The following is a 72,089-nucleotide window of genomic DNA, read 5'->3' as shown; positions in this document are numbered from 1 at the left end:
AGATTTAAACAACACATTAGATCTCTTCTTAACCAACAGACCTGGATTAGTAGTTGATTATGATATTATCCCTGGTCTATCAGACCATGAGATAATAAAAATACACAGTCAGATAAAAGCAGTAGCCAATACAAAACCCAAAAGAAAAATCTTACTCTGGAATAAATGTAACCTAACACAACTACACCAAGCTGCATTAAACTTTCAACAAACATTCTTATTAGAAAAAGACATTAACCAACCAGTCGATGACCTCTGGAATTTCATTAAAAACCATCTTAAAAGCATTATAGAAAATCATATACCAACTAAATACACATCAAACAAAATAAATAAATGCTGGTTTAATAATAGACTAAAGAAGCTTTGTAAACAGAAGGAAAACCTATATAGAAAATTTAAAGAAACTAATGCAGAAAGAGTTTACAAAAAGTATATAAAAATTAAACACTTAACCCAAAAAGTAAGCAGACAGCTGCAGAGTGAATACATAAACAATGTAATATCTAAAGATAACAACAAAAACCTATGGTCATACATTAAGTCTAAGGAAATGGAAACAACAGGCGTAGAGCCATTAAAAGATGAACATAACATAATACATAATGATAAAGAAACTAAAGCAAACATTCTAAACAAATACTTTGCATCAGCATTCTCAGCCCCAGGAGACAAAGATATATTACTGAATTTGAACCAAGTAGCAACATAGAAGATATAGTAGTACAAGAAAATGGAATTCAAAAACTATTAGCCAACACCAAACCAAATAAAGCTTCTGGACCTGATGGTATTCTAGCTAGATTACTCAAAGAACTAAGTAATGAGCTAGCCCCAGTGTTCAAAATACTCTTTCAGGCTTCACTTAACCAGGGCAGAGTACCAAAGGACTGGAAAGAAGCTAATGTCACCCCCCTATTTAAAAAAGGAGAAAAATCTGACCCAGGAAACTACAGACCAGTATCACTTACCAGCATCACATGTAAAATCCTAGAACACATAATATGTAGCAACATCATAAACCACTTAGACAAACATAATGTCCTCACACCATACCAACATGGCTTTAGGAAATATAGATCATGTGAAACACAACTAATAAAACTAATTGATGTTTTTTCAAAAGGTTTAGATAATAGTGAACAAATAGATCCTATCTTACTAGATTTTAGTTAAAAAATTAAAATATTTCGGCATTAATGGTCCACTGCATCAGTGGATTAAAGACTTTCTGATAGGGAGAGAACAAACTGTAATAATAAATGGTTCTAAATCAACACCGATAACAGTAAACTCAGGTGTACCTCAAGGAACAGTCTTGGGTCCACTACTATTTTTAATTTACATAAATGATTTACCAAATTGCATTACTTCAGGAACAAAAGTCAGATTATTTGCAGACGATTGCATAATATATAGAACAATAAAAACAACACAAGACACAGATATTTTACAAAGAGAATTAGATGAATTACAGAAATGGGAATCAAATTGGAGCATGTCTTTCCACCCAGAAAAATGTCAGTTGTTAAGAGTAACAAAAAAACTAAAACAAATTAATTCCACTATCTTATTCATGGCAAACCAGTAACACAGACTAAAAACGCAAAATACCTAGGTGTTATAATAAATGAAAAACTGTCATGGAATCCACATATTGCTGAAACTACAAAAAAATCAAACAAAGCATTAGGATTTATCAAAAGAAATTTCTATAAATCAAATAAGAATATAAAAATAAAATGTTATTTAACCTTGGTTAGGCCAATAATAGAATATGCATCCACTGTTTGGGACCCCTCAACTCAAGAAAACATTAAGAAACTAGAACAGACACAAAATAGAGCAGTGCGATTCATAACAAACGAATATTCACATTTTACTAGAGTAACACCTTTAGTAAAATTACTAAATTTAGAAAGCCTTCAGGACAGAAGGCTCAAAAGTAAAGTAGCAATAATACATAAAACACTGAACCATAATCTTCAAATACAAAAACAAAATTTAATAAAATACTCTGAAAGACACAAAGATAAAGGCACATTCCTCGTCCCATATGCTAGGACAAATTTGTACAAATACTCCTTCTTCCCTAGTGCTATTAGAGCATGGAATGGGTTGCCTGAGCTAGCCAGGAAAACCAGTGACTTGGCAGAATTTAAGTCATTGGTTAATATGCATGACTAAATGCATGACGCGTAGGACGTAATCATCTTCTTTTTTGAAGTAACGTCTGTATTATATAAGATAAGATCATGATGTAGAATTAGGCTACATCTAGATCTAGATCTAGATTAGATCGTAAAGAGTGTAATGAAGATACCAATACATAATTTCATTTCTTAAGCAATGCCCGGTGGCCTAATTGTAGAATCGTTCGTTCAAGAAACTAGTGGTGTCCAAAATCAAGATGCACGGTATAATTTTTTTTTTCATAGTTTATTTTTTTGAAATATTAAAAAAAAATGTTTTTTTTTTAGTCTATCACCGTAGATTTAAAGTTGTATCCCTTTCCAAAGTAGCGCAAAGTTATTGTAACTATTTAGCTGGCAACGAGTGCACTTTTAATGTAACATTTTTTTGAAATATCAGCATTAGCATTAAACTCCAGGGCTTGAGAGGTTCAAATCTTTCAAAATCCATGGACAGAAACCCTGTTGTTTTAAAGTAAATAAAGTTCCCCTTTCACACCTTGCCATCTAGAGGGCAGATGATGTAAAGGTCATCTGTTTCTGTGCCATATGGCCAGCACAACGACCAACCGCCATTACTTTTCCCCAACTAATGCCAGTTATCCGTCATAACTTCCTGTTGTTTTGCAAGTTGCAAATGTCGGGACTTTCTATGATTGCGTTATACTCTATACCTACGCAATTAAAAAATAGTCCATTTAATTATATATATTAATAGTCTCTTAGTTGTCTAAATGTCTATTTTAATTAGGCTACTATTAAAAACACCTTTCAAATACCTTTTCTCTTTGTTCCGGGGTGAGTCCAATATCAAAGATAACAAAAGTCATATTTTTAACTTTAGGGTAGACAACTGCGTGTAAATTGTGAACTGAATATTGTGTCTCGTCATAGTGGTTATCGGACGTGGCAGTCACAAAGATCACGTCACTGACTGGTATGGTAGAGGAGAGCTCCACTATTTGTTGACGATTCTGTTCTGTTAATGTCAACTTTGGTGATAAGATGTCCCATATTCTTTCTTTAGGATTTTGGCTCAGTGGGCGGAAGCAGGTCTCGGGCCGACAAGCTAAACATTTTTTTAAAAAATTAGCTAACAATAAACATGCAACTTATCAGAAAGAATCAATGTACTAAAGTATGCATATTATCGATACTATAATACAATAATACATATTGTCACACATATAAATTGAAGCTAAACTTTGAATGTGTAAATGTCTCATACTGTAGTTATACAGTTCTATTAAGTGCATTTTTATTAATGCATCAGAAAATATGAAAGGACCTCCATTGAAATCCTTCCCAAAACCTTCCTTTTATTTAAATCCGGTCCTGATTTTCACTAAACAAAATAAATAGTACTAATTATAGAAAATTACATTTTTAGTATATATTTTGTTACTATATAAGTTATTTAATTCAAAGACACTTTTTTGAGTATATTTATTTAGAACGATCTAATTAAAAGGTTAAATTCGAAAACTATTATTCACCTTCTAAGAAGCGCATTTATTGTTTAAATAAACTTTATAAATATGTCCAACCCTCTCCAGCCACTAGATAGCAATAGATAGATACCGTCTACGCGCTGGACTGTCGTTCTGATTTATCGACGGTCGAGGGTTCAAACCCTGCCCGCTACCATTCCCCGTCGTCCTGCGGGAGGCTTGGGCTAGGAAGTAAACTATCTTCAACTCTGAAGGAACATCCGAAACATGTAGAACATTTTACATCATATCCGTACATAAATGTAGATGGAAGTCAAGAAATGCATACTACAGAGCCGAGATCGATAGTTATGTCATCACATGCTCTAGCAGGAGACCACCCGATTGTCAGGTGTTCAACAAAAGATAATTGTCATTCATCAAGGACACCTGATAATACTTAAGATGTTACTTATCGTTTTTTGAAACAGGAAGCTATCCGGATTCAATTAGAGGCTATGGACGAGATTCTAAAAAATGTGGGTTTCTAACTTGCAAAAAAAAACAAAAAACTATTAAATGCAAATCTTATATAGGGTAAAGAAGCACACAATTACTGCCATATCTAAATACTGCTAGATTTATCTCCATTGTTCAAAACAAAACTAATTAAGGCCACTAATTCATTAACCAATAGGTTAATAGTTATTGATTCTTGTGTTGTAATCGACAATGAGTAATTGTGCAAAGTTTATCTTATCTTATATGAAACAGACGTTACTTCAAAAAAGAAGATAATTACGTCCTACGCGTCATGCATTTAGTCATGCATATTAACCAATGACTTAAATTCTGCCAAGTCACTGGTTTTCCTGGCTAGCTCAGACAACCCATTCCATGCTCTAATAGCACTAGGGAAGAAGGAGAGTTTGTATAAAATTTGTCCTAGTATATGGAACGAGCTTCAACTTGATCCAAGAACAGGAAGTGAAAGTCGATATACACGATTTGTACCAGATGGATGACATCCACATATTCAGGTGCTTCTTTGCTAGAGAATTTCTTTTGTGCACCATAATAGTTTGTTAGTTTCTTGTTTAGTGGCGCAGGCTTGGGGCTCTGCTGGAGTCAAGCCTGATCTGTAGATGTGTGTAGTTGCCTGGACCCTACTTGGCTATTATCCATGGCATTGGGGATGTGGTCATCGCTAGCCCAGGGTGGACTGATTGCACTATGACTAAGGTGTGCTTGCCTGTTAACTAGATCCATGTTGCATAATTTAACCCAACTTGAGCGCTCTTATCTTGTACGTATTATCATGTCCCTAATCATCATTTATGTCATATTTTTATCATCGATTCATTGAAACCTTTGTTATTTTAACTCTCGTTTTTAACTAATATGTGTTAACGTATTGCCGTTACTTGTTATCTATCTATCTATCTATCTATCTATCTATCTATCTATCTATCTATCTATCTATCTATATATATATATATATATATATATATATCTATATCTAATTATCTATCAATATCTAATTATCTATCTATACCTATATCTAATTATCTATCTATATCTATATCTATATAGATATATAATGCTCTTCGTGGCCCAACCATGCGACACCACGAAAAAGTCATGGAAAGATAACTCTTTTATTTCTGCAAGTCGGAATAGAGTTACCCCACATAACTTTCGAGGCGACAGAGAGCGCGGCTTTAAAAAAAAGGCGGTGGGGGGGGGGGGAGGGGGGAGGAGGAGAGAACAAGTAATTTTTTTCTTTAGACATTCTATATTTGACTACATTTGATTTATGTGTGTATTGTTTTACGCGCGTCATTCAATATCTGGTGTCATTAGAATAGTTGCATGTTTATGCTGTAGCTTTGTTTTGATTTTTGCCCCTTCGTATTGCCCTTCGTGTTCTAGCCATGGCCACCGCGGGACGACTAGTAATTACTGAATATATTAACTGATAGACTGTCAGGGGTGCCCCGGAAAGACGAGCAACGGCCCAAAATGACTCCCCCGACAATGGACATTACAGAACGATTTGATATAAGTGTTGTATAAATGAGGTCCCATCTTAACACGAGAATGAGACCGATGACGAGCTGACCTTATTCTCGAACTGATAATTACACATTTTTAAAGGCTTCATTAAGGATTAGAAATAATAGAGTACTTGACGAAATTAAAATTAATAACAAGCAAATTATTTTTTTAAACAAAGCTTTTCTAAGGGAAAGAACCGAAAAAAAACACTGACATATATCTCAATACTGCAGGTATGATATCCCTTTTTCTATATAAGACAATATTGGTTACTTTGTAGTATCTTTAATTAGTAGTAAGTTGGAAATACGGCGTCCTTGACACTGTTTAGTTCGTTTTATTTGCTTTCTTTTCCTTTAGGTTTCATTACGTTGCCCTGACAATACTCCACATCGCTTTGAAAATTAAACCAAGTCTTTGTAATCGAAATGTCAATAGATTACTGTATTCAAAATGTGTAAGTGGAAATCCGGAAGAAATGTTAATTTAACGTGTTTCGTTTTCTTATTTCGTGACATTTCCGGTGAATGTTTTGACGAATTCTTACCGATCCATATGTTGTCACAGTTGGCAGTGACGTAGCTTGGTGACATGTCAGTTTTCTGTTTCAACATTTGAACCAGTGATTCTGTCAAAGTCTCAACCAGGTCTACATTTTTTGGAGGGCTTGGTGGAAGGCTTGGTGGAAGGCTTGGTGGAAGGCTTGGTAGATGTATTAAACTCTTGTCCACTTGAGCTTGTGGACAATTGCTTAGACATTTCTCTCCCTGCACTAAAAAAAAAAGTTTGTAACAGTTTGATACTTTTGTTAAACATTATTTATTTCTCATCTTATCTAATCTTATCTTATCTTATTAGTTTCATAAGTTTCTTCAAAAGAGAAGATAATTACGCCCTACACGATTCCATGTGTTAATCTAGTCCTGCATGTTAATTACAGACTTAAACTCTGCTTGGTTATTGCTGTTTTCATGGCTAATTCAGGCAACCCATCCATCTTTCTATGCTCTAAAGCAGGGGTTCTCAACCTGTGGGTCGCGACCCCTTTGGGGGTCGATTGACGATTTTGCCATCGAAAAAAATGGATTGTTTTTGTCCATTCTTCTATTGCTGTATGTGTGCGTGCGAGGGGGGGGGGGTCCGCGGCAGAGTGGGGGATTGTAAAAAGGGGTCGCCGAGCCTAGAAGGTTGAGAACCGCTGCTCTAAAGGCTTTGGGTACTAAGTAGCACATTAACGAATTATTCCTAACATTGAATAAGAATTTTGCCTGTTTGACTTTCTTGGTATTTTATTGGATTGTTGTTGTTTTTATTCATTCAGTAGTTTACTCTTTATTTGTAAGCTTCTATTTCATTATGTAGGAGGTAGACTAATAGTTTAACTAGCATCAAAGTATAGCAATATAAATCTGTAGAATTATAAATCATACCAAAGCATATTTGTAACATTTATTTGGATCTTCTTTTAAGAAAATGTGTAGGCCCTAAACGGATAAACATTTTCTTAAAACCTTTTTAGGATCATCAAATGGAAGGACAAGTGATTAATGTTATGATTTAAAATAGCCGCGGCAACGTGCATGCATTACTGCTTCCTTCACGGAAACTAAGCCCGAAACTAGATTGACACAGGGATACGCGTAGGACGTAATTATTTCCTCTTTTAAAGTTACGTCTGTAATTTATAAGATAAGATAGTTCCTCCTTCAGACCTCGAGGTCAATCTGGAAGATGATGTAAAGGTTGTCTGTTTCTGTGACCAACGGTCAACGAGAGTGTCATGTTGCCAGTACAACGACAACCCGCCTTTACTTTTCCCCAACTAATGTCAAGTACCCATTTGAGCTGGGTGGACTCTGCGCCAGAAAATTACGAAATTGAAAATCCCAATCTTCACAAGGATTTGAACCCCGGACCCCGGTTCGGAAGCCAAGCGCTTTGCCGCTCAGATAAAGCACTTTAGGAATATCAAATAGAAATAAATATTTTGCTGTAACTCTGTTCTGCGCCGGCGCTTATGGCGCACAAGCCAGCACACTAATCGACTTTGGACAAAAAATACGCTGCGGGTGAAGAGAAGGTGTCTGGAGTTGTGGATCTAGAAGGAGGAGACAACCTTCGTGCTGCCTGAGAACTGGATTGTGGACCTGGAGTGACACTGCGGAGCCTTGCGTTGGTCTGGATAAAGGTTTGTCCCAAAGGACTGCTGATGAGTACACTCCAAGATTGAAGGTTCTCGAAGTCACTTTCTATGCTTTTTGTTGTAACTAATTAAAATTCATGATTTTTTTACTGTTAAGCCTTGTTAAGTTGCCTCCCTTAAATTAGAAACATACTATAAAATTATAAGCTCAATTAAATCTACTTACATATTAGCTTATCGAGATTGATGTATATACAGAAGACTGTCAATCCAATTAAAACCAATGCCACCGACAGATAAATCTTCTTAGTGAATTGGATCCTTTAAAAATATACAAAAAAAAAATTCTTGGTTTTGTGTGTTTGAAAGCATGATCTTTTTTATATGTTCCTTCCATCCTAGCCCGAACATCACCCAAGACAGTGTGGGATGGCGGTGGGTTGGATTCGAACCCGACACCATCGAGTTTACAATCTAGAGAGCGAGCCACATAACCAGTTCGATTAAGAAAATATGTAAGAAAGATTTCAGTTTTTTTTAATCAAACTGTAATACATAATTTTTTAACCCTAATATAAACTAAAATTTACACTAAACATGAATTAAACTTTACCCTAACATAAACTAAACTCTAGCAATGACATGAATTAAACCCTAGCCATAACATGAAATAAACTTTAGTTCTAACATAAACCTTACTGTAAACATAATATTAACCAAACTTAACTCTAACCCTAATTGTGATCTCATTTCACTTCAGGGGCGGACTGGTTATATGGGCAAATACTGGGTGGGCCGGTACCTAAATTGTACTGTAGGTCCACCAAAAGGGCCGCATGGATGTCACTATGTATTTAATTTTAAAGGTTGTATAATATTATCTAATAAAAGCGTCATTCCGAGCATTGTGTTTAACAGAAATCACTCTACAATGTAATACTAATTTGATCTAACAAAATTCCGAAATAATGTAGGCCTAATAGCCTACATCAGTAGACAGTGCTACTAGTAGGCTTCATCCTTTTAGGGCCTACACACGTAGCCATTATGTTGTATTTATGTGTATTTTTCTGTTGTGTTGTTTTATATGAGAAAAGAGTCCTTGTAATCACAACAAATTTCCGTAAGGATCAATAAAGCAGTCTTAGTCTTAGTCTTAAAGCCTATATTTCTATTGAACATGTAGAGCTCACTGTATGCGTGTGTACGGCTATTGATACTCAAACTTAACATGATTTTGTGGACAGGTATGCCTATAGTTGGATGTCCATCATATGATATGCCATTTATGGGCCTGAGTGTATATAAATGCCCGAGCCAATTTTGACACCCACTTTGTTTCCGAGAGTGTTACAATTTATTGTAGTACACGAATATTTTAAAAGCACACAAATTCAAACTAAAATATTGGTTTATATTTAGATGAATATTAATTCATTGTTATGTATGTATAAAATAAAGTTAAAACCTATCTTTATCAATCACGACTTCCTGTCATGTTTCTGTACGGTAGGGTTAACATCTACTTGTACGGTTCCGTTTTCTATTCAAGTTTAATCTATTTTAAAAACACTAAGACAAAACCTACGCCACAATGACGGGGAAGTCCCTGGTAGATCCGAGGATGGGGTACGAGGGAGATAGTCTAAGCCAGTGCTTCCCAAACTGTGTTCCGCGGAACAATAGTGTTCCGCTAGGCCTGAATAGGTGTTCCGCGAACTACTGGAACTAGTAGGCCATCATATAAACAAAGTGTTCGGCTAAATCCTTAGAATGTGCGAGGTGTTCCGTTAAGACGGACAGACGATACCAGCGTTGATTCGACCAGAATGTGGTAAATAATTACGGAGAGAAAGAGTTAAACGATGAGAATGGATGTATAGAATGGGAATGTTATAGTAGAATAGTGAAAAGCATTCACTGAATACGAACAATTTATAAAATTTCAAATCTCAGTTTTAAAATGATAATAGTAATAAGGCTTGTCTTCGAGTCCGAAGATTTATGAGGAATGCAGTATTTCCCGTGGCTACGCAGCCCCAGTTGCATGTTTTGCCACATCCAGGGCAAGTTTAACCATTGTCCGCAGGTGGCCAATTAAGATTTTCTTTTCGCCGTCTGCGTCTGTCCTCGGCAGTGGCTTCTCTTTCGCCTCAGATATGTATCCTGCGGCCTTTGTAAGTGACCTCCAGCTGTCTCGTTCTGAAGCCGCATGCAACCAGGTGCTCTCTTCTATGCGCTATGTGTAGATAGATAGCGATAGCGATAGCTACACTAGATAGCATATGATAATGATAAAAACCGAGTTATTACATAAACAAGGCATCTTCATCCATTAACCTTGATTACATCCCTTATATATATATATATATATATATATATATATATATATATATATATATATATATATACTAGCCTGACATTACCCGCGGCCTGTGTTTACTAATCTAGTGGATTGGATTTAGATGTATGTTAAACTTAGCGAATGATCCTTTCAAGTTTTTTCTCTTTCGCTACGAAAATAAAAGTAGTTATGCGAAAATGGATTTACCCGAAACCGATACATTCATATCTTTTAAAAACGAAATGAATATATGAATAGGATATAAAGTAAAATTAAAACGGGTTTACCCGATTTGTAAAATGAAAGGGATTATAAAGTAAGTCAGGACATCTGAATTCGCAGATATATGGAAGGAATTTATGTAAAAATGCTTTTGAAACACAAAATTGAAGGTTAATTTTAGTACGTAATGAAATCAATACACTATATTTTGTATTTTCATGTGTCAAAGTAAATAACTACCTGCACTAAGTGTGGTTCTTAAAATTAGATCTAGATCTAAACCCTTTCGATCTTTTCTCATGTGAATATGGCCTAGATCGATGAAGTTATAATCGTTTCATGGAGATAGTGTACTATTTTTTTTGTTGAGGGTCTTAAGTTTGTTTTAGGGCTACAATACATACACTACGGTCTAAGTTAGCACCAAAGGAACATTTCTGCCAAGTTGTATCAAGATTGGTCAAACGGTTTTGATTTCTATTCTTAACATACATACATACGCCTTACTTTCTACTTTATAATATAGATATATATATGCAAATATTTTTACAACCATTAATCATTAATACTCTTTTTGTATTTGAAACTAGATTAAATCGTCTCCCTTTGGCCTGAAATAGAAGCAGCTCGAACGTCATAAGCAAAGCAGCGCCATTTTGAATTACAAACCTGTGCGATTAGAAATACTTTTATCTGTTGTTTTAGTTTAGGGCAATTACATGCTTTTAGCTTACTCAATACGCTATGATCCTATTAATTGTCTGGATCAGTTGGGATTTGGGGGGGGGGGGGAGGGGGTAGAGAAAAAGGGAGTATCTAAGTTAATGTTACCGTAATCGCTCTTTAAATGCGTTTATGAAAAAAAAAAAAGGTGAGAGACCCAAATTCGAACTCGAGGGCTCAAGCCTCCTCAAGCCTAAAACTTAAGTCAACGCACTAACCACTGTGCCAGTGAATCGCTTATGAAAATGTAAAAATGTCAGGTACAGTTGAGTCAGGTACAGTCTATAGTTCAGAAAAAGCGAAGAAGAGCTCCCTCTTACAGGCCTGAATGAACAGTATACATTTTACACTATTCTGTCGGGCGGGTGGTGGGGGGGGGGGTGGTTATCGAATCCATTGTTCACTTTAGACTTTAAGTGGCAGCCTACAAAGTATAAAGGAGTCTTATTCAACGTATACATAGTGGTGGGCAAAAGTTAACTAAAAAGTTAAAAACATCTAGTTTAACTAAAAGAAAATTAATAAAGGCCAAATTTTAATAAGAAATAAATTATTTTTTTTTTTTAGTTACAGACTAAAAATTTCATTGAAAATGTGTAAAACTTTAACATGTGGTAGAGGTTTAAACGCACATCAGTGTTTTTCGGATCATGTACATGATATCAACAGCTTTGATTATCAAAAACAAAATATGCAATTGCCAACTATTTAGTCACAGTGTGCATTTGAAGAGGGATTGGTCAAGTTAGAAGTGATGGCGCCAATAACTGTATCTAAACGTAACAGCATTATGAATCTTGTTAAACATTTTTTTAACAAATGCTTCTATACTCTATGGCTGCCTGGTCGTGCGGTTTGCGCGCTGGACTGTCGTTCGGATTTATCGACGGTCGAGGGTTCAAACCCTGCCCGCTCCCATCCCCCGTCGTCCAGCGGGGAGGTTTGGACTTGGAAGTAAATTATCTTCAACTCTGAAGGAACATCCGAAACATGTAAAACATTTTACAAACATTTTTTACAATATTAAGTTGTTGTTCAGAATTTTGTATGAGTCTCGCGGTGGTGTTACATTTCTGTTTGCTTGCATTGGGAATCTGATAAGCGTATTAGGTCAATATTTTGGGATTTTAATCAATTCATTTGCGGGAAACGATAATTTGTTAACTGCAGGATGTTGGACACATAGTTAGTATAGTTCCATGGTTTGTAGTATTAGTTATTTAGCGACGCACTATAAAAGACATATTGAACGGGACTAGTGACGCTTGGGATATTTTGGGTTAGAGACTGGAAAATCAGTTAGCGATAGAATTCTCAAGGGTAAAGACGTGTTTTTTTTTTGACAGAGACTCTTACTGTGGCCCTTTCTTGGAATAAATATCTTATCATCAGTGTTGACCACATCTCTTTACTCGTTAAATAGATTGTCTTGTTTATTCTGTATTGTTGATCAACTACTTTGAATACACCCGAACAATAAAAGTCAAACGCTTGCAGAGTAATTGATTGAAATTCAACAGTCATCTATAGTTGACCTCAAGACAGCCTGAACAAGGCCATCAAAAGGAACATTAAGTACTCCCTTTTTATAGCTTAAGCCTTAGATGAAGCCGAAGCGTATAAGAGATAAATGTCTTTATGATTGAGATCTAGGTCTAAAGTTATAGGCTTATGTAGATAAGCGCATTAGGATAACGAATTCTAAAGAAAAAAAAAGTTAATCCACACCCTCCCTGCCCAAAAAGTAAATAGACTGTGTGTCTGACTGATTTTAACAGCCTGGTCAGACATACACATGTAGGCCTAGTGTGCTGTAGTGTGTAGTCCATGATGACTAACACGGTTTTTGTCTTTGCGCGTTATGCAATAGTGTTTGTTGTATGTTAAATGGTCAAGAAAATAACACATTGGTTTAGATGGTCAAGAATGTTCGTAGATTTGTCTTTACACACCCTGCCTACCCAAAAAGTAAATAGACTGTGTTTCCGACTGATTTTAACAACCTGGTCAGATAGAAGTACACAATAAATACACTAGGTAGCAACAGATACACTAGACAGCAATAGATACACTAGACAGCAATAGATACACCAGATAGCAATAGATACACTAGGTAGCAATAGATACACTAGGTAGCAATAGATACACTAGATAGCAATAGATACACTAGACAGCAATAGATACACTAGATAGCAATAGATACACTAGATAGCAATAGATACACTAGATAGCAATAGATACACTAGATAGCAATAGATACACTAGATAGCAATAGATACACTAGATAGCAATAGATACACTAGATAGCAATAGATACACTAGATAGCAATAGATACACTAGATAGCAATTGATACACTAGATAGCAATAGATACACTAGATAGCAATAGATACACTAGATAGCAATAGATACACTAGATAGCAATAGATACACTAGGTAGCAATAGATACACTAGATAGCAATAGATACACTAGATAGCAATAGATACACTAGATAGCAATAGATACACTAGGTAGCAATAGATACACTAGATAGCAATAGATACACTAGATAGCAATTGATACACTAGATAGCAATAGATACACTAGATAGCAATAGATACACCAGATAGCAATAGATACACCAGATAGCAATAGATACACCAGATAGCAATAGATACACTAGATAGCAATAGATACACCAGATAGCAATAGATACACCAGATAGCAATAGATACACCAGATAGCAATAGATACACTAGATAGCAATAGATACACTAGATAGCAATAGATACACCAGATAGCAATAGATACACTAGATAGCAATAGATACACTAGATAGCAATAGATACACTAGATAGCAATAGATACACCAGATAGCAATAGATACACCAGATAGCAATAGATACACCAGATAGCAATAGATACACTAGATAGCAATAGATACACTAGATAGCAATAGATACACCAGATAGCAATAGATACACTAGATAGCAATAGATACACTAGATAGCAATAGATACACCAGATAGCAATAGATACACTAGATAGCAATAGATACACTAGATTGCAATAGATACACTAGATAGCAATAGATACACTAGACAGCAATAGATACACTAGATAGCAATTGATACACTAGATAGCAATAGATACACTAGACAGCAATAGATACACTAGATAGCTATAGATACACTAGATAGCAATAGATACACTAGATAGCAATAGATACACCAGATAGCAATAGATACACTAGATAGCAATAGATACACTAGATAGCAATAGATACACCAGATAGCAATAGATACACTAGATAGCAATAGATACACTAGATAGCAATAGATACACTAGATAGCAATAGATACACCAGATAGCAATAGATACACTAGATAGCAATAGATACACTAGATAGCAATAGATACACTAGACAGCAATAGATACACTAGATAGCAATTGATACATTAGATAGCAATAGATACACTAGACAGCAATAGATACACTAGATAGCTATAGATACACTAGATAGCAATAGATACACCAGATAGCAATAGATACACTAGATAGCAATAGATACACTAGATAGCAATAGATACACTAGATAGCAATAGATACACCAGATAGCAATAGATACACTAGATAGCAATAGATACACTAGATAGCAATAGATACACTAGATAGCAATAGATACACTAGATAGCAATAGATACACTAGATAGCAATAGATACACCAGATAGCAATAGATACACTAGATAGCAATAGATACACCAGATAGCAATAGATACACCAGATAGCAATACATACACCAGATAGCAATACATACACTAGATAGCAATACATACACCAGATAGCAATACATACACCAGATAGCAATACATACACCAGATAGCAATAGATACACCAGATAGCAATACATACACCAGATAGCAATACATACACCAGATAGCAATACATACACCAGATAGCAATACATACACCCGATAGCAATAGATACACACGTTTTTGACTAGTCTGAAAGTCAGAAAAACTCAGTTGTTGTGTAGTGTTGTGCTGCCCAATGAAAGAAATTTGATCTCAAGCGACAAACATTTGACAGGCCTCCACGCTATCGTTCACAAGTGTGTAACAGTTCTTACACATAAGTGTGTTGTTTGAAATGTAAATAGATTTAATTAGAAACATATAATGAAACATGGCTATGTAAATATGAAGCAACAGAAAGTCATTGTTCCTTTGAGATCAGACACGTAAGTATCGAGTCTCATAACACTGTTACTTACAAGAGGTTCAAACTGAACTGGGTGTTAAGAAAGTATTACTTTTACAATGTAGTTCTAACTTAGAAAAGCCTTTTTTCAAAAATTTAGGCTCTCTACTGATAATTAATGTAGGGGAAGAGGGCCCACCATCATTTTCTTGAACCCTGGCCCACGAGCACCTTGCTACGCCCCTGGATAGGATCATAGCGTATTTGGAAAGCTGAAAGCTTGAAATAGCGCTAAACAAAAACAAGATGAACAACGAAAAAAAGAAACTTATATTAAATGTAATTGCATCAATTAGTTTGAATCTGTCATGCAATTCTGTATACAATTGACCTGGACTTATAAATCTGTGAGATAGAATATTTTGCCAATTGTTTTTGTTTAGTTTTTAACCTTCTCAATCACTTGTCTGGACCAGTTGGGAAAGGGGGGAGGGAAGCAGGGGGTATCTTGGTGAATGTTTACACGATCGTTTTTTAAATGCATTTTTTAAAAAAAGTTCACTCAGGTCTCAAGATTCCTCAAGGGAACTAATTCAACTAATACCATCACATCTATCAAAATAATTCAGTACCAATTGCTAATTACTTTTTTGTTTAATGATTATTGATGTTTTCATGCTTTCCACGAAATCAAAGTTCTCCTAGCATAAAAGCTTTTTACCAGACAGAGTGAGTTGTAAAAATGGTTTAGTGCGCAAGAATATGTAAGAAAATTGTACGATGCATAAACATTTCATAATTCTTATCAGTAAATTGCTTGGATTTATTAGTCCACCTAAAACACACGACATTCTAAGTAATCATCGATCCTGGAAGCAAGAGTTTATATCACCTGCCTAAAGATTGCAAGGACAGAAATGGCGTACCTCCATCTTCCCGCCCCCGCCCCCTCTCAAAAAAAATGTCAACATATCAAGATCGACCCACTGATATCATTTATTGATTTGATCAAAGCGATATCACATAAAAGGTCGCCAGAGTTTGTCCCTTTTTAATGAAAAATCATCTGCTGATTAACTGAATGCCAATGAATCAAACATGTACATCGCTATGTAAACACACAAAAAAAATTGCTTTTACCACTGCTAAGCTTGGCATCTGTATGCCTAGGGAGATAGAGAGTTTGGTGTAGAACTTAATTTATGCCATAAGAGAAAATTTATAATAACTATTAAAAATCGAAAAAAAAATATAGCATAGAAGGGTTACCGTTATATCTAGTTATATAGTTCCATGGTTAGACCAGAGGTAGTCAAGTTATGATACAACATTATATGTAGCCTGTGAATGTTTACAGTCTGTTCTGAGTACAGATAAAACAGATAAACACAATGTTTGTTTTCTATTGTTTAAAAATGTTTTGGATGTTCATTCAGATTCTGTAGATAATTACATCCTAGCCCTAACCTTCCAGAAAGGATAACTACTATCGATTTGTGGGAGAGAAATAGACAAAAGTCCATAGCCCAAGACATCACAAAACGAAAATGGAGCTGGATAGGACACACCCTGCGAAAACCAGCTACCAATGTTGCAAGGCAGGCACTAGACTGGAACCCACAAGGAAAGAGGAAAGTGGGCAGACACAAGCAAACCTGGAAGAAGTCAGTCATCAGTGAAGCTGAGGGCACTGGAACGACATGGGAGCAGATGAAGAAAGCTGCCCAGAACCGAGTTCGGTAGAGAGGTGTGGTTGCGGCCCTATGTTCCCCTCGGAGTACACAGGGTTAAGTCAAGTAGGCCTAACCTCCCGCATGAGATAGCAGTGGTAGTGTTCGAACCCAAGACTTTTTAGCTAACCGAACGACAGTCCAGAGTGCTTACCACTAGACAAGGTAGCCTTCCTGAAGCGATATTAGACGTTAATTTCAATTGAAACAGGGAAAACGATTTATATCAAATTTTTGAAAAGTATATATCTTTGTCTATAATCTTCTTAATTGGACATTTTTTTTTTGTTTATATAATGTTTTTTTTTATTCATTAGAAGAGATTATATTGCTAACAACACATAAGACCAAAACATAGGTTGACGGTTTACACAACAATCAAGGTTGACATTGTTCAGAAACTGTCCAAACTTGACGATCACTGGGTCGTCCATTGTCATCTGTTGTAGAAGAACGAAGTCCTTGGTAATGGGATTCTTTCCTTGGTAATGGGATTCTTTCCTTGGTAATGGGATTCTTTCCTTGGTAATGGGATTCTTTCCTTGGTAATGGGATTCTTTCCTTGGTAATGGGATTCTTTGGATTCTTTCCTTGGTAATGGGATTCTTTCCTTGGTAATGGGATTCTTTCCTTGGTAATGGGATTCTTTCCTTGGTAATGGGATTCTTTCCTTGGTAATGGGATTCTTTCCTTGGTAATGGGATTCTTTCCTTGGTAATGGGATTCTTTCCTTGGTAGTGGGATTCTTTCCTTGGTAATGGGATTCTTTCGGAAGGATCTGTCTTTATTTCCTATAGAAGCCCAAAGGTTTAAATACATATAAATGTTGTTGTTGGTGCGTGCATCAGCCGACAAGCTTGAATTCCTATTGTAACTGTTCTTATGTACCACAAAGTGGGCTAATCAATGCACAAAATGTTCCTGTACATCACTCTGTCATTAAGTCCCATGCCATTGTATACAGGCTGAAAGGTCCAAATGAACTCTATTACTATGACGCTTTTCCCAAATCACTAGTAGAGAAACCTCCATAAGTTGACAGACCGGTACCGGTTTCCAGATGTTAACATTTCGTCAACTCAAGACTGAGGCCAAACAGTATCCAAACAGTATTGTAGTGAGCTCTAAAGGAATTTAGAGGACTAGATATATTCTAAGATTGATTTTTTTTTTCGAAAACACACATATGGTAGTTTGCTATTGGAAACCAAGTTTTTTTATAATTAGAAATTTGAAGTTCTTGAACTATTCATTAAATGGGTGCAAATGATCATGATTAAAAAAACAAGCCCTTTTAATTAACTTAAAGCTTAAAGTCGATTCGCTTCACTATCTGAGATAAAACGTTTTAAAGAAATAGCACAGGGCTTCTCAAACATTTTCCTCAACGGAACATTTCGTGGAACAACTATTCAGGCCTCGGTTAGGTTAGGGTTGTATGTAGCGTTGTATTTAATATTTATTGTATATTTAAAAAAAAAGGGATATTTAATATTAAATGCATCCAAGAGAAAAAGACATTTAAAAATTATAGTACCCAAGAAAGAAAATTTAAAAAATTCAATACTGATTGCATCCAAGAGAAAAAGACATTTAAAAATTATAGTATCCAAGAAAGAAAATTTAAAAAATTCAATACTGATTGCATCCAAGAGAAAAAGACATTTAAAAATTATAGTATCCAAGAAAGAAAATTTAAAAAATTCAATACTGATTGCATCCAAGAAAAACAACATTAAAAATTGATGGTATCTAGACAATCACCATAGAGAAAATCTCAATTGGTCCTTGATACACTGAATTCTTCTCTTAACTCTTTCTCTCCGTAATTATTTACCACATTCTGGTGGAATCAACGCTGGTATCGTCAGTTAGGAGAGTAAGAGTTAAAGGAAAAAAAAAATTCAAACAAATACACATCGAGTGCTCTACGTAAATTTTTAAAGCAACACCATTTTCAGAGTGTCTAGATGGTATATACTACGTCAGTCAGGACCCAATAAGGTCAGACTGAATGTCTAGAATGGGAAACTTAAAGCATGTGTTTCAATAGTTAGTAAATCAGAAAGAATTTCTTTTTCTACAGCTCCTTCTCTTGTTAAAAAGATTGATTAATATTCATGAGCAATATATGAACACACACACATGATGACAACAAAGAATGTCAGTGATATAAGATAATACATCTGGAATACAGTCAGTCTTGTAGACATCTCTACATATTTAGGTATATAAGATAAGACATCTGGAATACAGTCAGTCTTGTAGACATCTCTACATATTTAGGTATATAAGATAAGACATCTGGAATACAGTCAGTCTTGTAGATATCTCTACATGTTTGGTATATAAGATAATACATCTGGAATACAGTCAGTCTTGTAGATATCTCTACATATTTAGGTATATAAGATAAGACATCTGGAATACAGTCAGTCTTGTAGATATCTCTACATGTTTGGTATATAAGATAATACATCTGGAATACAGTCAGTCTTGTAGATATCTCTACATATTTAGGTATATAAGATTAGACATCTGGAATACAGTCAGTCTTGTAGATATCTCTACATATTTAGGTATATAAGATAAGACTTCTGGAATACAGTCAGTCTTGTAGATATCTCTACATGTTTGGTATATAAGATAAGACTTCTGGAATACAGTCAGTCTTGTAGATATCTCTACATGTTTGGTATATAAGATAATACATCTGGAATACAGTCAGTCTTGTAGATAAACAGATGATCTTAACTTCATCTGCCCTATAGATCTTAAGGTCTGAAAGGGGAACTAAACTAACCAAACTTTTTAACATGTATACAAACAATTTTGTTATAGGAAGAAAATTTTATAAATGAATAGATATATTGATTTATTGTTTTTTCTTTCTACTTCTGTGCAGTGGCGTAGCTTGGGTGGGGGGGGGGGGGGTCCAAATATGAAAATATTGAGCGGACTCACAAAGGAGTGTTCGAAATTTGTTTTTACATCAAATACTACGCAATTATTTCATGTCAAGATGTCGAATGTCAAAAATGCAGGGTCCCCTAAAAAGGTCAAGCACCCAGGGCCCTCAAACCCCTTGCTATACTACTGTTTCTGTGGTATAATAGCTACTAAATTGCTAACAGAAAACATTTTTAAAAAATAAAAAATTAGAATGCACATATAAAAATATCAAACACATTTTTTAAGAATCGTGTTTTTAAGCACTGCGGTGTTTGCATATGAATCTACCACTTTTGGTTTCGTTGTGGTCTTGTTGTCAAGTCCATCAATTTATAAAGATTTTATTATATTTTGTGTCTTGCCAAGTTATTTTTATCTCGCTCTTCTGAATTAGTTTGCACTTTATTCTTTTGTCAAAACGTCCAGAAATCTCATTATCGATAATAGGCTGTTTCGAATTCTTTATAAAAAAAAAAAGTAGCGTCTAAGATTTTTTAAAATCCCTTCCATGGTTTATACTACATTTAATTTTCTAGTCGAAATGTCCAGCTATCCCATTTTCGCTAATAGCTCGCTCAAGGTTGTTTAATTAAAAAAAAATCATGCCAAATGGTTGTTTGAAATCTTATATTACTGCTTACATTACTTTAAGTTTTCTTGCCCAAATGTTCTGATTTCCCATTTTGATCAATAGGTTCATATGTTCCTTTCAACGGGAAAAATCAAAGATTCGTTAGGGCCGCTTCTGAGTTTGTGTGACAACACAAACTCTCATTGCAATCTTTTTTTTTTTAAATAATATACACATGGTATATCTTTTCAGTTCGTTAAATCTTTTATAAACAATGAGTTTACTATCATAATCTCTAAATAGTTGAAAACAAACATGAAGTTTCTAAAACGCCATCTAACTTTTGTTCAGATATTAAAAGACTTCTTTATTTATATCTAGATCGTCCAGCGCAGTTCTGCACATAGGACGGCTAGCTCTCTCAACAGAGATCGGTCGTGGGCGACTTCTAGCGTCCCTTCCTAACTGGCGTCGCCTCAGCGTGGCCCTCCTGTGGAAACGTCCGCCAAGGGAAACGGATAGGCTAAGTACGGTAGCACACATAGCTCTCAGTGGGCTACCACAGACACGGTCGAGAGACTGTATATTGCACGTGGTAGGGATGTAACAAAGGCTCGCTAGTCAGTTCAACCCCCAGTTCAACCCCCCCCCCCCCACCGATTCGTTCCCTAACGGCAAAACGAAAATGGAGCTGGTTAGGACACACCCTGCGAAAACCAGCTACCAATGTTGCAAGGCAGACATCACAAAACGAAAATGGAGCTGGATAGGACACACCCTGCGAAAACCAGCTACCAAAGTTGCAAGGCAGACATCACAAAACGAAAATGGAGCTGGATAGGACACACCCTGCGAAAACCAGCTACCAAAGTTGCAAGGCAGGCACTTGACTGGAACCCACAAGGAAAGAGGAAAGTGGGCAGACCCAAGCAAACCTGGAAGAGGTCAGTCATCAGTGAAGCTGAGGGTACTGGAATGACATGGGAGCAGATGAAGAAAGCTGCTCAGAACCAAGTTTGGTGGAGAGGTGTGGTTGCGGCCCTATGCTCCCCTGGGAGTGCACAGGATTAAGTAAGTAAGTAAGTAAGTAAGTAAGTAAGTAAGTAAATAGAAAGAAACATTTGAGCTGAGTGTGGGAATTCTTTCCGAAAGCTTGTTCAAGATGTTTAAACTAAAAAGGCGTGATTTTAAGATGATTTTATTTTTTGAAATATTATAACTATCAAACCAGAGTTTTCATTCACTGAGTGGCCAATTAGGGAATCATTTTCGTCCCAAAGATATAGGCCTATATGAACTACACATTTCTAGGACAATTATTAGAGCCTATTTCTACATAACCGTCCAGTGCCCACCCATCGAATTAAACCCAAGAAGAACATACAAGCTGATAGGAGGAACCGTTGTTTAAGAGAATAAATTACCTTTAATTTATATTGCTTTTTATTATGTTATAGATATATCATTGAATAATTTATCACTTACGTGAAAATTAGGGTCTGGAATAAATAGCTCATTAACACTTTTGTAGACTAATATTTGTTATTAACATTAAAAAAAAAAGACTCTGAAATACAATAATCTCAATCGTAGTGAGTCCAGAAAAAAAATCTTTGTTAAGCTAGTCTTATTAAAATATTACATAAAATCATATTTAGAAAAACAAATTAACATTACCAACGCCGCACGCAGTTAACTTTTGGAAGTCTATTTTACCTTATCTCCCCTTGCAACAACACAGCAAACAATAAGAATTTAACTACATGTATATAAACAGAATTTTCCTATAACCGGCGGTACAGAAATTGTTGATTGATAAGTTAATCTAAGAGCCTTACATTTTGATGCGAGATCTCAAAATTAAAAATCCCAGTCTTCATCATGATTAGAACCCGGGACCTCCGGCTCAGAAGCAAATCGCTTTACCGCTCAGCGAGCGAGCTCCGACTGGCTGCGACTTATAGTCTCCTGACCGATCGGCAAACTGGCTTAGATTCGTGGCTGCTAGGCGATGTTGTAGATTTTAATAACAATTAGCTCACACAAAGAGAGAAGATCGATTTTATATTCCAATATTGCATTTGTTACATTTTAGATTTGTTTATATTCTGGTTTTGTTCCAATTATTTTTGTTACATCTCTATCATTTCTGGAAGTGCGGTGGCTGAGCGGTAAAGCGATTTGCTTCTGAGCCGGAGGTCCCGGGTTCTAATCATGATGAAGACTGGGGTTTTTAATTTTGGGATCTTTGGGCGCCTCTGAAACCACTCAGCTGTAATGGGTACCTGACATTAAATGGGGAAAAGTAAAGTAGGTACGTCGTTGTGCTGGCCACATGACACTCTGGTTCACCGTTAGCCACAGAATCAGATGGCCTTTACATCATCTGCCCTATAGACCGCAAGGCCTGAAAGGGGAACTACTACTATATCATTTCAAATCTTACCTTTGAATCTAGCATTCTACACTATTATTACTAGATGCCATGATATTAATTTGCTCTGGGCTGTTAGTCGATAGTCATAATGGTTCCGGGCTCAAACCCTATCCCCCGCATTGTCCTGACGTCCTGCGGAACATCTGAAACATGCAAATTAAACTAAATAAAAAACTCTGTTGGTTATGGAAAACTGTAGACATTTTTTAGTGTATTGTCACTTCTTTAAAAATACTTTAATAATAATAATAATAATAATAATCTTTATTTTCCATATGGACTGCAGACTGGACAGACGTAGAAGGTGAAAAGAAAATCTAAATCCACCTCCGTCGGACAATGGTTATGCCTGCGCTGGTTATGGCAAAATATGTAGGTCACAGCTGGGACTGCGTATCCACGGGAAAGATTGTATTCCTTATTGATATTCGGACTCGAAGGCAAGCCTTGTTATTCCTGTTTCACATTTCAGACTTGAGAGATCTCACGTTTACACAGACAAATAAACAATGTCATAAAGAATACATATAATGGACGACGTATATAGTTCGTCCATCGTGGTTCGATGATGACAACTTTGTCACCCAGGGGGCTGAGGGCTTTGCACTGGGGTTTTATGCCTCCTTATAAGGCTGGTGAGACCTATGTGAGCCTGGAATGTTCGACCGCACACTGGGCAGGTTATTCCAGCTGGAGCTAGTGTCCTTTGCCTTGCTTTTCTTCTCTGGCGTTTTTCTTCTGCCAGCGTTGTTCTTTTTTCCTCAGCAACCTGTGCGCCAGTTTTCATAGTGCGACGCCATGATGCTCTGCCATGTGCCTCTGTCTCCCAGGTGGATGTGTCTATGCTAAACGCCTTCAGAGAAGCTTTGAGGGTGTCCCTGAAGCGCTTTCTTTGACCACCTTGCGAGCGCTTTCCTTCCCTTTGTTGGCCATACAAGAGTCCATATAATGGACGACGTAGAAGCACTACGTACCACTCGCCAGCTCCGTTGGGTCGGACAGCTATTATGTTTGAGAGATGACCCCTTAAAGCTTAAAGGAGAACGGCGTAACAGAGGTCCCCCAAGGAAGATTAATTCAGGCGCCCTTATGTCCCCACTGGCATATAAGAAGGCACTTCTAAGAGAGACCTGCGGAGCTCTCACGACTAGCATTACAGACCCCAAGACAGGCCCTTGACTAAGACGCAAACAGTAGGATGAAAACTTCAATAAACCACAAAGACAACGGTTTTGTCTGCATCAGATGAGAAAAAATATTTTCTGGACGAAACTGGTTTTGCATGGTTACGGAAAATATTGCTCTCATCTTTAATGTTTGGAATAAAGACAATGTCTTATAATCAATACGCTCAAAAAACTTGGAAGTATAGAAGTTATGATCCTTTGGTTGGTCGTTATTTATTTATTGTGTATTTTTTGGTATTTCTTTATCGTTGAATATGCTATTTATTATAGTTATTATTTATTGGGTGTCTTATTTATTGAGTTCTGTACCTTATATATTGTGCTCCTTTTTTAGTGAGCTTCTTGTTTTGTTGTATTCCGTATGTATTTTGATATGTATATATATATATGTGTGTGCATGTATGTGTGAGTGTATGTGTGCGTGTGACAAGCCTAACTGCTCCAACTATCGAGGCATTTCACTTCTGTCAGTAGCAGGAAAGATCTTTGCTCGAGTGTTGCTCGACCGACTAACCCAGTCTTTAGAGGACGAGGTGTTATCAAATACCCAATGTGGCTTAAGAGCCGGTAGAGATACATCTGAAATGATATTTGTTCTGCGACAATTACAAGAAAAATACTAAGAGCAGAAACTAAACCTATACGCTGCCTTTGTGGACTTCACCAAGGTTTTCGACACGGTCACTCGCGATGGTTTGTGGAGGTTTTGGCCAGGCTAGGCTAACCCTACCTACGTTCCTATCCATTTTCAAGCAGTTTCACGTTGAACAAAAAGGCCAGATCAGACACAATGGTGACCTGTCTGATCACCTCCCAATAGAAAATGGCGTGAAGCAGGGCTGTGTACTTGCTCCTACTCTATTCGCTATCTTCTTTTGGCGTAATGCTGAGTCAAATGAGGCAGTGATTGCACGAAGGCATCTACGTCAGGTTTCGTTGTGATGGCAATGTGTTCAATCTTCGACGTCTACTATCCTATACAAAAACAAAGGAGATGGTCATAACGGAGCTTCTCTATGCCGATGATCGCGCCCAGCTAGCTCGCAATGAATATATCTCCAGAACGCGGTAAACGAATTTTCTTACGCTGCCGCCTCTTTCAATTTATCTATAAACGTCGGGAAAACAGAAGTCATGTTCCAGAAGTCACCCCATAAAACCTACTCAGATCACCGTAAACGGACAGTCCCTTAACGTGGTAGACCACTTCACATATCAGGGTAGTCAGGGTCGCCGCGAGGGTTGTGGCCGCCTGCGTGCGAAATTAAAAATGCCGCCCTTCCCCCTCCTTTTGTTTTCCTCTAGAAAAAAAAATTTCCATTAAGACTGAGCTGGACACTGTTCTAAAAGTGCCCTTTGATTTAAATCCATTTCTTTTTTTTTTTTTTTTTGTAGACCATTCCATTTTTTTCTTTCATGTTCGCACCGTTGTCTTATCCCTCAAGTACAACTATGAACTATGCACTAGGAACAATTTTGGATAATACATGCTTACAGAAATCTAATAACTTGGAACATTACAATACATACTAGAAACAGATCTCGTTCTGACTAATCGCTTAAGCTCCTGTATTTGCAACGATTATAATCGATGATCTGCGGCGGGTATATTACAATGAACAGCGGAAATTATCATGATCTATATAGAATATCTCGATATGTTATATGGCCTGGACGTGGAAATGTTAACTTGTTTGTTATTGTACGTTAAAGCACAATTCACACACACACAAATCTCGAAATACAAAAGCCGTTGTCAGTAGAACTTTTTCAACGTTCCGTAAACTTTCATAATAATTATCACGATTGTATTTTAGAGAGATGTGCATTGTATCCACAAGCATGTGACATACTCAGATTCAGAATTGCCTAAAAGTGTTTCCAACAAATGAAGCAACTCAGCGCTGAATATTTTTTCTTGAGTTTAAAACAAAAGTAAATAATACAAATTACAAGTCAACAATGACTTGAAATAAAACATACTGTTATAGGTTTACTTTAATCAGGAATTTGACGAGACTATAAATAGACTATTTTAGACGGAACTGAATAGGGAATGATGGGAAGTTAACGGTTACAGACAGAAGAACGACTCACTCCTCTTAATGGCGAGACATCACCTTTGGTAGAACTGTTGACATTTTGGACTGTGCCCCTTCGTTTTGGATTAAATATTGTTTGTCAAGTACCTAACTTTTTTATCAATTCATTTATACAAGTTACTAGATTTTGTTGGTTGAAAGCGAACTCCATGATTTATTAGAAGAATTCATTTAGACCTAGATCTACTGACTTTACATCTATTTATTAAAACAACCACAACAATAGTAAGGCAGTGTTTCTCACATTACCGTGTGGCGACTCCCTAGATAACATTTAAATTCGAGCACCCTTTAGAAGCTGGAGCCCAGAGGAGCAATGTAAGCTTACACAGTGAGGTTCGTGAATTTTTTTTTTTTTTTGTTTTTTTTTTTTAGAATGTAATAAAATAGAAAAGAAACTTAGTCACAATTTTTAGGTTTTATTTTTAGCCTGTATTAATTGAACACTGTGTATAGAATCCAGATTACCGTCATAAAAACTCACTATAATTCTTAAGCGTTGTAAAAAAAAAAGTTCTTCCTGGAGGTAGAGTTGAAGATAAGGCAGGTTTCCGCTCAAGTCCGCAAGGGGTCTGAACATTGTTTTCGCCACGCCCCCCCCCCCAAATGTTGTTAGTTGGTTGTTGGCTTGTAGCCCAAGACAGCTAGTACAACTGAACCGATGTAGGCGTTTTATATATTTTTAATAACTAAACTTTAAATAACTTGACCAAATGTTTTGTGAGCAAAAAATCAATACAATTGTTATTATTTACGATTTAACTTGAAATAAAATATAGATCTAATAGTAATGAAATAAACTGATATTTAGGCCTAAACAAAGTCTAGGTCACAGTAAAAATAAAGTCTTTACTCTTTGATAAGCACCTATCAATCGCTTAAACTCTTCTTACTAGGAAACACACACACTCCATAACACCCCATTAGTAAGGACGTTTTGCCCTCCCCCCCCCCCACCCCCCAAAAAGTGAATATATTTTTCAAATTGACTTTTTAATTACCAGTAATAGATCTACTTACAGTGCGGGCTATTCGATTTAAAACAAATATTACAAACAAACCACAAAAATTCAAGGCCAGAAATGAGTAGGCGCCTATGGCAAAAAAACCCGTGGGAATCCCTAGTACGCTGCTCTATTTTTTTGTTTCTAGTTTCCGAAATAATTTCTCATGAACGAATATCGATTATATTTTCAATGGTAATGGAATAATTAGAATTGATATAAAACATTTAAGTAATTCTTTTTTATTTCCCTAATTTTTTTTTTAAGTAACCTTGGAATAATGATTTGGCCGCCCCCTAAAGTCGGCCGCCTGCGTGCAATGCGCACATTGCACAATAGGTAGCGGCGGCCCTGAGGGTCGTATCAAATGACGCCTCACTTTCAATGAAAGCTGTAAACCTTCTGGTCAGGGTCAGTAGCGCTTTTGGACCTCTTTAGGCGAGAATTTGGCGGAATAAATCGCTCCGCCTTCCTACAAAAATCAATGTCTATCAGACGGTGGTTCTGAGACATGGGTACCGGTACTATACAGAAAACAACTAAGACTACTTGAGCGTTTTCACCAAAGATGCTTGCGCTCCATCATGGACATACGGTAGCAAGACCGCACTTCAAACAGCGATGTCCTTGCGAACTCCGGTATGGACAGTATAGAGGGACTTATTATGATCCGACAGTTACGCTAGGCAGGGGGCACGTATACCGTATGGGAGAAGAACGTCTTTTTTTTGGTAAGCTTAAAGGTGGTCGACGTAGCAGAGGCGCCCCAAGGAAACGCTTTAAAGACCAGCTTAGGCGCCATCTTGCCTTAGCTGACATAGAAGAGAGCACCTGGTTGCATGCGGCCTCAGAACGAGACAGCTGGAGGTCACTCACAAAGGCCGCAGAATACACATTTGAGACCCCAAAAAAATCCGCTGCCGAGGATAGACGCAGACGGCGAAAAGAAAATCTAAACCGACCACCTGCGGACACTGGTTATGCTTGCCCTGGATGTAGCAAAATACGGTGGTCACAGTTGAGGTATACAGCATTTCTCACTAATCTTTGAGTCAATGACAAGCCTTATATATATATATATATATATATATATATATATATATATATATATATATATATCATGGGCGTAGCCAGGGGGGGGGTTCTTGGGGTTCAAACCCCCCCCCGAAATGAAATCCCCCCCCCGCAGGAGGGGGGATCGGAATTTAGTGACTGATTTTTTAGCTTTGATTTTGTTTTTTTTTTAGGTGAGTTTTAATACTAAACCATCACTTGCCCCAGCACAACTATAAGGCCTACCAGGGGGTTTTGAGTTAAAAAACCCCTACTGGGGGGTTCGAGTTTAAAACCCCCTACCGGGGGGGGGTCGAGTTTAAAACCCCCCTACCAGGGGGTTTGAGTTTAAAACCCCCTACAAAGGGTTTTTTACAGTAAAATCCCCCTCTTCTATAAAACAAAACAAAAAAAAATGCAAACGACTATCCCCAAATTCCAAGAGCACAGTTAAGGAATATTTTGATTTTAAAACCCCTCCAAAATTTACGATAAACCCCTTCTTCAATATAAAAAAAAAATTACTCACTCAAAATTCTATGATCGTAGCCAAAGGGGTTTTGAGTTTACCCTCCCCACCTCCCTTCAGTAGGGTTTGAAGCTAAAAAATACCTCTTCAATATAAAAAAAAGCAAATTACGCACTCAAAATGTTATGAGCGTAGTCAAGGGGGTTTTAAGTTTAAACTCCCCTCCAGTGAAGATTGAAGCTAAAAAAAATACCTCTTCATTATATAAAAAAAGCAAATTACTCACTCTAAAATCTATGAGCGTAGCAAAAGGGGTTTTGAGTTTAATCTCCCGCCAGCGGGGTTTAAAGCTAAAAAATATATCTTCAGTGTAAGAAAAAAAGCAAATTACGCACTCAAAATGCGATGAGCGTTGCCAAAAGGGGTTTTGAGTTTAAACCCCCCTTCAGAGGGGTTTGATGCTAAAAAATACTTCAACATAAAAAAGTAAATTACATACTAAAATTATTTGAGCGTAGTCAATCCAATTGGGGGTTTTGAGTTTAAACCCCTCTCCTACAGATGGCTTTTTTTTTTTAAAGTTTAAAATCCCTCCAGATGGTTCTGAGTTTAAGATCCCCCTACAGAGCATTTTGAGGTGGAAAACCTCTATCTTCAATATTATTCTAAAGCAAACTACAGTTACTAAATTCTATTTTCGTAGCTAAATGGGGTTTTGAATTAAAAAAAAACAAAAACTCCAGATATTTTTTAGTTTAAAACCCCCAACAGATGATTTTGACGATAAAAGTTATCTTTTCGATATAAAATCTAAAGCAAACTACAGTCACTTAATTCCAAGAGCGTATTCAAGAGAGGTTACACATTTCTACCAGTGGCGGGGCTCCATTAATAAAGTGCAGTGAATAGTCATCTGCCGAAATTGAAAAACACTAAATGTGGCTCAACAAAGATTGCTAAGACAGATTTTAGGAGTCACTTTTAGAGATCCGGTCTCAATCAAGGAAATCCTTTGCCGAACTGGGAGTCGACCCCTTAGTAAGATTGTGAAAGAGCGTCGCATGAGGTTTGCGGGACATGTTCTCCGACAAAATGAATTAGGCATAAGAAGAGTTGCAATGATATCCTAGTACAACATGACGCCACACATTCATCGACGTCCTCATGGCAGGTAGAAAGAGGCTTCAGACATTACCAGTGACAGATTTTTATGGAAACAGCTTGACGGCAAATGCACCGAACGGCGCGGGAGGGTCAGTAAGAAAAGCACATTAGGTTTTTGAAATAAACTTTTTAATAGCAGGAAAATGCACTGCAGATACGTCAGAATAAGCATTTTGTTGGCTTTCAATACCAGAAATAGTGCTTGGCGGCGGGGCTTCGCCCCGCGCTGGGGGAGCTCCTGGCGCTCCCCCACACCCCCTTGCTAGTAATGGCGGGGAAACTACACTTTTACTACTTACTCCAGGAAAAACCTATTCTAGGGCACAATAAACGTGTTTCGAAAGAATGAAGGGTCAGAATGTAATAAAGATTATGTACACACACACATATAAATACATATAAAAAAAAATTTCGCGGGGGGGGGGGAGAAAAAAAGTCCCCCCCCCCAAACCCTCCCCGAAAAAAAATCCTGGCTACGCCCATGATATATATATATATATATATATATATATATATATATATATATATTGTTTTTTTTTTTTAAATAGTGTTCTTTATTCAATTTATGAAATGCGATCTTTTAAAATGTATACCGTTTTCACTAGAGGAACAAAAGAGAAATCGACTCGAAACCTTATGAAGAAAGCAGTCGAAAAGTTCGACAAATTTCTCGACTGTCTTACATCGCTATGTTGCCAACTTCAGAGTGAGAGGAAACAAGCAAAAAAAAAAAGCAAAACTTATCTGAAGTAAAGAACTCCGTAATAAACTATATCTACCAATAATGATGGGCAAAAGTTAACTAAAAAGTTGCTAACTTTTAGTTTAACTAAAAAAAATTAGTTAAGGCCAAAGTTTAATTTAAAAAAAAAAGTTTAGTTAAAATCCTAGTTTACTTATTTTTTTTTAGTTACAAACTAAAAAGTTTAATTACAAATTTTACAAACTTTTTAAACATACATACCAATAAATATTTAGACCTATGTAATTTGGGGAATATATATATAACGGGGTATAGAGAGGAGAATAAACTAGCTGCACAGGTCACTAGAAAGCCTTTTGACCTTTTCCCTAAAATGGTCGCTATTCCCGCCAATTCAAGGTATTTGAAAGGCGAGAAAAATAAACGTGTTCATTATATTTCTAGCAAGTTTCGCTGCTTGATAAATCCTGATTAATTCCTTGCATCTATAGATCTACATTTTGCTGCTTTTTTATAAAACACCAGTGTGTTCCTGTATAGCTGCATGCAAATAATTTTGCTTTACTATAGATGTGAGAGGAATGTCGACTCGTATTTTAAAACTTTTTACTAGATAGATCTAGATCTAGTAACCTAGTTACAGTCTAGTGACGTCTAGTCTATTACTACTATTAGATCTATAGTCATAAGTCTATATTTAATTATTTTAGTGTCTTAGTCTTAAGTAGAGTCTAACTCTTTGTAGTCTTAGATCTAGATGTAAATATCTATTAATTGAAATTTATATTACTTTACTTTATTAGACTAGATCTTTTAGTTTAGAGATTCTACTATTCTAGAATTAGAGTCTTGATTAGATCTAGATATATTTAGGTTACTTATTATACTAAGACCTAAGATGCATAGATGATAGATCTATAATGACTATAATACTAATAATAGTCGTCAACTAACTATTATACTAAGACCTAAGATGCATAGATGATAGATCTATAATGACTATAACTATAATACTAATAATAGTCGTCACTATACTAGGTCTAATACTAAATTAACTAAATCTAGACTAGATCTACATCAACTTCTATTATAATTATACTTATATCTATTATCTAGATCTAGTATTATCTACTAGAGTATATAGATCTAAATACCCATATCATCTAGTTATAATCATAATTATAATAATCTAAAATCTCTAGATCTAGAGTTACTAAGATATCTACTAGACCAGTGATTCCCAAAGTGGTCTATATAGACCCCCAGGTGTCTACGAAGACTTCCAAGGGGTCTACGAAAGTGAAAAAGTAAATTGGGGGTCTATGAGATGTCCATGGGGGTCTATGACCTTAATGTTCACACCCTATTAATGTAACTATTTCAAACATTTATACATTTATAAATGATTTGTACCTTAGTTATAAATATCTATTCCTATTCTCAAAAGTAAAATAGTTGTATTTAATTTCAATACTTATTTAAATAGTTAATTTTGTCTACATGTAAGTAATGTTTAACAAAAAGAAATCTTGATTTTAAAGCGTTGATTATTTATTTCCTTGTTAAATAAGAGATTGTCTACAATAAGAGCCTCTTTATGACCATAAGAAACCAATTATTATTTGATTATTTGAGACAATGCCACCCTGATAAAAAGAGAAAAGTGAGAAAAAAGTTCAGAATAGACTCACAAAATCTTTCTTCAACATCATATAGAAAAGATGGTGGTTTGTGAGCATTTTACAAGATCTCTTTACCTATAGCCAAATGCGGAAAACACTGAAGATAAAACATTGATTTTACCAGTGCTTGAAGTATTTTTAAAAACTGTTTTACACAAACCTTCATCTGATATTATGAAATGAATTTCTTTTAGTAACACTAAAGTTCAAGGGCACATCGGTGGGATGAGCATTAAAGCTGCAAACTGCCTAATGGTCTTCAGCTCCATATTTTTCCCAGGGCTGACCCACGAAACCTATCCCATGTTTGGGTGTATAGCTGCAGAGCAGCAGCGGTTTGAATTCTATTTTCCTTCGGCTAGGTAGACTGCAAGCCAAGGCTAATGAATCCCTCCTGCCCGAAGCTTACTGGTTTAGGCGCCAGTAACTCACCTTTGCCCTTTATCCTGTTAGTGAAAACAGCTCCGCAGGCTCAATATTTGAGCCAAACGTGAAAGATCCAGAAATACACGAGAAACTCTTTGTGAAAACCTTTACAATAATACATAAAGCAAATTAATAAATTAATATTTAATGTTTGAAGGACTACTTCATAGAACAACGAATTCCTATATGAAACAATATCCGTAGAAACGGATGATGAACATACAAAAAAAAATACAATGTGCATGGTGATTCCAGCAATACATATTAATTGTTATTTTAATATGAATTATATCTGTAAAAAAAAGATAGATCTCTCTAACTTATGATGTAGCTTTACGTTACTTCTCACTCTTTGACTCAATGCAGTTAGAAATTAGTTTAAAAAATTAGTTTGTGAATGTGCAAAAATGCAATATAAGTTAAGCAGGGGGTCTACCAAAAATCAGAAAACATGGCAAGGGGTCTACGAGACAAAAAAGTTTGGGAACCACTGTACTAGACTATCTAGATTTTAGATCTAGTAGTAGTAGTAGTAGTAGTAGTAGTAGTAGTAGTAGTAGTAGTAGTAGTAGTAGTAGTAGTAGTAGTAGTAGTAGTAGTAGTAACTAGTATTTCTTAGATTACTTTTAGATTAAAATATTAATTATTTGATCTAGGTCTAGTAGCTAGATGTAATTCTAGACCCAGATTATATTTCTGATCATTTCGTTTGTAGAAGATATTAGATCCAGAATATTCTAGAATCTAGAGTTAGTTAGAGAGTCAACATGCAGTTTTATCATTACTTCTAAAGGTAACTTATATTAGAACTTGGACAATTACTTCTAATTTCTTTCTATAATAGTATCACTATCATTCTAGTGATTCTATTAAGATCTACATCTATCCCACAAGGACATTTAAATCTTTTTTCATGTGCACAAAAAAATGTGTATTACATTTTGCTAAAGAGATTGGTTGTGCTTTATATTTATATTTTTCATGTTTGGCTGTTTCGTCCTTAAAAAAGGTCAAAATAGTTAGTAAAAGTTTAACTAAAGTTTCTTAGTTTAGTGTAACTAATTTTTTCAATTTGTGATTAACTAAAAGTTTAATTACTTTTTTTAAGTTCAAACTTAGTTTTAGTTTAACTAAAAAAATTTAGTTTAGTTCCCATCACTATCTACCAATAATGTACAGGTTTTTCCCCTTATTCGATATCAAACAAAATAATTAAATTACCAATAATTAATTGACTAATTGAGTATTTTTGTTTATTGATTCATGTTTTGTTAGGCGCAATAAATAATTGTTTAAAGTTTCAACTTCATCGGAGAATGCGTGGGGGGAGAAATAGCGTTAACAATTATTTAAGGGGACTAAACCCAACAACTTTAGCCATATCTGTGAATACTGAAGGATTTGTTTGCTTTGTTGCTGTTAAACAAAATTGTGAATCATCAATAATTAATTGTCTAATTGGTTACTTTTATTTATCGATATATGTCTTGTCTGTGTCCATGAATGATTGTGCGAAGTTTCAGCTTGATCCGAGAATAGGTGTGGGAGAAATGACGTGTACACACTTTTTACCAGACAGAGTTGATATAAGCTTTGTAAAAAACAAAACAAAAAATAAATAAGAATACTTAAAAAAAAAATGTATAATGTTTTTCTTGTTTTTACCCATTACGACATTTATGCCCTATTGTTCCTCATAGTTTCCGAAGTTCAATGCTCAATTTCAGTAAAATAAAGAGTTGTCAAAATCTAAATTCTCATGTCATCGCCTTTTGTTGTGCTCATGTTCCTAATTGATCATGTTCCTTACAGTACACTTTATTCATAGTGTTTTTTTACAAGCCTACAGGCGTTCGTCAGTCAACAAAACAATTAAACCTACATTTGTCTCTTTTGTCATATTGTGATATTGTTTTGTTTGGTGTAGTGCACAATTATTATATTTCCTTATCGATAATATCAGGGGCGTAGCTAGGAATTTGCCATCATTTGGGGAGCCCGGGGGACTTGACCTCTTTGGAGTCCCTTGCTTTTTGTGTAATATTAAATATTTAAAGTAAAAACACACATTTGGGGGCACTCCTCAAGTTGGGGCTCAGGGAGATTTTCAAATTCTCTCTCCCGTCACCCTTGCTACGCCACTGGATAATAAAGATTACTATTATTATTATTATGTTAGTAACAAAAGAGTATTCATTCTCTGGCGCTGCCAGGGTCGAGTTTCGCTAAAAAGAGAAACAAAATTCATTGTAGTTCCAATATCAGTTTCCACTGAGGAATTCTCTGGTGATGTGGCAGGTCTGCACCAGTACCGCCCTCTGACAGGCAACGAGAATGTTCCTAGTAATGTTAAGGGCCTTCAAGGTATTTGTGAGGTCAGTTGTTATTATCCCCTTGGTTTATATAACTTATTATTTTTATTACTATCATTACTTCATTGTTTAATGTTATGTTATATGGCTACACATTTGAGACCAAAAGAAAATCAGCTGCCGAGGACAAACGCAGACGGCGAAAAGAAAATCTAAATCGACCACCTGCGGACAATGGTTATGCTTGCCCTGGATGTGGCAAAATATGTAAGTCACAGCTGGGGCTGCGCAGCCAGGGGAAACACTGCACTCCTCACTAATCTTCGGACTCGAAGACAAGCCTTATTATTATTATTATTATTATTATGTTAGAAATGAACGAGTAGTCATTCTCTGGCGCTGCCAGGGTCGATTTTCGCTAAAGAGAAACAAAATTCATCGTAGTCCCTTTAACAGTTTCCACTGAGGAATTTTCTGGTGATGTGGCAGGTCTGCAGCAGTACCGCCCTCTGACAGGCAACGAAGATGTTCCTAGGAATGTTAAGGGCCTTGAAGGTGTCTGTGAGGTCAGTTGTTATTATCCCCTCGGTTGATATAACAATGGGGTATATTGTTATTTTGGACAATTTCCATAGACGCTTAATCTCCAAGCCTAGGTTCCCATATTTTCTTTGTTTTTCTATCTCAGTTGTTCGTAAATTATGAGACAGTGGTACGGCGATATCGATAATGGTAGCGGTTTTTTCTTTGTTATCGATGAACAGCAGATCCGGGCGATTGAAATCTACCGTTTTGTCGGTCAGAATAGGCCTATCCCAGTACAGCAGATGTTCAGTAGACTCGAGAACCTTATTATTATTATTATTATTATTATAGGGAAATTACTTCAAAGAGGAAGACTTCATTGATTATTTGTAGTTTATTTCTCTGTAGTCTGTAGTACCTATTTACCTTTACCGTTACCTATCCTTTAGTCTGTTGGACCGTTGGGGCACCATGCAAATTTTGTCTCCATTCATGTCTATCTTTTTTCTTAGTTAGAAACTTTATCAATGTTAGACCCGTCCATTCCTTTATGTTGTTTCCCATCGCGTTCACTGTCTGCCTCTTCTTCTTTTTCCTGGTACTGTTCCCTGAAGGAAGATATTTGAGAGCCCCTAAGACCTTGTTATATGGCCACAGATTTTTAGCTTGTGTTGTTTTTACGATAGTTAGCAGGTCATCATGGAGTCCAATTGCTGCAGTAACCCTGTCTCTAATCTCTTGATTTGTGATGCAGTCTCAGACTGTAGTAACAGAACAAAAATGCCATAAATGTATTTATTAAAAAAAAAAGCAATAAAAGTGATATAAAAGTTATGTGTGTGTGTGTGGGGGGGGGGGGGTTAACGACCTGAAAAAGGGGAAAAACCGGCGACTGGATAAATGTTTTCGTCTACCACGTTAAGAATTCAAACAAAAAATAAAATAAAATAATAAAATCTGAAGTGAACATATAAATCAGTCATCGTCTGTGTTTTGTCCTCGAAGAGACAACCCTGGTGTATGCAAAAACATATAAACCATTATTTTACAATACATCTTTTCATCTAAGACCTTCGTGGAAAATTTCGTCGAAATGTAAAAATACAGAAACTAAAACTCTTGATCACGGATCTCAAAAACGGCTCTAACGATTTTCCTAGACATTTGACAGTTGATGTATATCGTTGGGAAAAGAATTACTAGCTCGTCGTCCACACGGGGAAAACTCTAGTTTGTATTGTACACTCTTTAAACTAATGACATAAGAAGCCTCTACGACTCAAATAAAATCTCATTAAATTCTATGATGATACTGCTGCGTCTTTTGCCCTGGATAGAATCTCGTTCAATGGCAGGCCCGTCCATTCTTACCATCACTTTCTCTGCCTCTTCTTCTTTTTCCTGGTTCTGTTCCCCGAAGGATGGTCTTTGAGAACTTGTGATAAGGCCATAGAGCTTTAGTTTCCGTGTTCTGGCCAAAAGTTGGCAGGTAATCGATGAACTAATCCTGTCTCGAATCTCTTCATTTGTGAAGCGGTCTTAATATGTGATACCTAGGATCTTTCTGTAACACAGAATTCTGGGATACAGAATACACGATTACATTTCCCTTATTGCATTGCATTTTATTACGGGACTATTCTACTAGTTTATACTAGTGTGAGATTAAGTGAGATATGTGGCTGAATCACCTGAATGGCAGATTAACATTTTGCGATTTACATTCTACACTTCTGTCATTGCAATGGCTTATATTGTTGTGGGCTAATCTAATCTGACTTCATGTTGTGCAATTATTACTTTAACATTAGCCACAGAACATTACAAAATAGATATACTTGATAAAAACATTCAGTTCTATAAAATGATGCTTTATTAATCACTGGGAAATCCGTCCAGTCTTTCTAAAACGTCGCTATAACTAACTACTATTCAATTACTATTCAAAACAGCCTACTTCTAACAGAACGCCATGTTGGTCTCTTGTTCGCCTAAGTCTACTACGTCATTACTTTAACCGTCGCTAAAACTATACACAATATATTTAACTAACAAAACTAACCTACTCTCTAAACTAGTACATTACAATATCAAGGAATATATTTTTATGTTAATGAAAATTTTTTGTTTCAATCTAACTTTGTTTTTTTTTTAACTTAAATATAACATACATTGTAGTAAGATTTTACAATCTTATATATTACAGACGTTACCTAAAAAAAAAAGATTATAATTAGATCCTGCGTACTTGATGTGTCAATCTAGTCATGCATATTAATCAATGACTTAAACTCTGCTAAGTCGTTGGTTTTCCTGGCTGATTTAGGCCACCCATTCCAATCTCATATATATATATATATATATAGGATTGTCCCATCAGCATTTAATAGAAACATGGACAGTGTACAGTAAACATGCAAAGAAACTAAACCACTTCCACATGACATGTCTGAGAAAAATACTAAATGTCAAATGGCAAGACAAAATACCAGATACAGAAGTCCTTCGAATAGCGTGTCTGCAAAGCATCCACACAATCCTGATGCAGTCCCAGCTGCGATGGGCAGGTCACGTCTACAGGATGGAAGACCACCGCATCCCTAAACAACTCTTGTATGGCCAACTAAGCGAAGTAAAGCGCTCGCAAGGTGGTCAAAGAAAGCGCTTCAGGGACACCCTCAAAGCTTCTCTGAAGGCGTTCAGCATAGACCCAGGCACCTGGGAGACAGAGGCACATGACAGAGCATCATAGCGTCGCGCTGTGAAAACTGGCGCACAGGTTGCTGAGGAAAAAAAGAACAACGCCGGCAGAAGAAAAACGCCAGAAAAGAAAAGCAAAACAAACGACACTAGCTCCAGCTGGAATAACCTGCCCAGTGTGCGGCCGAACATTCCGGGCTCACATAGGTCTCACCAGCCACATGAGGAGGCATAAAACCCCAGTGCAAAGCCCTCAGCCCCCTGGATGACAAAGTGGTCATCATCGAACCACGATGGACGAACTATATATATATATAAACGTTACGTATTACACAGTTGTGTTGATCTCCTTCAGTCGTAGGAAGTCTTTGGTTCATCCGAAACCATCCTTCATAGAGGGCCTGGACACTGACCAGCTACGTCACAACCTGTGGGCGGTTTGGACCAAAAGCTATATATTGCTCTAAACTGCCCACAGAATGTGGCGTTGCAGGCCAGTGTTGAGGCCTTCTTTAACAAACCGTCTCAGTTCATCTCGTGGAACACCTTTTCGTGTGATTGTGGAGCCCTAGACGCGAGAGACACTCCCGTCCTCATGTGTCACGGTTACTTAGCATTCGCTTTTGGTGCTACAGAAGCCGGCTATTTTACGTTCGGCTCGCTTTTCTTTCAGAACTGAGCCCCATGCTTTTTTCCCCCTGTCCATAGCGTTCTTGGTCACCATCGCTCTCCACGTAGTGCCTCGGTCTAGGGTTATCTCTTCTCTCAACATCCAAGTACGCTGCTTTGAGATTTGTTCCTGATTCCATTGACATTTACGAAGAACAGCTTTTGTCTGTTTTTACACCTGTTGTCCATAAAGGATGACCTTTGGGATACAACTGCCCTCCATCCCCAACAGACATGACCAAGGAAACTCAGGAGGCATTGTTTGAGGATTGTAAAGATGCTGGGATTGTAAAGATGCTGGGATTGTAAAGATGTTGTGGTTGTAAAGATGTTGTGGTTGTAAAGATGCTGGGATTGTAAAGATGCTGGGATTGTAAAGATGTTGTGGTTGTAAAGATGTTGTGGTTGTAAAGATGTTGGGATTGTAAAGATGTTGGGGTTGTAAATATGCTGGGATTGTAAAGATGCTGGGATTGTAAAGATGCTGGGATTGTAAAGATGTTGTGGTTGTAAAGATGCTGGGATTGTAAAGATGTTGGGGTTGTAAATATGCTGGGATTGTAAAGATGCTGGGATTGTAAAGATGCTGGGATTGTAAAGATGTTGTGGTTGTAAAGATGCTGGGATTGTAAAGATGTTGTGGTTGTAAATATGCTGGGATTGTAAAGATGCTGGGATTGTAAAGATGTTGGGATTGTAAAGATGTTGTGGTTGTAAAGATGCTGGGATTGTAAAGATGCTGGGATTGTAAAGATGTTGTGGTTGTAAAGATGCTGGGATTGTAAAGATGCTGGGATTGTAAAGATGTTGGGATTGTAAAGATGTTGTGGTTGTAAAGATGTTGTGGTTGTAAAGATGCTGGGATTGTAAAGATGTTGTGGTTGTAAAGATGCTGGGATTGTAAAGATGCTGGGATTGTAAAGATGCTGGAGTTGTAAAGATGCTGGGATTGTAAAGATGTTACACACTTTTTTTTACACTAAGCATAAACTAAAACCTTTCATTCAATATTTTAAATGTAAATTTATTGAGATAAATCTCCTTTATAAAAAAAACAAACACAAAATTCATTTTTTTAAAAGACTTAAGTAACAGTATTTGCATTTTTTTAAATGACAAATTGTGATCAGATCGTTGAACCATGCCAAGAAAGGAAATTCTGGAGAACATCAAATAATGATATAGCACTAATGAATTCAGAATGACAAAGTTTGCTAAAAGTTGACTTAATTAACCCTTAAAACGCGTGTGGTAGTTTATTCCATTTTGTATGCACTCATAGTAAAACGGCCCAGCACTTTAAAGGTTAATGCAATTGAAGAACTGGCAGCTCTACTTCTCTCGTAGTTTTAATATGCACTGTAGTCTCAAGGCTCAGAGGCAAATACAATGAATCACCTAAAGTGAAAAATACATTCAATGTTTGAGTTGTATCGATATGAAATTTTGACTATAAAAATAAAAGAGGGCAATTAATTTCATGGAGATTCAGAGCTCCAGGGTGTAGTTCAATCACTTTTTATTTGATATCAACCAGGTTCTGTATCTAATATGACAAAATAGATGTTTCTCTATTAAAAAAAGAAACTCATTGTTGTCTGGCCCTGAACCAACTCTCCCATTCTAAAATAAACACCAGTGGCATGTTGCCAACCTCAAGTAATGTACTAATATACAGGACATATTCTTTATACCAAACAATGTACAATAATATCATACACTGGCATAAAATAGATAAAATATTTCTAAAGTGCTTGAACGAAAATATTTACTAGAAAAAAAACAGTTACAGTGCAAAGAAGCACTATAGCATCATGTTTCAAGTCAAGCTGTGGGGATGTGGCTTTAGATGAAGTGTATAACCCTAGACTTAGAAAAGATTAATCGATTGTAAAAACAACCCACACTTGTTTCTCTAAATCACCAATACAAAATACTAACTTATCTATAGCATTGAAGGGAAAAAAATGGAATCGTTAATGAAAATATGCATTATATACTTCTAATGAAATTTAATAAAGTTGCTTAAAATGAATCAAACAAAATTTTTGGTAAATACATGACACAAACCAAAACTTTATGGCAATATCAAAATTCTTAGGGATCGCAAAGACCTTCCTTCAGGAAAAAGTACCAGGAAAAAGAAGAAGAGGCAGACAGAGAAAGCGATGGGAAGACAACATCAAATAATGGACGTGCCTGAAAGACCTTCTATCAAAGGCAAAAGACAGAGGAATGGAGAAAGACAGTCGAAGGTCTTGTGTGGTGCCTTAACGGTCCAACAGACTAAGAGATAGGTGAAGGTATAGAATATTTACAGCATTTAAAACATCATTAGGTGAAGTACATTTGTATTCTTGAATGGCTTACAACAAGTTTCAATACAATTTTACAACATTCGCCCACTTACATGTCATGGAAAAATAACTTTTGCATGCATTAAAAAAATGTCAGATTTGTTCCTAAATGATCAGTCTTTAAGTGTGCAAGGTACACAAATACATTAATAAAGTGTTACCAAGCAAGAACACACAGAACTGAATCTCTGAAAGTTGACATCTAAATCTGATCTTGAACTACACAACTCAGACAGAACTGAATCTGTCAATGTCAACATTTTTATTTGAGAGGATGTTACAATGTGAAAAGACCCACATCAAGTTCACCAAAATGATTTAATGTGGTATAGAATAACTGCAGAAGTTTTGAACTTTACATCTGAGTATCATTTATTAATATATTATAGCAAACCTACATATATACATAAGTAGAGTATGTTTAAACAAGAGGAAACAATAAAAGGTAATTTTTTAAGTTAAGTGCCGAAATTGCGATATTTGTAAAAACTCAGTACTTGTTAGCTAATGAATTTTTGTTAAAATCATCAATTTAAAAGTGAGTTACTTAAGTTCAATAAATAAACAAAGTCTCTAACAATTTTTTCTGACAATTCCTTGGGACATCACAACAAAGGGCACCCCGACCCTAAATACATGAAAACAAAAAATCAGAGTGAGATTAAGATTTGTGCTTGAATCAAGAAAATAAAAACGATCAAATACAAAGTTCAATACGTTTCAAAGGGATAATCTAAAAAAATATATGACAAGATCAGGCAACTGTCAGGCAAAGTCCCAGATGAATGTGTGTATCATTGTAGAGTAGAATGCTTACTTTATGTGTCAGCTGGAATGTAGGAGTGAAGGACCAGAAGGATGACAATTTTCATGAGGAAAGTTGCCAATGTGAGATTAATGAAGGGACAATAAAGTTTGGGTTTTAGCGATCCAACCGAGTTAATTAAGTGGGTTATAGTTGCAGCAAGAACTCAAGTGACAACTAGATGATTGGTGAGAGACTATTTAACTCCCAAGGGGCAACTAGATGATTGGTGAGAGACTATTAAACTCTCAAGGGGCAACTAGATGATTGGTGAGAGACTATTAAACTCCCAAGGGGCAACTAGATGATTGGTGAGAGACTATTTAACTCCCAAGGGGCAACTAGATGATTGGTGAGAGACTATTAAACTCTCAAGGGGCAACTAGATGATTGGTGAGAGACTATTAAACCCCCAAGGGGCAACTAGATGATTGGTGAGAGACTATTAAACTCCCAAGGGGCAACTAGATTGGTGAGAATTAAACTCCCAAGGGGCAACTAGATGATTGGTGAGAGACTATTAAATTCCCAAGGGGCAACTAGATGATTGGTGAGAGCCTAGTTAACTGCTGATTAAAGCAAATTTAAAACTTTACAGGAAAACAAAAAATACAAGCAGTGAGATCAAGTAAATGAAACAAACGCCATTATAGCAAAAACATGCTAAATGGGTTAATATCAACACAAAATTTAAGTAAAATATATTTTTTTTTAAATTGTGGTCAAGTGATGAGTTAAATTGCAGTAAAGAGAGAGATGTTAAGGAAATGATGATGAAAACAACCATCTATCTACCCAGCTCAAATAGGTATTTGACATTTCAACTGTTGTTCCTTTGCCCATCACAAACAGTTTGTCACAAAGCTTGGTTTTAAAAACATAGAAATACATCTCAAAGGAAAAACTTTATTTGTGCCTTTTGAAATTATGGGCTGTCTTTTTTTTTTATAGAGTCAAAGGTTCACAATCATTTAGAATGGTGTTTCATGGTAACTTAAGGTGTGACACAAATATACAACCCCTCGCTCCCCCACCCCCCACCCCAAAAAAAAAAACAAGAAGACTTGGTTGAAACAAGATTAATTCACTGAGATATCATCCTCACAGAAAAAAAAAATTTACACTTGATATAAAATTATTCTATAAAAGTGTTGTTTTTTTTTTCCAACATTATTTTGTTTTTTGTTTGTTTTAAATATAATTTAAGATTAGTAAATCCGAGACAAACCTACCATGGACCACAAGGGATGGCAGCAGTCAGGGTTTGAATATGGGACCAATGAGATGACAGTCCAGAGCCCTTACCACATGACCAGATAATCAGCCCTGTTGTAAACTCATAATATAAACATTTCATGAAATAATAAACAGAATTATTGAGGGGCAAACAGTTTAGTTGGTATAAAAAAAAATATAAAATTATCACAAAGGTTTTGTACAAAATGTCAGGTCAAGAAAAATGAGATTATAGTTATGAAGCATTACAAAGTTCCAAAATGCCAATAAATCAAATAAATATGATAGTCCAGTGTAATTTTGTAATAACAATAAGGGAAAAAAAATAATATTAATATTGTATACAATTAACAAAAATATTTTTTCATTTTAGTAATTAATGAATATTGCTTAGTTATCTTAGAAAAATTTCATCTTAAATTTTTAGGGTATTATGAGCATAAAAAAAAACTAATTGGAAATTTTAATATTTCTTGTAACTCAATGTAAAAAAAAAAAAAGACATTTTGTCAAATTAGATGATTTGTTTATGATTAGTAGTGTATCTTATAATAACAATTTCACTCCTATAGAATTAGATATCAACATTTAATTCTAATGAAATCTCAATACAATGTATTACATTTCAAGGAATACTTTCAGCTAGAACCATTGCCCTAATAACTGAGATTGCAAATGAAAAAATCAACATATAAAAAAAAAATCATTAAAAAACATAGTAAAGGAATTGCTTCTGCACAAAAAACAAACAGATCTCTGGTTGATGTCCCAATGATGTGACATCTATCATAAACCTTCATAGTTCCTCACAGTTGACTGGAGTAATCTTGAGTGTTCTAGGAATACATAAAATATGTATGAGAAATAGAATACATTTCTAAAGAATAATCTTCATGTCAATGGTGGCACCTAATTGTAGAGCACCTTATTGTAGAGCACCTAATTGTATAGCACCTTATTGTAGAGCACCTAATTGTGGAGAAACGAATTGTAAACTCCTCCTTTAATAAAGATGCTGACTTTATGCAGGAGCAATACTTGGCTCTAATGAATGATTTTAAAAAAAGGAACATTTATTTATAACTCTTTAGTTCTTTACACCCGTTTAGATCCTACGCTTGTGGATACCCTTCATTTTAAGTCAACAAATATACACATTTATTACGGTAAAATTGGTTGTTTTTTTCTGAATTTTCAAGTTTTTAACAAATATCTAAGTAAACAAATGTATTAATTACTGAATATTGATGCAAGCTTAAGGGAGATAATTGCTGAAGATAATTAATCTTATCAGTAAAGGCCTAATTAGCTTTCAGATTAATCGCTTCAGACTCAGAACTGTACATTAGTTTTAACCTACAAATTAACTTTTATCCTAGTAAACAAAGAAAACAATTTTTTTTAAAAATAGAATAATGTTAAAATACAACAAATGTTTACATTTTTATAAATTTCATGATACACTTTATATTATACACTATGTCTTATTGGTCCGAACATAAAAACACCATGTACTACTGCAGTAAAGGCGAAAACAACTTTGGCTTGATGTTAATAATGTAACGTTGTGTGGGAATCAATTCAAATCAACACATACAATAAGTGAATCAAAATATGAAATGTACAGTTCTGTCATAAAGTAAAGTTAAATCATTGTACAGTTCTGTCATAAAGTAAAGTTAAATCATTGTACAGTTCTGTCATAAAGTAAAGTTAAATCAGTAAACAGTTCTGTCTTAAAGTAAAGTTAAAGAAATGTACAGTTCTGTCATAAAGTAAAGTTAAATCAGTGTACAGTTCTATCACAAAGTAAAGTTAAAGCTGTGTACAATTCTATCATAAAGTAAAATTAAAGTTGTGTACAGTTCTATCATAAAGTAAAGTTGAATCAGTGTACAGTTCTATCATAAAGTAAAGTAAAAGCTGCGTACAGTTCTGTCATAAAAGAAATAATGACAATAAAATCACACACAAAAAAGTCAAAGAAATGTGCACTTCAGTCATGTAGTAAAGTTTGGGATAGATTGAATAAGACCTAACTTAATGATTATGTTATATGAATAGTACACAGCACACAAACTATGCATTAAGACAACCTAAATGCAGGCTTGATCAACAGAAAAATGGCTACAGGTTTGATCAACAGAAAGATGGCAACAGGTTTGATCCACGGGGAGATGGGTACAGGTTTGATCAACAAGGAGATGATGGGTACAGGTTTGATCAACAAGGAGATGGGTGCAGGTTTGAATCACAGGGAGATGGGTGCAGGTTTGAACCACAGTGAGAGTTGTCAATACAAAGTGAATTTTACAACAAAGTGAGGTACAACATTCTTTTCTAACAGACTTTTCAACACGCACAAAAAAGGAACATAACTATTTTTTTTGGCGTTGCTACTTTCTCAGCAACATGAATCCCAACAAAGCTGACATTTTTAAAGACACATTTGTCTGTGTTACGACACAAGACTCTTTGAAATAATAATAGACTCTCAGGTTATTACTCTATAAATACTTTAATATTACAACAAGTTATGTAAATACGAACATTTCATTTCTCTTCCTGTCAATCTCTCCCGGCTTCCCCTTTTCAACATCACTTCCATTCATTACACCAATTCGCACCATTATTCATGCACACCGTGCTGCGCTACGACCGTAACACCCCCCTTGTTTGCCAAGTTCGATGTACATCGAACGTCTTTTAAATATCAAATAAAATTATAAATCACTGTTCAATATAATTATATTATCTTCATTAATTCTCATTCTTTAAAACCAGGTAAAAGCCAACAACAAAAAACAACAACAACCTCCAACAGCAACATTACATATCACCATTCTCTACATTATTATTTTAGGTTCAAAATTACTTACATCCATCCCAATGTATAATGTCCAGACTTCCCCAACGAACCAATCAGAGTAAATCTCATAATTCACAATTATAAACTATAATTAACTATGTAACTGTAATACTATATTTTACATTTCTAACAATGGTTTCATCAAATTCTCAATATAACACCATATATTAATATCTCGACACCTCACACATGTAACAAAGCTTCGTCAGTCCATATAGTCTTCGATTACATATACATGTAGTATGTGTATATTTACAAAATGTTCCAATCTGTTATAGATGTCTATTCATTACACTGCTATTCATTGTGTTCTCACCAAAATGATTTTACTGACATTATTATTTTGACCAACCAACAGAAACAAAATTGACGTGGCCTAGCTCCTTTCCTTACTTCCATTTCTTTTCCTCCTTAGGTACAACGTGATAATGTGTCAGCTATCACATTGTCTTTCCCTGGTATTGTCCTGACCTCAAAGTTGTAATCCATAATTTGCAATGCCCACCTGGCTATTCTGTTGTTCCCTAGTTTATTTGTATTAATGAAGGCCAAGGGAGCGTGATCCGTCCATAGTTCAAATTTAGCTCCCATTAGGTAGAACCCTAATTTTGTTATACACCATACAATGGCTAGTCCTTCCTTTTCAATGGTGGCATATTTCAACTCAGCTGCGGTCAGTTTTCTACTCACATATAAAACAGGATGTGGGACACCATTCCATTTTTGCATTAGACAGCCTCCTATTGCAATGGCTGATGCATCAGTAGCCAAAATAAATTCCTTAGTATTGTCAGGTAATTTCAAAATCGGTGCCCCAGAAAAGAAAGTTTTAATTATGTCCAGTGCTTCTTGACATTCCTCCGTCCACACTATATTGTTAGGTTTTCCTTTCTTTGTTAAATTTGTTAAGGGTTCAATTATTTCTGAAAAATTTGAGATAAATTTTCTATAAAAGTTGCATAGACCCAAAAGGCTTCTAATTTGCTTCTTTGTCTTTGGTACCTTAATGTCCAATATTTTTGATACAGTTTCTTCTAATGGTGTAATGTACTCATTTTTAATCTTATACCCCAAAAATGAAATTTCACTTAGGCCAATTTTTATTTTTGTTGGTTTCAATGTTAAATTGTTTTCTTTGATAATTTTAAAAACCTCCCCAAGGCTTTGTATATGCTCATCCCATTGCTCACTAAAAATGCATATATCATCTAAATAACAAATTGTGTCTCTTCTATGGCTGAATAATTTGGCCATCATTCTGTTAAACGTAGCTGGAGCATTTACCAAGCCAAAGCTCATCACATTCCATTGATATATGCCCGAAGGTGTCTTAAATGCCGATAATGGTTTAGCTTCTTGTTTTAGAGGTACTTGCCAGGCAATACCGTCAATACTATTTGCTTACAGGGAGAGTCGTAATGAAATAACAGGGTTTTCACCATTTCAAATGATTTATGGAGGAAATCCACGAGGTCCAATGACAATATTGAAAGATTTGATAATCCCACATGATCATATAGTAACTAATGACAGTTATGATATTGTGACAGAAACTAGAAATCAGATTATAAAGGCATGTGAAGAAGCGGATAGACAGATGCTAGAGAGAAATGAATTAACACATTCCAGAGTGAATGAACATAGAAAAATGACGGAATTAGAGGTAGGACAAGATGTTTTGGTCTTACATAAGGATAACAATAATGCTTCGGGCACAAATTGGCTGGGACCATACAAAGTAGCAAGGAAAATTAGCGATATGGATTATGAAATAGACATTGATTCGATGTTAAAAATATTTCACGTGGATTTGTTAAAAGAATTTACACCAAGACAAAGAAGTGAAGAAAGGAGTAAGGATGAGTCAATGACAATGAGTGCCTGTGTGACGAAAGAAATGGAGACAGAGGAAAGGTTTAGACCAATAGAGACAGTGGCAACAGAAAGTAGGCAAACATGGAAGGATGTCATGGTGGATGGAGTTTCTCTTGATAGAGCTAAAGAAATCAAGGTACTAATTGAGGAGTATAAGAATATTTTTACGGATTTACCTGGAAAAACAAGTATTATAGAACATGATATTAAATCAATCGCTATTTTACTAAATGGTCTATCTGGTACATCCACCCTTTGTAATGGTGCTTTTATGTTTCTTGCTCCTTTTCTAGAACATAGTTGGCACGAAGTCACATAACTTTTTATGTCCTTATTAATTGATGGCCAATAAAAATTCTGAAATATTCTTAGTTTCGTTTTGTGTAGTCCCAGATGTCTTGTGTGTGCTATATCGTGTCCATTTTCCATTACAAGTTGCCTGAATTCTCTGGGTACCACAAACTGGATTACTTTTTTTCCATGCCATTCAATCTCTCTAACAAGAGTTCCTCTTTCTACATAGAATCTTCCTCCTCTACCTCCTTTCTTTGCTAGTTGGCGTAACTCTGGATCATTTTTTTGTTTTGTGATAAATTTTTCTTTGTTAAATCCTATGTCTTTGATTTCAATTGTTTCTGTGTTTTCATGTTGTTCTTCATCTTGCTCTTTTTCCTTAGTTGATAACTCGAACAACTTTGCCAAATCTCCTTCCTCTACATCTTTACTACAGGATCGAGTAGTGGCCATTCCACAACAATTTTTCCAAACTGCTATCTCATTTTCCGTGCACTTCTTTATGTTTGGTATATTGCCAATAATCAAATCAATTTGATCATGGTCTATAACACATGCCTCTACGATCCCGGTATAATACGGTGTTTTAATGTTCACTCGGGCCACGGGTAATCGAACTGTTTTACCATCAAACATAATACATGCTTTGTTTTTTCCAGTATATTCATGATCTTCAACCAATTTTCTGTTTATTCCAACAATAGTGCTCCCAGTGTCCCTTATCGTTCTTGCAGCCTTATTTCCTACAAATGTTTGAAAACAATCTAGACCTCCCGAACTCGACAATAACGACAAACTTTGATCTCTTCCATTTCTTCTGCCGTCATATCTTCCCTGTCTGTTTCCTTGATATCTTCCTTGATATCTGTAGCTATTATACTGGCCTTGTCTACTATCTATTTGGCTCCTTCCTTGTCCTCTAAACCTATTCTGTCCTTCATATCTAAATCTTCTATTGTTGCTATAACTGTCTTGTGTTTCTCTAGCTCTATTAAATGCTACTATTTCTTCAATATCGCTACCTCTGTTTAACTTTTTTTCAGGATGCGCCACTTTGTAAGCCCTTATTAATTTTACAATCTCATCTACAGATTTTGGCTTTCTCTCCAGCAGGAATATTTTTAGTTCGTCCTGACTCTCATAAATGACTTTATCCAGCATAAGAAATACCTTTAGTCCATCAAACGTCTTCTCTATTTTTGATGACTCTGTCCAATTGTCAAAGTAGCTATTCATCTTGTCTAAAAATGTTTGGGGATCCTCGTTGGTTTCAATGGTGCAATTAACATATTGTTGACGATAAAACGCCTCAGTTTTTCCAAATGTTCGTAGTAATTGCTCCTTTACTATTTGGTAATTATTCTGATTCATGCAGATCTTTGACGGTACCTCCGCTGCAAATGACTTCGATAACAAAAATGTCCATTTATCTTCAGGAAAAGCCAATTCTTTCATTTCAATTTCAAACTTCTTTAAGAAAATATCTATGTCTATTTTATTCTCATCAAACATTGTACCTTTATATTTTGCCAATTTATTTCCAGACACGTCATTTTTCTTTCCAGTACCTTCATCTTTAGCTTTTCCTTTTTTTATTTCCAACTTTTCTTTCTCTATGGCTAACCTTTCTTTCTCTATAGCTAGCTTCTCTTTCTCAATTTCTTTATCCGTAACTAATTTCTCTTTACTGATAGCCAACTTCTCTTTCTCTATTTCTTTATCCATGGCTAACTTCTCTTTCTCTATTTCCTTTTCCATGACTAACTTCTCTTTCTCTCTTTCTTTTTCCATGGCTAACTTCTCTTTCTCTATTTCCTTTTCCTTGACTAGTTTCTCTCTTTCTATTAATCTTTCTTGTACATATTTTCTCAGCTCTGCTCCTTCTAATTCCAATAGTCTCCCTTCTTCTTTCAAAGCAACTATTTCAGCTTTATCCGCCATTTTTAATTTTTCTTTATCGAGTTATCTGGCCATATCCATTAAATATATTTGATTCTCCTATACTTAATGTCTGGAAACAATGTTCCTATCTAAATGTAATGTAATGAAACAAACGTTTAATGTTATTCGAATACAAATATGTATCTACTTCCCGGAATATTCTTCTTCCTGCTGGTATAACTGCCAATGCTAGTGTATATTCTCCGCCGGTGATATGAATCTTTCGTTGTTTGTCTATATGCCGTAGTCAGTGTACATCCGTTGGTCCTAAATAGGCACTGTTCTCCACCGTAGTCAAAATTCACTAGTGTTGCCCACAGCAGTGCTAATAATCGTACAAATTTCCATCAATATTGAATGTTAAAGGTTATTGTTGAGAACTATGACCCGCCAGACCAATGAAGATGTACGTTTTCACATTGGTGAATGTAGAGAATGGGCCGTCATAATAATTATAATGATATAAATCTAGATTTAAATGTTAATCCAATTGATTAATTCAGCAATAATGTTTTTAGTTAAGTTTCAACTAAAGGTTTATGTTTACCAGTGAGTCTAGTACATAGCTTTAGAGATTTAGATGACGCTAACTTTCTCAATCTTAATAGATCTAGAGATCTAGAGATTTTGTTACACTTTGTAGTACTAGTAATACCTCAGTAGACAGGAATTAGATACCGTTATAACGCAGGTCTTGCCTTTTCCGTTGGGCGCCACTTGTTACGACACAAGACTCTTTGAAATAATAATAGACTCTCAGGTTATTACTCTATAAATACTTTAATATTACAACAAGTTATGTAAATACGAACATTTCATTTCTCTTCCTGTCAATCTCTCCCGGCTTCCCCTTTTCAACATCACTTCCATTCATTACACCAATTCGCACCATTATTCATGCACACCGTGCTGCGCTACGACCGTAACAGTCTGACATTTTTAAAGACACATTCGTCTGACATTTTTAAAGACACTTTTGTCTGACATTTTTATACACACATTTGTCTGACATTTTTAAAGACACATTTGTCTGACATTTTTAAAGAAACATTTGTCCGACATTTTTAAAGACACATTGGTCCTCTAGAAATACTTAGGTTTCTTACATACAGACAAATAATACCAAGATTTAAGGCTGTGACAGACAAGTGCACACAGTTTATAGAAGACGACAAATAGATTTTAACGAAAAGGTGGTGACTGAAAGGTGAATAACAAACGTAAACTTCATAGTGTGAAGATATGTCAATGTTCTACTATAAAATTGACAAGAATCATCATCCCTGAAAGTCAAACCAATGCCAACAACACGCAGTCTAATCACAGTCTGACCTCAACACTGAAATTCACAAGACCTCCTTAGAAACTTAAAGTGTACAGACTTTCCTGCAAACATGTGACAGACAATAAAAGTCATGAACATAAAATAAGTCAAGCAATACAGAGAACATCTATTTAACATTCACAATGGCTTACAGTGTGTTCAGTCCTGTTAAATGGAAATACTCCTTAGCAGCAGAGATAAAAAAAATCATGTTTTGAATCAGGGTTAATATCATAAATAAGTGGCTTTAAAATAAAATGAAAAACCAGTTGAATTGCAATGATGGTATAAAAAAATCTTAAATAATTAATAAAAAGTTTCAAAAAAAAAAACAACAACATTACCTCCATGTTGAGAAACCAGAACAGAATTTGTATCTGAAGAGTAGAAACTTGTAGGTCTAGGTGACAACTTCATCATTAAATGTTCATTAATTGGGTGAAAGAAGAAATATCCAACTCCTGTACCTAGACAAATTAAACAAGAAATAAAACAACTCGGCTCTCTTTGAAGCTATAATAAAGAAATACTTCATCAAAAAAAAAAAAAAAAAAGGTTGTTGATAGGCTACTTCAGTCGTAGAATGACTATGATTCATCTCATAGAAAAATTTAGTGACATAGCTTATTAATAATAATAATAATAATAATAATAATAATGTTGTCGACAAATGCCGAAAATGTGGAAATGTGGGCGAGTCGATTGAACACATTATGGCAGGATGTCCAGCCCTATCAGAATCAGCCTACCTGGGTCGCCATAACCAAGTTGCAAAGCTAATACACCAACACCTGGCTTTGACGTACAAATTGATCAGTAAGGACACTCCCCCTTATTATAAATACTCTCCGCAAGAGGTTCTCGAGTCTACTGAACATCTGCTGTACTGGGATAGGCCTATTCTGACCGACAAAACGGTAGATTTCAATCGCCCAGATCTGCTGTTCATCGATAAAAAAGAAAAAACCGCTACCATTATCGATATCGCCGTACCAATGTCTCATAATTTAAGAAAAACTGAGATAGAAAAACAAAGAAAATATGGGAACCTAGGCTTGGAGATTAAGCGTCTATGGAAATTGTCCAAAATAACAATATACCCCATTGTTATATCAACCAAGGGGATAATAACAACTGACCTCACAGACACCTTCAAGGCCCTTAACATTCCTAGGAACATCTTCGTTGCCTGTCAGAGGGCGGTACTGCTGCAGACCTGCCACATCACCAGAAAATTCCTCAGTGGAAACTGTTAAAGGGACTACGATGAATTTTGTTTCTCTTTAGCGAAACTCGACCCTGGCAGCGCCAGAGAATGACTACTCGTTCATTTCTAACATAATAATAATCTTTATTATCCGTAAGGAAATTTGTCTTACAATTTGTGCATTACACCAAACAAAAAACATTATAACTATAAGAAACCAAAGTGTACATTCACACCAGACTCACTCATAATTTACATGTGACAAAGTTTATACCAGATTGTTCTTATTTAATGATTTGATTGCCAGGGGAACAAAAGAGTGTTTGTGTCTGTTTGTCTTTGCTATCGGTGTCTTGTATCTCTTTTGTGATGGTAAAATCACAAAATCCTGACACAAAGGGTGATTCTTTATTTCGAGGATCTTGTTAGCTTTTTTATAGATGTTTGTCTCAAACAACTGCCCAAATGGGGTTTGTTTTTTGCCAATGATTTTGCCAGCAGCATTGAGGATTCTATGAAGTTTATTCCTATTTTTAATGCTCAGATTGCCATACCAGGCAGTGATATTGAAACTGAAAATATTGCAGATGTGAGCGTGATAAAACATAGCCAAGGCCTTTTCGCTAACATTATACGAGGACAGTTTTCTTAGTAGTCGTAATCTTTGCTGCCCTTTTTTGCTGATATAATCAGTATTTGCAGTATGCAGTAAATGTAACCATGTCACTTAAGTGTATTGTGGCCAATACAACATTCAGCTACTATGACTCACCCAACAGGTGAATGGTACCGCTGACCCTGGGTTCTAATGCTTAGCACTTACCACTTTTCCAGTAAAATTGAACTTCTAAGAAGTGCAATACTCAGCAACTGTCATGAAAATAATATACCATCTCAAGGAAATGTAATCTTCTGCCACCAAAATGAGAAACATTGACAAACTTTTAACACAATTATTTCTTTAACAATGCCATCTTGGCACTATCCCATGAAGCCAGTCATAAAAAAAAAATAAAGCAAAACTAAACCTGACAATTTTAGTTGACATCAACATAGCACTAGAAGCTAAAATACCTAGAAACAACTTAAAAGGCAGCAAAGTGTTACTCTAGCTAAAAAACATGCTGACCTACCCAACAAAACTGCAAGCACAAGCCAGACACTGTAGGTCATCACAAGTAACATTAGAAGGTAGCCATAGAAGAAACTGACAAGATTCAATGCTGACTCCACAGTAAACATGATCCGTCTAAAAAAAAATTATCACTTTGAGAAAGTTCTAAAATTAGTTACATTAAGTTATCATTATTGACAAAGTAAATTTATTTCAGTTACCAAAATCATTGGAAAATAGCACCAGTGTAGACTTAAAATTTAGTAATATTATATGCTGCCTAAAGCACACAGGTAGTTCTGATAGTCATTATGTAACAAACAAGACCATCATCATTATTAAACACACAAGACTAATATCATTATGTAAAACACAAGACTAATATCTTTATTAAACACAAGACTATCATCATTATGTAAAACACAAGACTAATATCATTATTAAACACACAAGACTATCATTATCATTTTAAAAATGTCTTATGGTGGGGAAAAGGTGATTATTTTGAACAATTTGTTATCATATGCTATCTGTGACATAATGGGGAAATAACTATTTTTGAGCTATTGTAAAGACAGGAGTGATTTCCCTTAGGAAGTTTACATAAGGGCATGTAGAGCGTATTTAGTGACCACTTGCTCCTGATTTACCAGCTTGACCATTGGACCTGTGTTGTAAATTGTATTTTTTTTTCTGTTAGTTGTGTCGTGTGTCTTGGGGTACTCGGGAGAAGTGTGCCCTGCTCTGGAGATCTTTGGGCTAAGTATATCTTTAGTCATTATTGTCTTTTATATAATGTATTAATTAGTAGATATAGCCTCAAATGATTTCCAGGCAGTATATTTTAACCCTGATGTTATGCATCCTGGGGTACTCCCAAACGTGACATTTTTCTAGCCTTGTCTCTGAGGGATTCAATTCTATAATGAATCATCAGATAAACTTTACTGAACGGATGACTATAAGTGGGATTCTATGAAGCTTATAGGCTTCCCTGAAGCTTATAGTCATCATGACCCTTTTATTTTGTCTAAATGTGGCTGTGTTGGCCTGAAGCCTGTGACCCCAGAGAGGCCAAAAGTGGTTGTGTATTGACCTTCATTTTTGTTTACACTGATGTGTGATTTAGCAAATATGACAATAGATTGTGTATTTAGTTGTAACATATGACTAGGGTGGTTTGCCATACTATTTTTGAATGTGTAACTTTTGTTGATTTTGTGTTGAGAAGGCCTGTGCTGGTTTAATTTAATTTATTTGACTTTTTTTTTGTTGTAAATAAACTTTGCGACTTTATTAAGTCTTGTTTTGCATACATTAGTTTAATTGTATACCTAGAGGTTATACTTAATAACCTAGGAAATACAAGTAGGGGCCAATATGCCACTGGACGAACGTGCCAGCACACCTTTAACACTGATCTGTTGATCTAAAATACCTAAATCTAGCTATAATTCTAATTGAATTATTTTAGCTATACCCGCTAATAGGTAATTTAATTGATCAAAATTTTGTTATGTTGAATGGGGTATTCTTTTAGAATCAATCCCCATTATTATGTAACCTGGGGTACTCTTACAAGCAACATCATCAATATGTAACACTAACCCTAAGTAGATTTTTGTCACTTTGATTTTTCTAGGAAAACACTTCCAAGATCTTAAGTAAATTACATAAATGTTTATATTTAAAATATGTAAAAAAAAAAGATCTTCCTTTTATTTTTTTAAACAAAAAAAAGTGAGAAAATCCACCTGCTTGTGTTTAAACCATGCACCACTCAATCCTGTGCTGTCCAGCAGGAAGTGTGGGCTAGAATATAATAATTTTCATTTCTGAAGGAACATCTGAAACTTACTACAGGAAAAAAAACATATACTTATCAGACTGGCAACTGTTACACTTTATCCCATCAAAATTACCTCCATTTTGTAAGTCTCAATCTGTTCAACTGATTCATCAAAGACGAGGATAAAAGATCGGTCTGAGAATCACTGATCTGAACTCGTCTTCTAGCTACAAGTTCTTTGTTGGCATATGGATTCTGTTTGCGCTGGAGCACCACATAAGACTTTAAAGATTTAAGTCCCTCAAACAGGAAAGTGAAAAGAAAAGCCAGGAATGAGGCCAGGACAACACCTGTCAGGAAAAATAGTTTTTAAAAAAATATTACAATTTGCTTAGCATACCAATACGGTGGATGTCCATATATTGTTGTGTCTACATTACATACCTTTTGTAGTGGTGGTACTCCAGTTTTGAAATAAAATATTATGCAAAGATACTGTAGTGTCAAAGTGTCTCTGTAATGAAAAAAATAAAATAAATATATGTATCAAACAAATTGATTTAGCATGACTTGAGAATACAATGAAATGTTGGCCAATGTACAAGAGATGCTGGAGAGCATTGCCCCTAGAAGCGGGAAGCGTGGTCGAGAGGCTAAGTGCGCTTGAACTTAGCTTAGCTTGGCTACCTATGAAGGGGGCTCGAGGTTCGACACCCGACTCGGGCAGAGTTATGTTCACTGAGTGCCTAAAGGCAACACGGAAAAACCTTCTCCTAGATACCACCTCCCCCCACTGGTCCACAACTGAGATTGGACCAAAGCTCTCTGAGCATGAAAGTAGCGCTATATAAAAGCCTTAATTTATTTATTTTAGATAAACCTAGATAAAACCAAAGTTATGTGTATTGGCTTCAAGTCAACTAGTACCACCTTAAAGCAAAGTTCACTTATTTAGGCAGTGTTATCGCAAGTGATAGAGATGCATATCACATAATTGCATGTCAGGAAGGGAATGCAGGAGCTGTCATCAGAAAATTAACACCCATATGGGCAAACAAATCAATTAGCTTGTAGACCAAGATCCATCTCCTCAATACAATCATTGTCCCAATGGCCACCTAGGCTTGCGAGATGTGAAAGTCATCCATTAATGTTGAAAAGAGGCTAAATGTGGCTCAACAACTATGGATGAGAAGGAGCCTAAGAATATAATGTGAAGATATTCCCAATAAAACAATCCATTCACACATGGTCACTCGCCCCTTAAATGAAATGGTGACCAAACATTACAAGATATTTGCGGGACATACTCTTAGACAAGAGGAAATACATTAATTAAACTGAGTTTAAGTAATTTCCCCTTTCAGACCTTGCGATCTTAAGGGCAAATTTCTTAAAGGTCATCTGTTTCTGTGGCCCACGGTTAACGAGGGTGTCAGGTGGCAAGCACAATGACCAACCACCTTTACTTTTCCCCAACTAATGTCAGGTACCCATTAGAGCTGGCACCTTCTTAAAATGACTGGACAGCAGATGGGAAGAGGCTGTGTGTGGCCTATAAGGAATTTCTGTGGAAAGAGCTCGCCAACCTATGCAACAAATGGCACAAGAGGATCTAAGTGTTTCATCTCCACCCAATAATCTCTGCCCTAGAACAAATTAAGTATTGGATAGATTAGCATTAGAATAAAATCATTCAATACATTTAAATATTTTGCTTACTCCCATCATTTTTGAGAATCTTTTGATGAAACTTGACAATTGACCTTATTCACATAACTGTTGTATTGATGTCGTCTTTGTCTGCAGACATAACAGATTATTATATATACATCAATAACAAAAGCTGTGCAGTGAACATTATATATAATAATATATATAATACATAAAATAAATGTATTTTGAAACTAAGGGAGATAAGAGATTTATAAGATGACTTTATTGATCCAAACAAATGGAAATTCATTTTGACTACAATTGACAACCTCATAATGTAGTAAGGAGTGTAGGTTATTTGTTAATGTGTATTTATCTTCTTAACTTATAATTTATATAATACAGACGTTACTTCAAAAAAGAAGATGATTATGTCCTACGCGTCATGCATTCAGTCATGCATATTAACCAATGCCCTAAATTCTGCCAAGTCACTGGTTTTCCTAGCATATGGAACAAGGAATGTGCCTTCATCTTTGTGTCTGTCTTTTTATTAAATTGTGTACTAGAAGATTATGGTTCAGTCTTGTATGTATAATTGCTAATCTTTACTTTATTTATAAATAATTCACTCATGAATTTATTGTTGAGTGTGGCTTATTTGCTGTTGAAATCTAGTATTATTTAACTAACACAGACTAATAACTTATGGGGTACATAAGTTTATTTTTTTCCATAAATCATATCCACAAGAAACTATGTTATGAGAAGACAAACAGGTGAAAATCTATATAAACCGTCTTAGTGCAGTAAACATAAAAACATCAACACTTAATTTAGTGCACCATTCTTCTTCAGTTTGCTTTTTAATCAATTTTCAACCATCAATGTATTGAATGTTATGAATAAAAATTTCGCTATATAAATGATTTTATTCACCCAAGTTTTTATTATTTAAAATTTTATAGAATCTAGATCTATACTTATAGCCTACTTTCATTTGGCCTAGATCATAATGTAAATGTTCAATATAAAATTTTCAAACTATTTTTAAAAACAAATAACTTTCCCTCATCAAACCTACACCCATATTGCCCATATTAAATATACTATAGTATAATACAAATAATAAGTTAACTATAGATTAGAAGTCTATAGACTTCTAACTAAAGTCTAAACTAAGATAGAGTCACTCGAATCAGTACTACTCAACTGAGTACTGTCACTAGTCTTGACTTGGACTGTTTGATTTTGTAATGTAAGCCATAAATGATAAGTCATAATAAAAAAATGATAATAATAAAATAAGTACGGCCTATACTGGCTATAGACTATAGAGTATAGACTATAGTACTATAAGTATATATACTATTATACTAATATACATATATAGGCCTACTAGATACTACTTAGACGACTTATTAACTAGTTGTTACTAGTACTAGTTACTAGTGACCACTGTGTCAGTGATCATACTACTATTACTATTTACTATTAGTGTATTAGTACTATAGTACTATGATTATCTTACTATCTATAATGAACTATAATGTTTAATGTCAATAATGTACTTAATACTACTACTTTACTATTACTAGTATAGAGGAGAGGTATGTATAGTGTATAGTTATAGTATTACATACTAATATTATTTAATATACTATTCATCATGTTTTTAAATCTAACTACAGTCCTACAGTCCTACACTCTGTCTCTAGTATTACTAAGTAAGGATTCTAGATTAGAATAGATCTAGTCTAGTTTTAAGTTTACATTACTATTACATACATACTAGATCTATATACAAAATATAGATTATAATTATAGACTAGTACTTAGATAGTAGGCCTACTAGTATTAGAGTAGCTCTCTTAAGACAGGGTATTATATTACCATATTTATGTCTATGGCTTTACTAAAATCGCTTTAATATAAAATCATCGGTTTCTATTTTGGGTCTTGTGATACGGAGGTAAAATAGTAAGATAATGTGTCTATCCACGCGTATATGGCTATAACTCCGTGATACCCATTTCAGTAATACATATGGGCCATATTCGGCCCGTGACACAATGTTATCCAGTCAATCGAAATTTCAGCCCACAGTTCATAAAAAACCAGTACAGTTTTGGTTTCGTTGGGCGGTATTGTTTTTTTTTTTTTTTTTTGAGGTGACGCAGCCTATGACATAGGCTATGTGTCGGCAGGGCCGCCTCGACGGTTGTGGCGCCTGCGTGCAAAATTTTAAAAATGCCCCCACCTTTTTTTTTTCTAGAAAAAAAAATTCCAATAAGACTAATTACCTGGACACTGTTCCAAAACGCCATTCGATTTAAATGCATTTTTTTTAGACCAGTCCATTTTTTCCTCTCATATTCGCACTGTTGTTGTGTTGTCCCTCGTGTACAACTATAGGAATCATACACTATGCACGGATATAGGCCTACGTGCATTCAGAAATCTGACATTTTGATTCTTTGTGATAAACATTTAAGAAAACTGATCTCGTTCTGACTACTCACTTATGCTCCTGTATTAGCAACGATTATAATTTATTGATGAGCCGCGGCGGGTATAGTAGGCCTACAATGAATAGTGCAATTGATCATGATCTATATACAATTTCTAGACAACTTTCAATGCTCAACAGTGTTATATGGTATGGACGTGGATATATTGACTTGTTTGTTATTGTAAGTTAAAGTATAATCCGAAGGCAAAAAATACAAAAGCCAATGGCTGTGGAACTTTTGTCAACGTTCTGTTAGACTTACTTATTTAGACTTAGGTCCTCCCGCATTAGGCGGCAAGCTGTCTCCACAAAGATCTGTCACTGGCAATGTCTGAAGCCTCTTCCCACCTGATGCCCACTGTTTTGATGTCCTACATGAAAGTGTAGCGCCAAGTTATGTGAGAACGCCCCTGTTTGCGCTTTCCTCGTATTGGCCTCCATGTCATCGCAGCTGTTGGTATATGCGTAATTCAATTTGTCAGAGAAAATGTCCCGAAAACCACACGGGATGTTCTGTCACAACATCACTATGTGTTCGACTACAAGTTCGGCATAGGATTTGTTTGAGATCCGATCCATATAACGGACTCCCAAAAATCCGTCTCAGCCAGTTTTGTTAAGCCACATTTAGTCTTTTCACAATTTTGGCAGATGATTTAAATGTCTCACACGATTGTGTTAAGAAGGTGCATTTTTGTCTCAAGTCCAATTGATTGGCTTGTCCAAATAGGCTGCAGCCTTTGGGAAATGCTCCCTGGCTTTCCTATTCGGCACGGAACATCATGGTAGGCATCCTCATAAGTTGTTGCCAAGATATGTGAACTTGTCCAACACTTCAAGCGTTGACTCGCCAAGTCTGACAGGGGCACCCTATATCCCACTTGCAAAATTTAAGTCTTATCCAAGTTTTTGCGGAGGCCAATTTTGGGTGCCTCTCTATCTAGAATCTAGGCTCTCCGTCATTTCTTGAATGCATTTATTCATTGCACCGAGTAGTGCAACGTCATCGGCGAAGTCCAAGTCCGTCATTCTGTTTTGTTCATGGCATGGAATATCGAAGACAGTCTGATTAATTTCTCTCCTCTTTATGTAGTCGATGGCTAGGAGGAAGAGGGAGGGAGATAAGATGCACCTCTGTCTCGATTCTAAAAAAAAACAAACTCGGTTGTTCCTTCTTTTTTAATGCAGCTACTAGACTGACTGTATAGGTGTCGTAAAATCTTGGGGAATTTTTCTGGGATGCCATATTCTCTAACTATTTTCCATAGTGATTCTCGGTGGACACTACCAAAAAGCTTTCTTAAAGTCGAGACTTTATTCTATGACATTTCGTAAAACGAAGATCTGCTCTGCACATAATCTGCCTCCTCGGAAGCCTGCTTGCTCTTCTCTGAGCCTCTCATCAACAGACTGTTGAAGCCGTCTCAACAAAACAGTGCTGAAAACTTTGCCCGGGATAGAGAGGAGAGTAATGCCCCTCCAGATGTTGCAGTCTGCCTGCCAAGTTGCCCTTTTTTTTTTTTTTTTAAGATTTTCAATCACTTCTTTTTGTCAGTCATCAGGTACTTTAGAATTTCGCCAACAGAGATTTAAGAGATCAGTCATTCTGTTAACAATGCACTGCCCCCCCCCCATCAAATGTTTTAGCATTTCTGCTGACACCGTGTCTAGCCCTGGTGCTTTTTTGTTCTTTAGCACTGCAATGGCCATGGTAACCTCCTCTGTTGTTATTGGGTCAGTCTTGGCCTTGAGATCAACGTTCCGTACACTTTCATAATAATTATCACGATTGTATTCTGGAGAGATGTGCATTGTATCCACAATCCTCTGACTTACACGGATTCAGAGTTGCCTACAAATGTTATCTAACAAATGTTATCCAACAAATGAAGCAACTCAGCGCTGAATATTTTCTTCGACTTAAATACAAAGTAAATAATTCAAAGTAAAAGTCACTTTTAATCAACGACTTGAAACAAAACAAATTAAGGCTGTGTTTCTCTCATTCCCGGGTGGCGACTCTCTAGATAACATTTTCGTTCAAGCTGGAGCCCAGTGGAGCGATGTAGACTTCCACAGAGAGGTCCATGAGGTTTTTTTTTTTTTTTTTGCAATTGGTTTCTTGTAGTAAGAATGTCAAAAAGGCCAATATTGATCTGTGTTCTTTCAGAACGCCCTATTCATATTAGTAAAAACAAAAGTCGAGGGCCATATTAAGTGTAATTAGTATATTTTTTTGTAACAAAAAAATAGATGCCGGTACTCAGTGATGGATTGCATAACTTTTAACTACTAATAAATAAATAATAAATGTTAAAATACAAGAAAAGTAATAATTTTTCCCCACATTGAAAAAGGTGCCGGTACCGGTGCGTACCGTTACAAAAAAAAAAGCACTGAGTGTAATGATAAAGAGGTAGCGCTGGTCAATAGTTTCGTGCGAGGGACATTCTAGGTACATATAGCGCACTGACGTCTGTAATGGGTGTGGTCTTTTTTAAGATCATATTCGTCGTGGTTCTTAGTTTTCCACACAAAAGTCGTCAATATAATGAAATGCAAGAGAGTCGGCCCGAAAGAATCGCACTAGCGGAGACGTTTTGAAATGTTTCCAAAAAGTTTTGACCCATATTGTTGATTAAGCCTATCGGAAAAAAGGTCTACATTTGACAAGATCCTTTTAGAAGATGAAACGACGTCTGTTAATTAAGATATAATTTATTTTAATTTTTAATAAACTTTTGTTTTCGCCGCCCCCCCCCCCCCTTGTTAGTCGGTAGTTAGTTTGTAGCTCTTAAAAGCTAGAACAACTGAACCGATGTAGGCGTTTTATATTGGTAATAAATGCACTTTAAATAAGTTGAACAAACGTCTCTCGTGAAATATAAAACTGTTATTACAATATACACAGATTTAACTTGCTTAATCCACACCCATTTAAAATAAAAGTGAAAATGTTTTAAATAATGGATGTCTGCCTGGTCGTGTGGTTTGCGCGCTGGACTGTCGTTCGGATTTATCGACGGTCGAGGGTTCAAACCCTGCCCGCTCCCATCCCCCGTCGTCCTGCGGGAGGTTTGGACTAGGAAGTAAACTATCTTCAACTCTGAAGGAACATCCGAAACATGTAAAACATTTTACAAACATTTTAATGACTTTTAAATTACTAGATCTACTTACGGGGCGGGCTTTTCAACTAAACATTAATAGTTCTAAGTTGTAAGTAGATACTTTTTTTTTTTTTTTTTTTTTAGGATACCTCAGCTTTTTAGCTTTTGACTTCAGTTGTCGAGCTGTTTACATCCTAGGAATCCTTGGGCTTTTGCCTCTTTTTTTTGCCTTTTTTTTTTTGGTATTTCATTCACCTCTTTTCTGGGCTTTAGCCTTTTTTTTTGGCCTCCTTTTTTTATATTATTTTATATCAATAAAAATACAAAGAATATTTAATAAAAACAAAATTTTGTGAGGGAATAGTTTCAAAAGCAGAATTCATGATTGTCCATAAAATGATGACAGCAAAGGTCCATAAAATGATGACAGCAAAGGTCTATAAAATGATGACAGCAAAGGTCCATAAAATGATGACAGCAAAGGTCCATAAAATGATGACAGCAAAGGTCCATAAAATGATGACAGCAAAGGTCTATAAAATGATGACAGCAAAGGTCCATAAAATGATGACAGCAAAGGTCCATAAAATGATGACAGCAAAGGTCCAGAAAGTGATGACAACAAATTAAGGTCCAGAAAATAATGGCAAAATCCATTCACAAAATTATTGAAAATTTTCCTCAAAATAAATATTCCCCTCATTTTTTTTTAATTTTTTTTTTTAAAGACTTATGAGTTATTTAAATTCATTTTTATTATTATTATTATTATTATTGCAACAATTTCTCCCTTAAGAACCTAAGACAAAGGATCTCCATCCTGTATTTTTAGGAATTCTCAGGGGTCTGCTAGAGAAACAAAAATGTACATATAATGAAACAATTTGGTTTCTATAAAAGTACAGAGCTGAAAGTAAGTATGTGCATGAAGAGCATAAAAGTATTACCTTTTTGAATATAACTCATTTTAAGATTAAATTTATTAGTCAAAAAATATGTTATAAATCAATCTTGTCCAAATTGAATTTCCTAGTCCATTTGGTCCATTATCATGAATTCATGTCCTGTTTGGGTTGTCTTGAAAATTTATTTATTTGGTCAAAGGGATGTAACCAAAAGAAATGTTCACCTTGCATCTTCCAGTCCTAAATTGTCTCTCTTTAAAATAAAAACAACTAATAGGTAATTTTGAGTATTATAATTTTAAAGCAAATAAATAATGTATTAAATACATACACATGCAAATTGGTTAATAGTTATCACTTATACAAACACACAGACACACATTCAACTTATTTTCTTCATTGTTTAAACAGATTTTTGTAAATTGATATTTATGATACAAATGGAATTTTCCAATTTATTGAAAGAAAATAAAGGAATCATTTAAAAAAACAACAACAACAAAAAAAAAAAAAAAAACATGTACATACAATTGATCAATATAAAATATTAAATTTGGGGTCAGCATTTATAGTGTTCAATTTTAAAATCAACTATATTTCTGTATATTTTATCCAAAATCATTAGGATTAAAAATGACATTATGGAACACAGCTTCAAGTCTTAACATTTCAATAATTCATTTACTTTAATGTACATTTTCCTTTTTTTTAAATATATATTTTATTTAAAACTTTTCAATCCTACATTGTATAATCCTTCTGTATATATGATCTACTTGAATTCTATTTAGGATTTTTTTTGTCGCAAGAAGCTTTTAAATACATGTTCCATATAAGTATCCTATACTCTGCTAATAAAATCAAGTTCATATCTTTAAGTTTTTTACTTTTTGCTTTGGGTATTTTATTTAAAAATATTGCTTGACCTATGTTGACCTTGACATGGCTGTTGGCATTTAAAATATTTGACAGAGTTTCTCTCACAATTGTGAAGTTTGGACACTCCCCAAACAAATGTTTTTCTACTTTGTTATTTTCCACCCCGCATAGTTTACATGTGTGGCCTGCCCTGTTCTTACCCCTCTTCTTTATTGGGGACATCCCATAAATTATAGCCTGTAGGTCACCTCCCGTGCTTTCGCATTTATACTTTTATTGTGTAATTGCGTGAATGTGTCTGTGTGTGTATTAACCACTATTCCTAATTCCCTCCCCCATTTTATTCTAAGCTCTAAATTCTCTCTAAGTGTATCTCGAAGTGCTGTGTAAATGTTTTTAGTTTTGTGGTGTATTTGCTTATCATGGTTCTGTAGGTGTCTGGTTAGTGATCTGTAAAAAGGGTGGATGTGGGTGCCGAAATAGTGAGGTGTGTTGTTTTGGATGGGGAGAATTTTGTTGAGCCTTAAACCGAAATAGTATAAGGTTAAGGGGAAGTTTTCAAGGCTCCCTACCGTTAAATTTTTAACGAAGTGCTTTAATTTTTGTTTTGATATCTTGTAGGCTTATCCCCCGTTCTTTTTTATCTTGTATTAGTGTATTGTGTTTGATACTAGTGTATGTGTTTCTGAAAATAAAGTTTCTAATGATTTTGTATATATTTTTGAAAGGGCCCCCAAAGAGGTCAATCCCCCGGGCCCCCAAAGCTCTAGCTACGCCCCTGACCTTACCAATCCGTTATATAGGCCCATATCTATTTTTAAATAGTTGCTGCTTAGTATGGTGAATTTATTCGGAAACAGTTTTCATAAACTAGAACTTTTTACTCACTTTTTTTTTCTTGTTGGAAGCTTATTCCAACGTAATCAAGCGCCCATATAATCATTTAATAAAGAACCCAATAGGGGGCAGCGGTTCTCAACCTTTAAAGCTCGGCGACCACTTTTTACAACCCCCCACTCTGCCGCGACCCCCCCCCCCCCCATACACAAATACAGAATTGTAGGGTAGACAATAACAATCCATATTTTCGATGGTCTTAGGCGACCCCTGGCAAATTGTCAATCGACCCCCCGAAGGGGTCGCATCCACAGGTTGAGAACCCCTGCAATAGGCCTATATCCGCTTTTTTTTTTTCTTTTTCATTTAGATCTAAAAACAGTTATTGCGTCCCCTTTTCTCCCGTGCAGACGACTCTAAAAGATGACCCGATTTTGGTGAGATTTTCGTGCGCTATGTTCACACACGTCGTGGCGGGAGATGTGTAGAAAGTCAAAGACAGAAGTTGTCTATGGCCAAGATGACATTATAGATCTAGATCTAGAATATAGACTATTTTAATTCATTGTGAGTGGATTGATTTATTTTTACATTAAATTTAATTTATTGTGCGGAGCAATGGATTGTTGAGTTATTAATATTAATATTAGTAATTGGGTTATAATCGTTTCATTTCATTGAATCTACTTAAAAAGTCTTAAGTTAATCTAGTCTAGTATAACTAAGTATAGAATCTGCAAAGGAGAGAAATCTCCATTCAAAACTTAAGGGTAACGGAATAGGTTTGAAAACTATACAACTCTAGGTTTTGGTGGTACATGACAGTCAGGGTTTTCAGCAGAATTCAGAAATAGCAGTAAAATTTCCTATTTCTCTACAAAGACACAAAGTCAACATCTTTGGAATAGCAACTCAATTCAACACATTTTATTTTTTCAGATGATGTTGCACTCTATAAGCTATTGCTCTAGAAACAGAGCAGTCTATACATCTACGGAACCAGCTCCATAGAGTAACAGGCAGGGCTTGAAAACATTTTTTTTTTTGTTTGAGGCAAGTTTTTCTTTTAGATCTAAATACTTTGATCATTTTACAATTAATTTCTTTGTTTCATTTGAAGTATGCATAGCTATATACAGAACAGGCAAACTATGACACTACTGATAAACTTCAGAAAAGCAAGTTATCTTTTCATTTTTATGTTACCTTTAAGCATGTTAGTTTCAGTGTTCAAATAACATTTCAAGAATAATTTTCTTAGTTCTCTCATTGCTTAGTAATTATTTTTTGTTTGCATAACTTTTAATACAACTTCGTTCTTATTGCTTTGTATTTAGAGATAAGTTAAGTGTCCAAACTAGTTTAGTATTTAGTTCAGCATCCTTTGATTTAAAATTGTTTGGTTGGGAAGTCCAATGCTCTATTTACTCATCACATATTTTTCCGATCCAGTTGTGGAGTTCATCCTAGCACTCTAAGACTAAAGGAGCAGACAGATTAATGTAGGACTAAAGGAGCAGAAAGATTAAAGAAACAATCTCCTTTGAGTACAAGTTATCAGCCAGCACGTCCAAAAGTTAATTTGAGGCAAGTTGTTCCTTTTAAATTTTACAATTGTTATTGTTTAAATGTTCTTTATTTTGTATAGGCTATATAATGCAGAACAGTCAAGATATAAAAATACATATAAACCTCAGAAAAGCAAGTAATTTTTTTTTTAATTTTAATTGCATGCTAATTGAGAATGTTTGTTTCCTATGTTGAAATAACATTTTAACATTTAAGAATAATTTCTGAGTTAGTTCACTTAATGTCTATTTTTTTTTCTTGTTAGTACAATTTCGATGAATTCCATTGTTCAAACTAGTTTAGTACACATTCCATTATTTTATTAGGCAGCTCAGTGCTGAATCCCTTTCATCATCATTTAAAAATTTTTTTCAGATCAAATCTCAGAGTACATCAAAGCATTGTTGTATACAGCATAAAGATGAATGGAACCATTATCTAATTGGAACAGCAGCACACATGTCCACAACTCTTTTTCTTTTAAAGGCAAGTACTCTTTAAAATTAGTTATGATTTACCCATTACAAACACATTTTTTTTTCTCTTTGATATATGCATAGTACAGAACAGGGAAGCTTTAAACTGATTATGTAGTTCGACAAAGCAAGTAATTTTTTTTGTTTTATGCATGCTAATTGAGAATGTTATTTTTCCAGTAACATTTGAAGAATAATTTTCTAAATTCTGTGTTTTTGGTAATTACTTTTCCTTGTTGATGTAACCTTGTAACAACTTTATTTCTGTCCCATAACATTTAAAAGGAAGATTAATTTAGGAGTTATCAAAATGTTTATTACAAAATTCCATTATTTCCATATAAAAAGACTTAGACACATCTTTGATTAGATCTTATTCCATATGTTTTATTCTTTTATCATCACACTCATCTTTAAATGTTACAGATTGGGCTGCATATAACATTGTAGCACTCTAAAGCAGGATATAGTTGAATGGAACCACCATCTTCTAGGAACAGACTAAATATCTAAAAACATGTTAATATTGACTTCAAAGATGTCCAAAAGTCTTTTTCTGCCTTAAGGCAAGTAGTCTTTTAAAAGTACTCTAATTAAGATATTAAAAGTAAATTGTTTCTTTTGACCTATGCATAGTACAGAACAGAAAATGAAACTACTGATAAAACTCAGCAAAGCAAGTATAATCCTCCTTTTTTTTGTTCTTTGTAATCTTTTAATTTATGCATGCTAATTGAGAATATGTTCCAATAACACATTCTAAGAATATTTCTACTAACATTTTCCACATTATCATAATCATGATTCAAGCTTATTCTTCTGGCATAGCATTTATAGAGCAAGATCTATTCCTGAATATACAACTGACATTCTTTTATCTCCACTAAGACTTAAACACATATTTGGTTAAACAGCCTAATGCTTATTTCATTCATTCATCACATTTCATAATATTCTTCAGATCAAGTTTTGCAGAGAAGATTTAAATAGTTTCATAAAAGAAATCAGCATACTGATTAATGGAACCAAACATGAACAGGCAGAATATAAAACAATAGATGTAACAAGTTTTGTTCTAAAGGGCAAGTAGTCTTTTACAATGCCTTGTATTAGCTGTATAAACTTAACTTTGTTTCTTTTGATCTATGCATTATATAGGAAAGCTATGAAACTCCAGATAAACACCAGCAAAGCTAGTAATATATTTATTGTTTTCTCTTGGTTTTTGCATGCAAGTTGAATATTTTAGTGTTCAACTAACCTAAAGAAATTTTTTTAAATATTTTTTTGCATGCTTTTAAAATTATTTTTCTAAGTTGGTACAACTTTTCTTCACATAAAATTGATAGCTAGAATAATTTAGCAGTTTAGTACAAATTTCAGTATCATGATTTGGCAGCCGAATGCTCTCTCTTCTTGTTTCATATTTTTCAGATGGAGATCCAGAGTACATCCTATTGCTCTAGAAATAGAGCAGCATGCAGACTAATGAAAACAACTCGAGTAAAAAGGCCAACCTGAGTAAAAGGCATGTCTTGAAAGCTTCATATAGAGAGCTTTAAGATGTCTAATTTTTTTAATGCTGCTCACATTATACTGAGACTTCAAAATACTTTGATTTAAACATTAAAAATAAGATTTTCTTCTTTTGATGTATATGCATAAAATATAACATACCAGTTATGAAACTACAGGTAAACTTCAAGAAAACGGTAATCTAATTATTTTTTATTTTATAAAATCTTTAGTTTTATGCACGACAATAAATGTGTTTTTTATGTTCAAATAATTAAAATAGTTTTTTGTTTTAATGATTAGTTTACCATGTTGCTAAAAAAAACATTAACACAACTTCTATATCTTAACAGAGCATTTAAAGAACTATTTTAATTCAATAATATATAAACTAGCTTAGTACAAATTCCAGTCAGTATCTCCACTAAGACATACACTTATCTTCATTTAGGCAGCCCATTCATTATTATATTTAAATTCAGACAGGGATGCAGAGTATTAACTACTGATATAAAGCCACACACAGTACTAGGATCAGGCCAAATAATAGAAACTGCATATCAAGAATTGCAGTAAGGGTTTCCACATTTTTTCTCCTTGAGGCAAGTAGTTTTTGAAGGTAGTAGGATTAAGCAAATTCAACTTTGTTTCCTTGGATGTATGCATAATAAAAGATAGTAAAGTCATTATTATTACAATTTTAAGCAGGCTAATTGAGAATGTTGCCAGTACTCACAAAAACCTAACCCTAACCCTATTCATTATCATTGTTATAATATTTTTCAGTAAAGCAACGTACAGATCATTTAGACCTTATCTAATGAGCAAAAGGCTAGACCTTAAAACTGCATCTAAAAATTAATACACATATATATATATTTTTTTTGTCTTCTCATATGCCTTGTTTTTCATTTGTTTTTCTTTGCAAGTTCTTTCCATGTTAAATCATTTTAATAAGTTGTACAGAAATCCCTTTGCTGGAGGTGCCTGCTAGAAATCCCTTTGCTGGAGGTGCCTGCTAGAAATCCCTTGCTGGAGGTGCCTGCTAGAAATCCTTTGCTTCAAATCCCTGGCAATAATATTTCGGCAAGTAGTGTTTCAAATTTAATTTAATAGATATTAAATATCTTGAACATTATTTTGCTTCTGTTTCTCTGCATAGTGTCCCTTTTTATGTTTTCAGCTGATGCATTTGTCTGTGGAATAAAGCACCTAAATAAGACATACAGAAATCCCATACTGGAGGTGCCTGCTAGAAATCCCTTGCTGGAGGTGCCTGCTAGAAATCCCTTGCTGGAGGTGCCTGCTAGAAATCCCTTGCTGGAGGTGCCTTGCTAGAAATCCCTTGCTGGAGGTGCCTTGCTAGAAATCCCTTGCTGGAGGTGCCTGCTAGAAATCCCTTGCTGGAGGTGCCTGCTAGAAATCCCTTGCTGGAGGTGCCTTGCTAGAAATCCCTTGCTGGAGGTGCCTGCTAGAAATCCCTTGCTGGAGGTGCCTGCTAGAAATCCCTTGCTGGAGGTGCCTGCTAGAAATCCCATGCTGGAGGTGCCTGCTAGAAATCCCTTGCTGGAGGTGCCTGCTAGAAATCCCTTGCTGGAGGTGCCTGCTAGAAATCCCTTGCTGGAGGTGTCTGCTAGAAATCCCATGCTGGAGGTGTCTGCTAGAAATCCCATGCTGAAGGAGGTGCCTGCTAGAAATCCTTTGCTTCAAATCCCTGGCAATGATATTTTGGCAAGTAGTTTTTTTTAATTTAATTTAAAAGATATTAAATATTCTGGAGATAATTTTGCTTCTGTTTCTCTGTATAGTGTCCCTTTTTGTTTTCAGCTGATGCATTTATCTGTGGAATAAAGCACCTAAAAAAGACGTACAGAAATCTCATGCCGGAGGTGCCTGCTAGAAATCCCTTGCTTCAAATCCCTGGCAATGGTATATTGTCAATAGTTTTTCAATTTAAATGTAATAGATACTAAATATCTCGAACATTATTTTGCTTCTGTTTCTCTGCTTAGTTTCCCTTTTTATATTTTTAGCTGATGCAATTCCCTGTACCCCAGGGCAGCATTCTGTCAGTCACCCTGTTCAACATTAAAATAAATAGCATCATAAATGCGCTGTCCCCTGGCATAGAGTGCTCTTTGTATGTTGATGACTTTGTCATTCTTACTTATGGGAAAAACATGAACACCTTAGAAAGGAAATTACAGTTATGTTTAAACAAAATTCAGGGTTGGGCAAACTATAATGGTTTCAAATTCTCTGACTCCAAAACAGTTAGTATGCATTTTTGTAATCTAAGGGGGCTCCACCCAGACCCTGAACTATTTATACACAAAAAGAAGATCCCTGTCGTGAAAACTACAAAATTTTTAGGCCTCACCTTAGATTCCAAATTTAATTTTCTCCCCCACATCAAGGAACTTAAGAAGAAATGCCAAAAGTCATTAAACATACTAAGAGTACTCAGCCATACGGACTGGGGAGCTGACAGAGATACCTTGCTGCTGCTCTATCGGAGTCTAATTCGATCCAAGCTAGACTACGGATCCATAATATATGGAGCAGCAAGGAAGTCGTACCTAAAAATACTGGAACCAATACAAAATGCTGCCCTGCGTCTCTGTCTCGGCGCGTTTCGTACATCACCTATCCCAAGTCTCCATGTGGAGGCTGGAGAACTCCCCATGGATATAAGAATGAAAAAGCTTGCAATGCAGTATATAGTCAAGCTAAAATCCAACCCCACGAACCCTGCTTTTGACTCCATATTTAACCCCACAGAGGTAGAATTATACAATCGAAGGCCTAACGTCATACAGCCGTTGGGCCTTCGAATGA

The 72,089-nt window shown here is 35.4% G+C and overlaps 2 protein-coding genes across 5 annotated transcripts in view; both read right to left on the bottom strand.

Annotated features, from left to right (window-relative positions):
• LOC106059889 (uncharacterized) overlaps nt 1-22,671 on the bottom strand; it is a 37,268-nt gene extending 14,597 nt beyond the window's left edge. Inside the window, exons 1-4 of the mRNA XM_056041798.1 lie at nt 22,387-22,671; nt 8,050-8,144; nt 6,228-6,452; nt 2,972-3,261 (exon numbers count right to left, since the gene is read on the bottom strand). Of these exons, the coding sequence (XP_055897773.1) occupies nt 2,972-3,261; nt 6,228-6,452; nt 8,050-8,144; nt 22,387-22,388 (612 nt within the window). The 5' untranslated portion in view covers nt 22,389-22,671. The remainder of the gene's footprint in view (nt 1-2,971; nt 3,262-6,227; nt 6,453-8,049; nt 8,145-22,386) is intronic.
• Nucleotides 22,672-41,670: 18,999 nt separating this feature from the next.
• Nucleotides 41,671-59,491, bottom strand: LOC106079060 (probable low affinity copper uptake protein 2). Of its 4 annotated transcripts, none has more exons than XM_056041317.1 (8): nt 59,342-59,491; nt 57,515-57,595; nt 56,237-56,306; nt 55,926-56,142; nt 54,023-54,138; nt 52,027-52,149; nt 51,835-51,866; nt 41,671-44,215 (listed from the first exon to the last, which is right to left on the bottom strand). In XM_056041317.1, exons 2-8 carry the CDS (start codon nt 57,521-57,523, stop codon nt 44,186-44,188), a joined length of 597 nt encoding a protein of 198 aa, XP_055897292.1. In that variant the 5' UTR covers nt 57,524-57,595; nt 59,342-59,491; the 3' UTR covers nt 41,671-44,185. The 4 variants fall into 4 exon arrangements, with proteins under 4 accessions (XP_055897292.1, XP_055897294.1, XP_055897293.1 ...); XM_056041319.1 differs by having other exon boundaries at nt 59,284-59,464; XM_056041318.1 differs by having other exon boundaries at nt 59,301-59,464.
• Nucleotides 59,492-72,089: the final 12,598 nt, after the last annotated feature.

This window comes from Biomphalaria glabrata, chromosome 9 (assembly GCF_947242115.1).
Source record: "Biomphalaria glabrata chromosome 9, xgBioGlab47.1, whole genome shotgun sequence".
Classification (NCBI taxonomy): Eukaryota; Metazoa; Mollusca; class Gastropoda; family Planorbidae; genus Biomphalaria; species Biomphalaria glabrata.
This window is presented reverse-complemented; position numbering and strand designations above follow the sequence as displayed.

Coding starts and splice junctions, on each gene's coding strand:
- LOC106079060 (XM_056041317.1), bottom strand. Junction 54,139..55,925: donor TTGAGACTTACAAAATGGAG/GTAATTTTGATG, acceptor ATTTTTTTTTAG/ACGGATCATGTTTACTGTGG. Junction 44,216..51,834: donor TTAACAGGACTGAACACACT/GTAAGCCATTGT, acceptor ATGTATTCCTAG/AACACTCAAGATTACTCCAG.